This window comes from Eptesicus fuscus, chromosome 9, assembly GCF_027574615.1.
Source record: "Eptesicus fuscus isolate TK198812 chromosome 9, DD_ASM_mEF_20220401, whole genome shotgun sequence".
In the NCBI taxonomy this organism is placed as follows: Eukaryota; Metazoa; Chordata; class Mammalia; order Chiroptera; family Vespertilionidae; genus Eptesicus; species Eptesicus fuscus.
In genome coordinates this window covers 3787427-3856697 of record NC_072481.1, presented here as the reverse complement: position 1 = coordinate 3856697, position 69271 = coordinate 3787427, and the positions used below count along the sequence as shown (strand labels likewise).

General features: G+C 55.3%; 3 protein-coding genes and 1 long non-coding RNA gene across 7 annotated transcripts in view; 2 read left to right on the top strand and 2 right to left on the bottom strand.

Annotated features, from left to right (window-relative positions):
• ERRFI1 (ERBB receptor feedback inhibitor 1) overlaps positions 1–3799 on the top strand; it is a 12300-nt gene extending 8501 nt beyond the window's left edge. For all 3 annotated transcript variants that reach the window (XM_054720847.1, XM_054720848.1, XM_054720849.1), the window contains 3 exons: positions 1359–1517; positions 1621–1697; positions 2507–3799. In XM_054720847.1, the coding sequence (XP_054576822.1) occupies positions 1399–1517; positions 1621–1697; positions 2507–3678 (1368 nt within the window). In that variant the 5' untranslated portion in view covers positions 1359–1398 and the 3' untranslated portion in view covers positions 3679–3799. The remainder of the gene's footprint in view (positions 1–1358; positions 1518–1620; positions 1698–2506) is intronic.
• Positions 3800–17862: 14063 nt separating this feature from the next.
• Positions 17863–33766, bottom strand: PARK7 (Parkinsonism associated deglycase). Of its 2 annotated transcripts, none has more exons than XM_008151737.3 (7): positions 33682–33766; positions 32423–32534; positions 30876–30977; positions 29012–29071; positions 27880–27949; positions 23801–23887; positions 17863–18204 (listed from the first exon to the last, which is right to left on the bottom strand). In XM_008151737.3, the coding sequence occupies exons 2-7, from the start codon at positions 32510–32512 to the stop codon at positions 18044–18046; spliced, it is 570 nt and encodes a 189-aa protein (XP_008149959.1). In that variant the 5' UTR covers positions 32513–32534; positions 33682–33766; the 3' UTR covers positions 17863–18043. The 2 variants fall into 2 exon arrangements, with proteins under 2 accessions (XP_008149959.1, XP_054576825.1); XM_054720850.1 differs by lacking the exon at positions 33682–33766 and adding an exon at positions 33497–33667.
• A 729-nt stretch (positions 33767–34495) lies between these two features.
• On the bottom strand, positions 34496–36569 carry LOC129150221 (uncharacterized). The gene is made up of 3 exons (XR_008556947.1): positions 36426–36569; positions 35019–35363; positions 34496–34611 (listed from the first exon to the last, which is right to left on the bottom strand). It is a non-coding gene; the product is annotated as an uncharacterized LOC129150221 (long non-coding RNA).
• A 15919-nt stretch (positions 36570–52488) lies between these two features.
• TNFRSF9 (TNF receptor superfamily member 9) lies at positions 52489–64486 on the top strand. The gene is made up of 8 exons (XM_054720680.1): positions 52489–52521; positions 53413–53597; positions 54862–54969; positions 55573–55710; positions 57129–57195; positions 58141–58262; positions 58761–58895; positions 64395–64486. The coding sequence occupies exons 2-8, from the start codon at positions 53498–53500 to the stop codon at positions 64484–64486; spliced, it is 762 nt and encodes a 253-aa protein (XP_054576655.1). The 5' UTR covers positions 52489–52521; positions 53413–53497.
• Positions 64487–69271: the final 4785 nt, after the last annotated feature.

The window sequence follows — 69271 nt, the reverse complement described above, 5'->3', positions numbered from 1 at the left end:
CTCTTCTCTAAAGAGACCGACTAAAGAGAAATAAGGCTTCCCTCTCTGAAATACCATTTTAACCCATTTAACTCTCTGCCTGAGATTTAAATGTTTCAGATGGACCGAAACATCCCTCTCGTACCTTTTATGTGGAAAAAGCAAACCCTGTGCCATGTACGTTCTCCTGACACCGATGGCAATAGCAGATGTCACCGTACAGTCACTGACTGAGCTCTGCCGTCCCAGGCAGCGATGGTTAATGATGGGAGCGGCCGGTTATCTGAGCTCACAGTCAGCTAGGAGGTGACAGATTTGTCCCTAAATCAAAACAAAAAATAGCCTGTGTACCCGCTCCCCGCCCCCGGCCTGGCTCACCCGCTCTCGGTGTGCACGCTTTCGGCGAGAACGTGAGAGCAGTCTAGAGCGTATGCACACATCTCCGAGGGGCCCGAGCCAGGTCTTCACCGTGGATTATCTGAGGACGGCGCCCAGAGAGGCCAGTAGCGTTGGCATTGGTGCGATCGTGAACAATGAAGGAGCGTCTAGAAGAGGCTGGGGGCCTGGCCGGGCCCAGTGACAGCGCGTCCTGTGCCTGAAAGGCCGCTGGTCTGATTCCCGGGCGGGGCGTGGAGGCTGCAGTTTGGTACCCAGTCGGGGTACGTCCCAGAGGCAACCGATGGATGTTTCTCTCCCCACTCCCTTCCTCTCTCTCTCAAAAAAAAAAAAAAAAAAAAAGGCCCTGCGGAGGGACCGGACCCTGGGAGCTGAGGAATCGCTAGGTTAGGGAGGACTGCTTCCTGGCCTTGGTGCCCAGGCCTCGCAGCAAGGCCCTCGGAGGAGAGAGTATGAATGCTCAGGGACGGACGGGGAGGCTGTACAGGGTCGGGAAGTGGGTGTCTTCCTGTGTTCCTTTACTCCCGAGCCAGTCGTCCCTGGAGGATTTGTCCTCCCGGGCCAACCCTGAGATACAGACCCCAAGTCAGTGCTGGCCGTGGGCCAGCGAGGCGCCACAGGAACCATCGTCTGACCGAGGCGTGGGGCTTCGTGCGCCTGAGTCTGCAGCGGCCACGGGCCTTTCTGGGGGGGGGCGGTGTGTGAGCGTCCAGGGGGCTGCACCTGCACCCCACCAGGGGGGCCACTCTCCCTGGCCCTGGGTATTTCTCTCTCTGCTCAAAGCACTGCCCATCTCAGACCAGGACGTAGGAGAAATTACTTTCAGTGTGTACGTTTGTTCCCTCGGGAAGGAAGGAGGAATGGCTGTAACGCGGAGAACTGGGGAAAGTCTGCGTCTTTGTGTGCGGCACTCGGATGCCGTCGGGGGGCTGCTGATGGTGTTTCTGAGCTGTTTCCTGCATCTCATCCTTCCCACCCTCCAGGGACCAGAAGCTGCTTGCTGCCTGACGCCCAGGGTGCAGGATGTCCACCGCGGGAGTCGCTGCCCAGGAGATCCGCGTCCCGCTGAAGGCGTTTCTGCACGATGGCCCGGCCCTGGGGAGCCTGAACGCGTGCTGGGGCCGCCGCCGGGAGCTGGGGAAGTAAGTGCGGGCCGCGGTGCGGGGCCTCCGCGTGCGGGTGGCACAGACGGGGTGGGGGTTGGTCACTGCCGTCTCTGACCGAGATGTCTTTGCTGCATTTCAGTAACTTCCTAAACATCCACCCGATCACCATGGCCTACAACCTGAAGTCGACCACTCAGGCGCACCTGACGTCTCTTGGTACGCGGCTACAAATCCCAGAGGGTGCCCGGGGGGAGGGAGGTGGCCCCGGGGGGAGGGGAGGTGGCCGAGGTCTGTTTGCTTTGCTCTTTAAAAAAGACTGTTCCAGCGATAGTGTGCCCCCTGGTGGCGGCAGGTCTGCAGATACCCTGTCCCTCCCACACTCCCGTCCCTGGTCCGGTCAGGAGGCCCAGCTAGACCTGCGTGTGGGAGGGCAGGCGGTCTGTCCGGCCTCGCACAGGGCCTGCTCGTTCGTGCCGTGCGGAGCCGTGTGCGAGGCACGGGAGTGGGGATGTTGCAGGAACTCGGAAAGGCGCGCAGTACACCACACGGCCCTTGTCATGTGGACGTCCTGTCCCTTAGGTTTCCGCCAGGAGCCGCTGTCACACTGCAGGCTGCCACCCTCGTGGCGTTCCCGGGTGCCAGCAGGGGGCTCCCTCTTATCTCAGCCCCGCCCTGTGTGCCCAGCGCGGTCTCGTCTCTTGTGACCTGGCGCTGCGGGTGGTATTCATGGAAATTATATGCTGCTCGTCTTCTGCGAATTCTGCACATGTCACAGAACCTGCCTGCGTGTGTGGGCGTGTGCCCTGCGCATGTGGGGGAGATAGAAGAGATAGTCTGTTCTTTGAACCAGATCATGTGCGTTAACAATCTCCAGGCCCTAATTACACCTGTGGGGCGGCACGGTGTCCGCGGCCTGTGACGGGTTCAGGCGGCAGCCCCGGGGGAGAGGGGTTAGGCAGTGGGCTGTCCCCACACGCGGGCACTGCTGGTCCTTCACTAACCCCCCTCCCCCCCGTCCTCTGCAGGGCGCACCTCGGCACCTGCCCCCGCAAACGGCCACCGCCTTGCCGAGCACGGCCCCTCTCAGAAGCCCAGCCTGCCCCCTCTCGTCCTCCCCCCGAGTGAGAGCTCGGGGCCCCTCGACGAGGACCCAGTGGTATGTGGTTTTAAGAAACTGTCAGTAAACGGGGTGTGTGCCCCCACGCCCCCACTCACGCCCATGAAGAACGGCCCGTCCCCCGTGCCCTGCGTGGCCGGCTCCCGGCCGCTCCCCCCGCTGCCCATCTCCGAGGGCCTCTCCCTGGACGACACGGACTGCGAGGTGGAGTTCTTCACCTGCTCCGACACGGACTTGCTCTTGGGAGACTGCGCGCCCGCCGAGTTCAAGTACAGCGTGCCTGGCAGGCGGAGCTTCCGCGGGTGCGGGCAGATCAACTACGCCTACTTCGAAACCCCCACGGTCTCCGTGGTGGACCTCAGCCAGGCCCCCGAGCAGAACGCGGGGGGGCAGCCCTCAGACCCGCCGCCGCCGCAGAGCCACCGGAGGCTCAGGCGGTCGCACTCGGGCCCCGCCGGGTCCTTCCACAAGCCGGCCATCAAGGTGCACAGCCACATCCACAGAGCCTCCCCCAACCCCGACACAGACAAGCCCGAGGTCCCCCCGAGGGTCCCCATCCCTCCGCGGCCCGTGAAGCCCGATTACAGAAGGTGGTCGGCGGAGGTCACTTCCAGCACCTACAGCGACGAAGACAGGCCCCCCAAAGTGCCACCCAGGGAGCCCTTGTCGCGGAGCAACTCCCGCACCCCGAGTCCCAAAAGCCTTCCGTCTTACCTCAACGGGGTCATGCCCCCCACGCAGAGCTTCGCCCCGGACCCCAAGTACGTCAGCAGCAAAGCTCTGCAGAGACAGCTCAGCGAAGGCTCTGCCAGCCGGGCCCCCTGCATCCTGCCCATCATCGAGAACGGGAAGAAGGTCAGCTCGACACACTACTACCTGCTGCCTGAGAGGCCGCCGTACCTGGACAGATACGAGAAGTTCTTCACGGAGGCAGAGGAGGCGAGCGCCAGCGCCCCGGCGCAGCCCTTCCCCGCCGACGGCGGTGTCGTCGCCGCCCCCGGGAGGCCGGACCCCGGGACCAGGGGGGACGTGGGCGGCCCCGGGAAGCGTAAGCACTTGTCCTACGTGGTTTCTCCGTAGCCTCGGGTCACGGCGCGGCAGAGGGTCCCAGGAGCAGATGGTTCCCGAGCAGTTTCCCGGTTTGACTGCGGTTCAGGGAAGATGTTCCAGGTGCAGAATAAACTTGAACTCTGTGCAGAGAGCTGGAGAGGTGCTGTCATGCTGAGGACCCCGGTGTCCAAGCCCACAGAGGTGTGGCGGGAGGGCAGGCGGGGACACTCACAGACGCCACAGCATACGCTGTAGTAAACTCGCAGCCTAGCCGTAGCCGGTTAACCAGTTAGTTACGTCTCAGCGATGTGTCTTCAGAAGAAAACGCAGCTGGACCAGGGCTCTGATAGACTGCACACAGAAGCAAGCACAGTATTTAGAACCGCAGAGAATTATTTTTGCTGATAAGTTGGAAGATTTCTGGCTCTTTGGTCTTCATGTTTTGTTGGATGTGTTGTTGCAGCCTTTTCCACGGGGAGTGGGTGTGTCCTTACTGCGGCTGTACCTTCCCAGTTTAAAACCGCCCCAGACCCAAGACGTGCAGGTTTCACTTCCTGTCGCTGCGGGGACTGGCAGTTCACCTGGCAACCATGCTTCCACCTGTACGTGTCTCGCTTCCTGACAGATGAGAGGGCAGCGGAACCTCTTCCTCACAGCCCTGCTTTGTCCCACCCCCAACGGCCACTGTCACGCTGCCTCACGGAAACTCTGCACGTGGTGGGCTCCACGTGGGTGCCCTTCTAAGCAATAATGAAGCAGCCACGTGACAGAGTGACTGGGAATGTGTGTTTTGGGGGTTTTAGACTATTAATAAACAAATACAACACAAGCTGGCCTTGTGTTGCTGGTTCCCACTCAGTGTTTCCTGGGGATTGTTGGCTTTTGAAGTAAAGCCTCTGACCAAGAGCGACTGTGTCTTAATACGAGTCCCATCAGCTCCGTCTGCTTCCAGGCCCGCGCCCGCGCTCACACTGCCTGCCCCCGCCTCCGCGCGTCCCCGCACAGTGAGGCCCACGCCCGAGCGGGAGGTGCTCCCTGCAGAGCTGCGTGGCCGCGACGTTCTCGCCAGTTAAACCAGCTGTTTACAGTTCCACTGCTGCGTGACTGTCTGAGCTCTTGAAGCGGATGTGTTAGTCTGAACTAAATGAAGGTTAAACCATGCTTTAGGAAAATGCACTGATTTCTGCATTATGTGTACAGTATTGGACAAAGGATTTTATTCATTTTTGTTGCATTATTTTGAATATTGTCTTTCATTTTAATAAAGTTACAATACTTATTTATGATACTGTTAATAATGTCTCTTGCCTACATGCTCATGACCGCAGGTGGGACACAGGCCAGAGCCAGGCTGTGTGAACCCCGCCCTCCAGCGGGGCACACTGGCCCCCGGGATGTCCAAGTGCCGTCTTTCCACTACTTGATCTGCGTCTCATTTTTTTGCCTTTTGCCCTTCTCCGCTGCCTTTTCTTTGCATTGTGGTGGAAACTATAAAGATAGTTATAGTCTAACTAGAGGCCCAGTGCACAAAATTCGGGCACTTGGGGGGGGGGTCCCTCAGCCCAGCCTGCACCCTCTTGCAGTCCAGGAGCCCTCAGGGGATGTCCGACTGCCAGCTTAGGCCCACTCCCTGAGCCATCAGTCGGACATCCTTAGCGCTGCCGCAGAGGCAGGAGAAGCTCCCACCGCCAGCCATGAGGCTGGCTTCTGGCGGAGTGGCACGCCCCCTTGTGGGAACACACTGACCACCAGGGGGCAGCTCCTGCATTGAGCGTCTGCCCCCTGGTGGTCGGTGCACGTCATAGTGACTGGTCGTTCTGCCATTTGGTTGATTTGCATATTAGCCTTTTATATAGGACTAGAGGCCCGGTGCACGAAATTCGTGCACGAGCAGGCCCTTGTGGCTGCCTCGATCCCACGGCTGCAGTCCTGGTTTCGTCTGGAAGGTTGTCCAGACGGCCATTCAGTTGATTTGCATATTACGCTTTTATTATTATAGATTTTTAAAAATAGATTTTTATTGATTTCAGAGAGGAAGGAAAGAGAGAGACAGAAACATCAATGATGAGAGAGAATCATTAATTGGCTTCCTCCTGCCCACCTCACACTGGGGATCGAGCCTGCAACCCTGGGCATGTGCCCTTGACCAGGAATCGAACCATGACCTCCTGGTTCATAGGTCGATGCTCAACCACTGAGCCACGCTGGTCAGGCAGTTCCTGCAAAAATAATCTAATTTTTAATTTATCTAATAAGATCAGTTCCATACCTGCTTCCCTCTTACCTTTGGGATTGCCTTTGATTTTAAGATAACCTGCACTTTCCTATCATTTCCTGCCCATGCTAATGTGTGCTGCCATGCTAACACCATGTGACCAGAACCCTGGCCACGGCACCGTGTGCCAGCTCGGTCCTCAACCCGCACAGAGCAAAGTGCACTCCAAAGCATCCTCACGACACAACTCGGCCTCGTCCGACACACAGCAGCTGCGCAGACAGTCCCAGCGGGGAGACCGCTGTCCGCTGCCACCTGGCGTGCTGAGTCCCCCTGGAGGCAGGTATCACCTAGTCACAAAGTCAGTCCGGAAACAGGCTCCAGTCCTGCCCGCACCTCCTCCCAGAGGCTTCCCCTCGCTTCTCGGAGCCTCTTTCCCGTCAGCACGGGACCAGGCGGAGCCGGACACGAAGCCCTGCAAACCCGAGGGCTGGATCGGGAGGGACGGGGTGGCCGAAAGCAGAGCTGGGGTCAAGGGGACTCTTGTAAGTCAACTCCAAATCGGGTAAATATTAAAGTCTGCCCAGGCCGCAATAATCGGAATGCACTGCCTCTCTCATTTTTACCAAGGTCCACGCGCTAGTGGAAGTTTCATCTTGTTTACGTCTTCACTACGTTCAAGAGGCTGTTTCTTCACTCTGAGGGGTCCTAGTCCAGAAGAGAGGCCCATAGACCCTTCCAGAAGGTTTCATAGCTGGAGAAAGGAGAGCTACTCCATCTGTCTCCTGATTCAAGAATCAAAACGTACTGAGCTAGTCTTATTTTAGTTCTTAATTTCACCACATAACTTACAGTTTTAGGGTACATGGAGCCTTTTTCTTAAACATAAGCTCCTAACATGGTTATTGCATATACAGGTATTTGTTTGTTTTTACTTTTTATTTTCAAATAATTACAGATTCCCAAGAAGTTTCAAAAATAATACACAGAGGTCCCCCTGTACCCATTCCCCAGATTCTCCCACTGTTAACATCGTATCTAATTACAGTCCATTATCAAAACCAGGAAGTGGACATTGTCACTATAAGATAGAAATAGTGACTATCAAAATGGACTTCGGCTCTACTCTTTAATTTACAAATTAATATTGGCATTCTGCTAGGCATCTTGTGCAAAGCTAATAAAGCTTTAAAAATACGTTGCCGTGTTTTATACTGTACGTTACGGTGATGGTGCCGGGAAGGTAAACTGAGGCTCGTGTTGATGGCCAAGGCTTTCCGCAGGGTTATTCGTGCAGCCAGCACTTCGCACCGAGGGGTCGTGAGGAGCGTTTCCTTTAAGGGCTTCGGGCGCGCACACCTTGAGGCCTCCCTCCCGTCCCTGTAAACCAACCAGGAAGCGCCCTGGCTTTCTAACTCGGGACCGGAGCTGGAGGCCTTCTTGTCCTCAGGAGCGTATGTCTGGTTCCAAGTCGCTCAGAGGCTGGGTCGCGGACCAGCGTTCCGGCCCTTTCCCTCTCCACGCGAGAATCACCACCTTTGAGAGAAGTTCTGGGATTTACTGGGGAAAGTCAGGAGAACAGGAGAGAAGATTCAAGTGGGTCCCAACCGGGCAGCCTCGCCTGCGCTCCCCGTGGGCACGGGGCCGTGTCCGATGCGGCGGGAGGGGGTGCATTTCCGTGCTTTCCTTGCACTTGGAAGTTCGCGCTGGAAGACGCTTCGGCCCGCGCCGCCGAGCAGCCTCCCAGAGCGAGTGTCAACAGGCTCAGCTCCATGGTGTCCGCGCCGTGCCAGCATGCTTGGCGGGGACGCACTTGTCAGGAAACCCGGCCACCCTGCCAGGACCCTCTGTTCCCAAGGTCCACACCGCCTGGCAGGGAGATGGGGTCTGGGGTGGGGGAGGGCCGGGGCCGGGGTTGACCTGCCGAGGAAGAGCTGATCTCTGGCCACCGGGCCGGCGAGGGGCGCCTCCAGTGCCCTCATCCCTCAGCCTACGACTCAGAAAACTACCAGGAACCCAAGCAAGTCGGCCCGAGGCAAGTTCACTAACACGATCCTGAGGCCACACATCTGCAGCTCCTCCCCCCCCCCCCCCCCCCGAAGTAAAAAGGCCAGTGGGCGGGCCCAGTCCACGGGAGAGTGCGTGTCGGTCTCCTGGGCTGAGTCCTATGGACAAAGGCACCACCTTCATTCCTTGGAAATAACTTGGACCCACGTCAAGCATCTTAACCACACGCCTGCCGCTCTGTCACTCCGCAGTGGGCGGGGCGCGCCCGGAGCCGCCCCCGGACGGACGGGGACACGCCCTTCTGGTGTGAGGCGGAGGGGCGGACGGCGGTGTCTCCGCCCGGCTGTGCGCGCCAGGTCCCGGCTGGCCCAGGGCTCTTGCGAGAGCCAGGGTCCTCTGCGCGCTTTTCTACTGAGATCGACGCAAGGCCTTGGCTGAGCAGAAGCTTTGGACGGTTCCCGGGACCGGCCGGGCGCGGAGGGAACGTGCACCCACGGCCGCCCAGACGCGTGATAAGACTTGTCTGCGCATCACCGGGCCGGAGCCTCTAATTACACGTCTGGGGCCGCCGGGCCGGGAGGCCGGCTCACACGCCCCACAGCCGTGCGGACGCCGGCCCGGCTCCCACTGCCCGCAGCCCGCTGGGGGCGGCGCCGGGCCGTGCGTCACGGCCATCCGCAGGATAATCACCACATTCCAGAGACAACAGGAGTCCATGTAACAGGCTGTCCTTCCTTCCACGGCATTGCCACAGCTTTATCTCCCCATCAACGTTCCAGGCCCTACCTTCCTTTTTGGAAACTTCATCTCAGCTTTCCACCTGCTCCAGACTCGGTGCGCAGAGCCTGGCACCGCGTCCGAGTCAGCGCGTCGATGCGCCCTGGTTCCCGCGCACAGTGCCCGGTGTGATGGGACTGGGGCGGATTAACTGGCTCGCGGTGTGTAATGATTAACAGCCACCAAGTTACCCAGGACGTGCCATTTGCCGCGGAGAGAAAGACAGCTGGGCGATGTCCTCGGAAGCACCTGAGAGCCAGGAGGCCGCGTTTAAAGGAAAGGACACCTGCCCGCAGCCCGAGGAGAGAGCCACTGTGGCTGGGCCGGAGCCCGCCAGGCCGGGCGGGGAGGCTGCGGAGGCGCCGGCTGCCGGCTGCCGGCTGGGTGGGCGGGTGCGAGGACTGCAGCCGGGAACCTGCTTTTGTTTTTGTTTTTGAAGCTACACCCCCCACCCCCTCCAAGCTGAGCGGACGCTGAATCAGTGCAGAGTTCCCCTGCAAGAATCCGCCCACTGGAACATGAAGAAGCGGGCGGCCGGTCGCCTGCTCATGGATAAGGATCTCATCGGAAATCGGCTTAGGCTGGAATGCTCGCTCCCAGGTCCTCCTCTGGCACCCGCAGGGCCGGCCCGCAGACACTGCCACGCTCGGACAGATTTCTCCAGTCGCACCCGGAAGGATCCGGGGCTTCGGCAGTTCCCAAGGACCGCTCTGCCCGGGGCTCCCCGGCCGCTTTCTGGGCCAGAAGTGGGGTGACCCTCCCCCCGGCGTGCGTGCCCACCCAAATGCCCGTCCCCCTCCGGAACCAGAGTGCCGTGCCCTGAGCCGCACCGTCACACATCCGTGTCGCTGCCCCCGGCGGCCACGGAGCAGAAGCCGCGGCGGTTCTCCTGGAACCGGTTGCCCCCTCGCTGCCCCGCAGCGGGTTTCAGGGGGACATTCACGGAAGGTTTCCTCTCAAACTGCTAATCCGGGGCCGCGTTTTCCACGCCTCGGCCGGTGACCAACGCTGAGGTTGGCAGGTCCGTGAACTCCGAACCTCAAGCCCGAGGAGCCGCCCGATCCCGAGGGGCCGGCCTGGGCTGTATGGTCACAGCCAGCGCCGTGCCTGGCAGAGCGACGGGGAGCCCATCGGCCGTAGCCTCGGGCACGCGGCCCCGGCGCCCTGCCAAGTATGTCCCGAAACTCAGAATCCATCTGTCAGTGAAAAAAGCAAAACGGTGTCCGGGCGCCTCGGCCCGTGCAGGAGCTCCGGAGGGCACAGCGCGGGCGGGTGGTTCGGTGGAGAAATCGCATCCAAGGGAAAGGCTGGCATCTTCACGGAGCTCCTCCTGCGAGAGCCCATCCCGAGCTCGGAGAAAGCTCTGCGTTTGTGGAGATGGCCAGGGCGCAGCCTGGGGCGGCGGTCACGTGACTACCGACCGGGCGCACCACCCAGAGCATCCGCTCCCCCACCGCAGCCCCGCTGGCCAGGCCCCAGGTGGCAGGAAGCTGCCGGGGAGAGGGAGGGCCCCAGCGGGAGGACACCTGTCCAGAAGCAAGGTCCTTCCTCGGCCAGCCTCTTGGGGATTTGGAAGCACAAATATGGGCATAAAACTTTAAATCACAAGACATGTGAGGAAAACGAATACCAAGAAAAGCCAAAAACTCAGTAAAGAGAGACCAGCACCCAGGCTAGCAGTTCACACACAGATGCTCCAGCGGAACTCAGAGCCCTGGCCGGGGGTGCGTTGGTTAGAGCATCGTCGTGATAAGCCAAGGCTGCAGGTTCGATCCGCGCCCGGAGCACATACAAGACCCCCCAGTGAATGTTCAAGTGGAACAACAAATCAATGTCTCTCTCTTTCTCTCTCTCCCCTCTTTCTCTCTCTCTCTCTCTCTCAAAAAAAAAATCAATCAATAAGAAAAAGTAAGCCTTAGAGAGTAGACAGAGTATTTCATCCATGAGACAAATACAGGCTATTAATGGAAAAGAAAAAAAAAACAGAGGCCGGTAAATGTGAAGAAAAGGTGAAGGGGGTGGTAGCCAAGCAGCCCTGAGCCGCTTGCAGCGAGGGCTCCGTAATCGATGCAAAATGAACGAGTTAATAATCACAGAGACCTGAGAGCCCAGAGCCAGCCCGGAGCTGAGGAGGGAAGGGAAAGCCGACCCGGTTTCTGTCTTTTTGGGGAGAGGCTGGGCGGGTGAGTTCTGGGTGTGCTGGATTGCTATGGAGTGCCCACTGGAGATCCGGGGTGAGTCCCTGTCAGGTAACAGCACAGGAACGTGGGTCACACTGCCCCTCCTGCCCGCGGCCGCGATCAGCTGAGGACAAGGGGAGCTCTGTGAAGGTCCCGGCGGAGGGCAAGCAGCGCCCTGTGGCGGCCGAAGCGAGGGGTGGCCTCCAGGTGTGGCCAGTCCCCCCGGCACCTCCTCCGCCTCCCAGCACACGGGGGACAATTCAGGCAGGAGGCGGCGTCCGTCCGATGGGCTGAGAAGCAGACGCTGCCCTGCAGGGCTGCGAGAGGAGCTGGGCACTGAGGGAGGGCAGGCCCTGGAGGGGGGCCGCCCTACAGTCTGTGTACAATCCCCTGACATCCTTGGGGGACCCTCCTGGCGCAGGGACAGGGTGCATCTCCCAGGGGCTGCGTGGAAAGTGAGAACCGGAGGCCAAAGCACTGAGCAGAGATGGCAGCAGCTGCTCAGCTGCAGACAGAGACTGGAACTCAAGTCCGGCCAAAGTAGAGATGCTGGGTAAGCCGCGTGGGCTTTCTGCGGACACCCCTGAAGGGCCACGTCTTGTTTTGTTTTCTGTTCATCCTCACCTGAGGGTATTGTTTCCATTGCTTTTCAGAGAAAGTGGGAGGGGGGATGGAGCGAGAGAGGAATATGGATGTGAGAGAGACACATCAACTGGTTGCCTCCTGCACGTGCCTCGACCTGGTCCAGGGATCTAACCTGCAAGCAACCCAAGGACGTGACCTTGACTGGGGGCCGATGCTCTAACCACTGAGCAACCAGCCAGGGAAAGAAGGGCCCCGGGTTAGAAGCGAGGACCACATCCCAGATTGAGGGCAACATGAACTAAACCTGCCTTAATCAGTCCTAGAACCCAGCCACCACCGGCCACGGCCACTGCTGGGAACGGAGCTGCCTTCCGGAACAAGAGCCATCGCTTTCCGGAGGAAGAGGACAAAGACCAGCGTGCTGCGGGCGCCAGCCCTCCCGTCAGGGGTCTGATCGCAATCTACGAGGCACGCCGAGAAGCGGGAGGACGCGGCCGCCATCCGAGGAAAGAGCCGCCAACCGGAGCAGACGCTCTCTCCTCACTGACGGCTCCACCTCCCTCTCCCTTTCTGTCTCTGAAATCAATAAAAACATTAAAAAAAATAGTAGTGATGACTATCCAGAATATATAAAGAATTCCTTCAAGTCAAAGACAAAAAAACACAACAACCGATCAGGGAGTGGAAGGCCGTTATTACACAGAACAGGAAACGGTAGGAGAGACGCCCCGTGAGGCACAGGACACGCAGGTGCAGCTCACGCCCACCGCCCGGCCACCGTTAACGCCGGGACGGCGGCCAGTGCGTCAGGACGGGGCACAGTCACTCTCACCGAGGCTCCTGGGGGACGGGCCCGCACCCACTCGGGAAGCGGGCTGGCATTCCCCGGTGCAGGCGCCTCCCGGGGGGCCCGGCGTGGCTCAGGGGCCGGTGAACGTGCAGGGAACCCCGTCTCCTCTTCCCGGACTCCGACGGGGACTTGGTGTGTCTCCCATGAGGAGCGAACTGAACCGGAGCAGCAGCGGCACCTGCGCCTGCCGTCGGGGGACACGGGTTCCCGCCGTCCCGTTCAACTTGCTGCCGATGCCGCGGAACATCACTTACGCTCATCGCCATTCGGTGGTGGTTATTGGACCAATGGCTAAATATGGCCCCTTCACTGAAGGGGGACGACATACGGCTTTATCGTAAACTTGGGTTTTTCTAATCTTTTGAAAACCACATTCCAATGCCATTGGTTTCCCTTGTGATCCTCTGCATTTGTTTTCTCTCTCTTAAAATGCTACTCTAAGGTGTCCAGGGGATGCCCTACTGTGGCAGAGGGTCCGTGAAACTGACATGGTTAAGAACCCCTGAAATGCCCTGGCCGGCTTGGCCCCCGGGTAGAGCGTCGGCCCGCAGACCGAAGGGTCCCGGGTTCGATCCTGGTCAAGGGCACGTGCCTCGGTTGCAGGTTCAAGCCCCAGTGGGGGCCGTGCAGGAGGCAGCTGATCGATGATGTCTCTCTCTCTCTCCCTCTCCCTCTCCCTTCCTCTCTCTCTAAAAATCAATAAAGAAATATTTAAAAACACAACAAAACCCTGTCACTACTCCAGTGAAACCGGAGGGTGCCTCACCCAGGACCCACCCTGGGGAAGTGTGCCCAACCCTGGGAGTGACCCCCACGTTCGCCAGTGCAGTGAGGCCCTGTGGACGGCCCTGCAGGGAACCACGGGAGGGTGGCGCCGGGTGTTAGGTGGGTCCCGGGAGAGCCCAGGCCCTGGGTGCCGGGGAGAGGGCCGGTCCCAGAAGGAGCCGGGCCAGGAGCAAGCGGGTGTGTCCAGCCCAGGTGCAGACGGGTTCCCGTGGCCCTTCCCGTCCCCTCACGGCCGCCGATCCGCGCGTGTGATTAAGACGAGGCAGGTGAGGGCCCTGACCCCCTATTGCTCCCGGGGCAGGCCCCTTTCTTAGGGCAAAGCAGGGGATTTTCTATAAAAAAAAAACACACAAAACAACAACAAACCAAAACACGGAGAGATGATTCTGCAGGAAAACCGAACGTCCTCCCCCCTTAGGGAGCCAGCGATTTCCAACCTGGTCCATCCGGGGCCCCGTGACCCAATCACTAACACTCGGCGGCACGCCCAGGAACGTTCCATTTTCACCAACTTTACCCCCAATAGGGATCGTGTTGATTCATTCACACCAGACAGCTCCTGCGGTGCTGGCTGTCGCCAGGTTTTTGACAGTCGAAGGGAAAGGAGGTCAGGGCCCTGACTACACTGAGGGGCCGCGTGTTCTACAAGGGCCTGCGGCGCAGCGGGTGGAAAGCCGCTGCCGGGACGCCCTCCCGCCCCCCTGCCCCAGCACGCGGTGCCATCCCGTTCCCCCCCGCCCCCCTCCACAGGCACGTACCCCCAGCCGCTGAGGGACCCCAGGAGACTTGCAACCAGGAGAGCAGTGGTCCTGGTGTCACTGCCCCGACTGTGTCTTCGCTGTGGTCAGTACACTCCTGCTGTTCTAAAAAAAAGGAAATCGCTGCCCTAGAACAGGGGTCGGCAAACTGCGGCTCGCGAGCCACATGCGGCTCTTTGGCCCCTTGAGAGTGGCTCTTCCACAAAATACCACGGCCTGGGCGAGTCTATTTCGAAGAAGTGGCGTTAGAAGAAGTTTAAGTTTAAAAAATTTGGCTCTCAAAAGAAATTTCCATCGTTGTCCTGTGGATATTTGGCTCTGCTGACTGATGAGTTTGCCGACCACTGGCCTAGACTACAGAAGCCATAACCAGACTCGAAGATGGAACAGCTGCTACATGAAAACGATGCTTCTCACTGCGGTGTCAGTTCATGGACGCACATCCCCCCGCTGTGGCCTTCGCCCCTTGGGACAGCCTGACAGCACAGCTTCTTGACGGCAAAGGACGAGGGCTTTTCTTTCTATGTGGGTGACCCTGGCCCTGTGTAAGGGTGTTGGGAGGACTGAACGAATGAGGTGGCTAGCAAGTGAGTCTGCGTACGACACGCTGGCAGAGAAACGCTGTCTACGATAGAATGAGCGAGAAAGCAAGGACCGGGCCGTGCGGCCAGCGTGTGATCCCTTCGGTGGACAGTGTGAGGCGCACTGGCTGCCTCGCTGGGCATCTGTACACAGCAGGCGCTCAATAAGCCCGCCCTTCCCGCCTCCTGTGTCCACCTGGGGAACAGCCGCTCTGCACCCGCACTCACTCCGCTTTCACAGAACACGCGGTCACAGCCGCTCCCGCTCCCGCAGGAGGGCGGCTCCACCTTCCACTTCCCAAGAACAGCACCGGCCAGGGCCTCGGGGATGGGCGCCCATCCCGGCCGCTCTGCCCGCACCCACGGGAGAGCCCTGGCCCACCCAGAGCTGGTCGGGGCAAGAGGAATTTCTCCTCCCCATCAAGGGGGCTGCGCACTGGGTTTCTACACGGATCTCTCCCTAACGCTGCAGTCGGCCCTGGGCAAACCGCTGGAGCACAGAGCTGTGCTCAAGTGACACCCATGATGCCCCAAGTCCCTGGACCTCGGCCACCCAGGCCTAGGAGGGGCCACAGACCGGCTCCGAGGCCGTCCCTTTCCAATGTCAACAGCCCCTCCCACTTCATTCCCGCTTCCCTTGTTTGCACAACCCCCACCCGCAGCCCGTACTTCCTAGAAGGAGGGGCAGGGGTGTTTGGCACTGAGACCGGCAGGTGGGGAGGAAGAGGCTCTGGAGTGGTAGCCACACGCCTGAAGCCGTGATTCTGGCCCAGGTCAGCAAGGCCCAGGAGGGGCCGGGAGCCCTCCCCAAACACTGCTGGGAGGAATGCTCTTCTGTCTCCCCCCCTCTCTCCTGGCTGCCCGAAGGCACGGCAGTGCAGAGGCCATCTCCCAGTCCCCTTCCTGCCCTTCTCTCTGAATCCCAGGGAGCTCAGCCAGGGCGCAGCCCCCAGCCTGCGATAGGGAGCTGACAACGCTCCCCCTGAGCCGCACGCCCGGAGGTCAGCAATGTCTGAGCTTCACAGTACCCGCTCCAGCTTTTCCTTTCACCTGAGGATGTTTTGCCGTTGATTTTTAGAGTGTGGAAGGGAGGAGAGACAGAGAGAGACTCGTCTATGTGAGAGAGACACATCGATGGGTTGCTTCCCACACAGGCCCCAGTCAGGGCCGGGGATCGAGCCTGCCACCGAGGTACATGCCCGGAATCGAACACGGGACCCTTCAGTCCATGGGCCTACGCTCTATCCACTGAGCCACACCAGCCAGGGCGATTTCCTTCCCTCATTACAGGTGTACTTCACAGATGTCTCAGATTCACCACCTGAACTCGAAGTCCACCTCTCCTGCTGCCCCACCCCCCACAGCCCAGGACACGGAATCTCCATCTGACCTGTGTTCAAGCTGGAAATTCGGGGATTGTCCATCTCCCACCACGTGGCCCCCGCCATCCTCAGGCGCCTGCAGCCACCCACCTGGGCCTCCTTCTCCACGGAGGGAGCCGGGCACCAAGCAGGATCAGGGCCCCCCGGGCTCCGCTGTCCTCCAGCGTCACCTCCACCGGCCCGGCTGTCCCTGCACGCCCAGCACTCCTGCTCGGGGCCCCTGCGCTGCGTCTCGCTGCCTGGTCCTCGACGCTGCCTGCCTCCCACCAGCTCCCTCCAGGCGCCCGTGGGCCCTGCGCAGACGCTCCCTCACCCCCCGCCTCCTCACCGCACGTGTCTTCACGGGGCAGACGCTCTCGGGTTCGCCTTCTCTCCCTCCCCCACGACACAAGCTCTAGGACAGACGGTGTCTCTCGGTGGCCTACAGCCCCCGGGCGGAGGCGGGCACACAGCGGGCACAGCGACCTGCGGACGGGATGAACCCGAGACCTGCCACCGCCCGCCGCCTGCAGTCCTGGGCCTTCAGCGCCCATCAGGACGTGCGGCTGCGCGTGTCCTCATTTAAGGACTCACCTGCCTGCCGCTGGTCCAGGGGTCGCGACGACCGCCACGCGCCACGCCGCCAGCGCTGCCTGCTCCGTGAAGACGCAGCCGGCTCATCGCCCGCGCCTGCGGCTGCTCCGGGGCGATCAGGAGGGAGGCCCGGGCCCGCGTGTCTGATACCGGCCACCTGGTCTCTGCAGAGGCGGGAGGGGAGCAGGAACAGGCCCCCGGGCCGGCGGGGACTGGGCTGCACGGCGGTGCCATTCTGTCCCGTGGCCTCAGAGCCGCTGCTTTCGGAGGCCTGGCCCGCTCCGCTCCTGCGCCGCGGTGCCCGTCACGCACAGGTCACGGAACACAGGAAAGCAGGCAATGCTGGCTCCTGTCAGCAAGCCCAGTCACGTGTCAGCTCTCCACGCCTGTGTTGGAGTCGTTCTCACGTGACAAGGTGGCCATCCACGGCCCGTGGCTCTGCCTGCGCCCTTGGCCCAGCACCGAGAGCACCGGCAGCGAAGGCCGAGCCCAGGATGGCGGCGCTGCTGAGCGGCCTCACCTGGGCCGGGTCGGGGTGAAGGCTGATGGACCGGCGGGCCTGGGCATGCCCACCCCAGGTGTGTTTCACCCTCGTCCGTGGGAGCGGGGTGGTTACCTGAACAGCTGGGAGTCGTTACCTGAGAAGGAGAAACAGGCTGCACCGACTCGTAAAGCTCTCCACCAGCCGAGGGCTCCTCGGAATGGGAAGAGGCGGCGTCCCAAGCTCCACCACCACAGCCGCCCTCACGGCCCGGCCGCCTCGGAGATGCGGTTCACCGCGAGTCAGCGCAGCCTCTTTGATCTGTCTGCGCCTTTGTCCTGGCTGCACACGTGCTGAGAGGGGTACATGCGCATGCGTGAGGATGTGTGTGTGTGTGTGTGCGTGTGTGTGTGTGCGTGTGTGTGTAGGCTGTCCCACAACAAGAAGCAATCCTCAGGTTCCACAGGTGAGGCCGCAGGCCCAGGCCCAGGCCCAGCCTCCCCGGACGCCCAGGCTGCTCCCTGCGCGCTGACACCAGCCACAGGTCGGGGTCCACACGCCCTGGTGGGTGAGAAACCCACTGCCCACTGGTGACCGAGATCACGGAGGGTGTGAAGGACGGCAGTCACCGCAGAACTGGCCCAGCGCGCTGGCGTGGGAGCCTCGGGTCCCCACGTGGAAGCCCCAAGGAAGGACCGAGGCCTGTCCCGCGGGTGCTGGGCTGCACTACATCACAGCTGGCTCCGTCACTGGCCTTCCTCCCGAGATCAGGGAGCCGCGACAGGGCCAACCTCCGGCATGGGCTCCATGGGCATCCAGCCCCACCCTCGGGCGGGACCCCAAAGCAACCTCGTTCACACGAGACACCACGATCACTCAGCAGCAGGAGAGTCCCAGGGCTCGGAGCCAGCCGCGGGCGAAGACCAAGGACATCCTATTAAAACCACGCACGTTCGCCTGCAGCACAGCCAAGCGCTGCTCAAAGCTGAGGATGAATTTAGTTTCACAAAGGAAATGGGAGACGGAAGAAGGAGCCGGTAGTTTGCTACACGTCTGTTTATTCTGCAGCTGAGGTTCGGAAATGTGGGGACACAGGTGTGGGGGGAATTGAGGAAGCCTGGCGCCCCACTTCCTAGGGCAGCGCCTCGGCTTCCCCACACAGCAGCACAAACACAGGGAGGAAGGGGGACCAGCGGCCTGAACCCCTCCCAGGGCTGCGGCTAGTCTCTCAGCACCAGCGGGGCCTTCACCTGCTCGGCCACCTCCTTGCCGCTCAGCGCCTCCACAATCGCCAGGGCGAACTCGAAGCTGGTCCCCGGCCCGCGGCTTGTGAGGATCAGGCCGTCCTTCTCCACGCGGTTCTCTGAGTAGCTGTAATGATCTGGGCGGAAAAATAAAACCAACAAGGGTTCCGTCCTGCAGGGCCACCCGCACAACAGTGAGCATCGCTCAGCAATCCCACCCCGTCCCGCACATCACCGCTCACGTCGTACAGTAACAACACCCAACACTCGGGCCAGCCCTTCAGGACGAGGCCCCAGCTGCCCGCGCCCGGCGGGAGATGTGCGAGAAGGGGTCCAGCGCTGGGCAGGGCCAGACCAGCTGGGACCCCGACCACTGGCCACACCACGTTACCGAGGTCCCTGCAGCTGCGTAAGGCCTCCTGTGTCCAGGAACGCTAATCACTCCGTTGGTTAAACTACAAATACGCGTCAGTTCTGCAACCTGAAGGGCAGCAGCACAGCCCCCCAAGTGTGCTGTAGGCGTTCAGGACATGCCACCCCCCAATACGCCGCCCTGACGTGTTGCTCTGAGCTGTGGGCGCTTGAAACAGCCAGTGCAGGAGGCGGTGTTCTCTGACCCCCACCCCCCCACACACACACCAGCCTCAACACAGTCCTCCTGAGGAGCTCGGTGCCATCACCCTCCGGGGTTTCCTTAGCCGGGAGGGCGGGCTCCTGTCCCAGGGGAGGAGGCCAGAGGCACCCCAGACGGCCGTCACACTGTCCATCACACTCCCAGCTGCTCCCTAGGGCCATCCATGTCCCTAAGCCGCTTCCTCCCCCGAGGCCTCCCCACCACCCCCTCCCCGTCATCTCCCCTGGGGGTCTCCCATGGGAACCACCCCCTTTTCGCTCTGGATAAGCTGTCCTTATCGCAGGGCTCTGGGCCAGGGACCCCGAAGGAGAGCGGGACAACTGCTTATCCTCCGCGAGTGCCGGAGGGAAGGCGGCTGAGGGCGGTCAGGGCGGACGGTACAAACCACCTGCTGTGCACACACTGCTGCCTCCAGCACACCGCCACGGCGGGACATGCTGGGGGGCAGGGGCTGTGGAGGGAGACCCCACATTCGTTTCTCAGGGGCCCTGTTCCTTCTGCACCCCTCAATTGGCGGCATTTCTGCAAATACAGTAACAGGAAGTGTGCTTCACCTCCATCTGAGCAAGACGCGGACACACGGTGGGATTCCTCCGCATGGACTCCCCCGGCCAGGTGGTCATCAGAACCAGCCCCTCACTGTCCCCCACTCCCCACGTGGAAGCCCGTTCCTGAGCTCACCCGGTCGTCCCTGCTCCCTCGCCCAGACGCTCCGCTCACGGCTGCTCCTTCCGCCGCAGCGTCAACACGGAGAGAGGCCTGTGCCCCCTCCCTGACTCAGCGCTGGGACACGGCACCCTCCCGCAGGGACACGGCACCCTCCCCGCAGGGACACGGCACCCTCCCCGCAGGGACACGGCACCCTCCCCGCAGGGACACGGCACCCTCCCCGCAGGGACACAGCGTGAACAGGGCCAGCTCCTGGGCTACTGCCCTCTTCCAAAGGCTGGGCCTACAACACCGATGGCCACGGACACGGCCCAGGCCCCGGAGACTGAAGGACGCTCCTGTCCACCACGCCTCCTCGCAGGCTCCGAGTGACAGCCCTCTGCCCCTCCCCCAGTGCCTGCTCAGCACCAACACCAGGTGACCCTCCCACAGGGCAAGTCAGAGCCTCGCCAGCTCTCTCCCCTCGAGAGCCTCTGCCTTCGCCAACGTCCTCCAGCGCCCAAGGAAGACGGAACCCGCGTCACGGTGCGCAAGGCCGCTGGGCCTGGCCTCGCGGACGGCACTGGAAGGACCCAGAGGGGACAGGAGAGCACCTGCCGCCCAGGCGGGGAGGGTGGCAACAAGAGGAAATGAAGGTCTGAGATGTGCTGAGATGACATGTCAGACCTCAGTGAAGAACTGGACACAGAGAGGCATCAAGGATGACGCCAGCCGTCTGTCCCGGGCAACTGAGTGGGAGGCGGTGCCCCGCAGCGACGTGGGACGCGGGTGACAGTTAGGGAGGGCCACGCTGCGGAGGGTCCTCTGAGCTCTGGCCGCATCCTGCCACTGCGGCTGGAGCCAGGCCCGCAGCACACACCCTTCTGACCACCCCGCGCCCCCCCCCCCCCCCCCGGCCCCTCCAAGCCCTCGCCCAGAGCCTGAGGCGGCTCAGGAAAAGCTGCTCAATGACTCGCACAGAAGTCACCCCGTGACCCCTACGCAGAAGCACGCAGCTGTGGTCACGACGGCTTCGGAAGCCACCCCGAGGCCCCTGTCCGTCCAACGTGGTTCACACCACCGCTGACAGCTTCTCTTCATCTCCTCAGGACGGGGCTCAGTTGGTTGGCGCGTCGTCCCGTTCACCAAAAGGTTAAGGTTCGATTCCCAGTCAGGGCACACGCCAGGTTGCAAGTTTGATCCCCAGTCAGGGCATATACAAGAAGCAACCATCGGTGTTGCTCTCTCTAAAAATTAATAAAAACATGTCCTCAGGTGATTAAAAAAAAATAGCCCAACCGGCGTGGCTCAGTGGTTGAGGGTGGACCTATGAACCAGGAGGTCACAGTTCGATTCCCGGTCAGGGCACATGCTCGGGTTGTGGGTTCGATCCCCATTGGGAGGCGTGCAGGAGGCAGCCAAACAATGATTCTCTCATCATTGACGTTTCTATCTTCCTCTCCCTTTCCTTTCTTCTCTGAAATCAATAAAAAATATATATTTTAAAATCCAGAGACCTACTGAGATAACGGGACACAGTACATCCAAAACCTCCTGGTGACACTATCGCAGCCTCAGAGACCGCTGGTGTGAGGGGTTCTCATCGCCTGACCTCATGTCCGTAAGCAGGCCACCCGCATTTCCAGTGCGAACCTAGAAAACCGGCTGAGCTGCCGGGACTGGGCAGTGGGAGGCACGGTCCTAAATGGCTCACTTAATCTCTTTACGAGTAAATATAACGAACACCCTAACTGTTAAAGATGTTTCAAGATGTTCCATGGAGATTAGAATTTCCACCAGGAAGAGCCGATGGTCCGCCCTTATTCACTACCGCCCCCTCGTGGCGTTGAGGGGGAAAACAGCACACGCCCACTCACTAGCAAGGGATGCCCAGGGAGCGGACTTGGAACTGGTCAGATCCACACCTCACAACCCATCTGGCACGGGCTTCGTTTCCTTTGCTTTCAGCAAACGCCCTAAACCAGAAGTCTCCTCAGAGAAAAAGCACCTGGGGAGGCACTAACACGGCGCCTCCGGCACCCCCGTCGCTGAAAGCCTGAAACATTTCCAGAATGATCTTCAAGGAAAAGTCGCCGACCCCTGCACTCCAGGGGTCGGGGGTCACATCTATTGTGGGAACCCAATGAAGCTGATCACTAGTACAGAGGGGGGCACTATCACTAGAGAGTGGCGGGGAGGGGCCTGCCCCAGCTCGCCCTCCTCCACACGGGTCAGGCCGGGCAGTGTTCCAAGCATGTTAAGCATGTTAACTCGCTGAACCCTCAACAACCCCGAGGCAGGTGCCACTGTTACCCTCAGACGCCGAGAGGAGGAAACTGAGGCTCAGAGAGGTCAGAGAGCCTGCGTAGTCGCAGTGAGTGGTCGCCTGGCTGAGACCCTGCTCCTCACCGCTGTGACCGGCAGGCGGATGCTTCTCAAGTAGCGGACAAGTGAGAACTGAAGAAACCCAAGAAATCCACAACATTTTAAACAGTGAGAAATGGAACCGCTTTGCCCCTTGGATGGGACTGCTCATTTGAGTAAGAAATCTTGCACTGATCTAGTAAGTTCCCGGTGATGCCCAGCAGGAGGGCCTTGCCCCGGGGGACCGCAGGGAGTAACCCAGCTCCCCGCCTCAGAACGCTCCGAGGGCGACCTCACACGCTGTTCTGGCACTGGGCTCACCGACCAAGTCCCAGGCCTGCCGAGCTCCGGCCTGGCCTCTCTGAGCCCACCTCCTGGGGAAGGAGATGGGCCCTGGGGCCGGTGAGGCTCCGTCCAGATAATACATGTGATCGGACCGTGTGAACGCCGAGTCCCCATCTCATTTTCCTGCCTCCGCTTCACGCTCTGGTGGCATCACAGCAGCAGACACAACAGACACACACCTGCTTCCTAGTAAACCGTAACCACTACAGGAAGCCCGATTCGGCTCGTCTCAGCCCTCCAAACCTCCTCATCACCGCAGTCAGCTAAATTCCTGCGGTGACGACAGCGTGTCGGGGCCAGTTCACCGACTGTGACGGTGTCCCACCTGGTGCAGGACAGGAAGCTGGTGGTGGGGAGACTGCGTGGGGGGCAGCAGGCCCACGGAAACTCTACTTTCTGCTGGATTTTCCTGTGAACCTAAAACTGCTCTCAAAAACAGCCTATTTATTTTAAAAAACAGCAACTTAATGAGAAATGCTTCCTTTGCTGTGATATGTTAGCTGTTGTCCTTTGTTTTAGTCAGAAGATAAGCCCAGAGCAGGACTGAGGGGAGACCGTGGCTCAGCTGCACAGTCCCTTCAGATCAGCTTTGATACTATTTTGTCTGTCTGTTTATTCACTGATTTTTGGCCGGTTGGAGTTTTAAACTCACTTTCCACGCTAGCTGAATGCCAGGTGAACCGCGCTTGGTTTGTCCTGGAAATGTCTGATTCTCTTGCCATTACCCACAGTGTGACTTTTCTTTCTCTGTGCAAGTTCAGGGTCTCGGCCTCTGTCACATGCGCGCCAGGCAGACAGCAGGGGAGACAGCACGTGTCTGCGAAGACACTCCGGCTGCTGCTCTGAACGCACAGGAGGCAGCCGTCGCCGAGGCCGCGCTGCCCAGGATGCGGCTGGACACTCGGGGCCGGTCACACTGGGCTGCTCGAATGCTGCACCTTGTGCTCTGAATGGATGGCGGTGTCTCTGGAGCAGGTACCTCCTGGAGGACAGGCAATGGCATGCTCCTTCTACCGCCTCCAAGTAATAAGCCTCACAGGAGAATTAAAGAAATTTTTGATAAATAACAAAAAAATATGTAAGACGACGTTAGTTTTAAAAAGCGAGCTGCAGGACAAGACTTAGCAGCTCTCATTTGAGTAAATATTAAACTACAAAGGATAATGAGCATAGGCAGAGAACATTCTAGAGGCACACACAAAACTCTGAGCAGTTAGAGGAGAACAGGCCTTTACTTCACCCTCCGTCCTGTGTGCCTTCTCACCATGAAAGAAACTCCTCTCGTCAACATCAACTAACACAGGTGACACGTCTAGCTGATGCGATAAAAGAAACGGGTCACCCCAGGCAACAGCCGCCACCCAGGCCTCTGACGGGAGAGAGCAACGTGCGTTGTCCTCTGGACCTGGGCAAAAGGGCGCTTTCTGAGACTGCTGTCGGGTTAAGGTTTACCCTCAGCCACTGGCAACGTGTTTGGTAGAAACACTAGTTGACCTGGCCTGTCCCCAGCACTTCCACCTGGGTCAGCAGGAGCCGCCCCGCCTGGCCCCGCCTGGCCCCGCACGGGCCTCTGCCCGGTCAGCCATCTCTTTGGTGGAAACACTTGCAGAGAAAGCGAGGAGCACAGCACCCCTAGACCCACAGGCAGCCTCTACGGACAGATCACACCGGTGGGAAACGATGCTAAATTGCAGCTTTTTGAGAAGGTCTGTTTGTACCTTAAAATATAAGCATGTACTTACTCCCATTCATCATTTTGTCTTTAGCCAGTGGGTGTGTTGTAACTTTGCTTCCAAAACCTATTTCATGAGCCAACAGAGCTGTAGGACCTAAAAAGAAGATTAACAAAAAAGATTTAAGTATTGTTATTGAAAAAAATCATGTCTTAAAAATTGCAGCAGCAAAAATATTCTTCAAAACCAGGAGGCTCTTACCTAAAATATACTTATGATTCTGAAGTCATACACTTGTTAGTACGATAAATAAAGCATCTTCCTATATAATAAAAGCCTAATGTCAAATCTACTGAACAGCAGAACGACCAGACACTATGACACACACTGACCACCAGGGGGCAGATGCTCAACGCAGGAGCTGCCCCCAGCCTGCAGGCCCCAGGCCAGCCAAGGCAGGTGCCAGCGGGGACCCTCCTGATTGCCTTGCTGGTCGCCCCGCAGAGGGAGGCGACTGGTGGCGGGGCCAGGTGGAGAGCGGGCAGCAGCGGGGGGCGCCCCCCCATTACCTCCTGTAGAGGGAGGTGGACCTGCAGCATTAGTGGGGCGATGGGGGGTAGAGGAGGCCAGGCCCGGCTGATGCGCGGGCCAGCACCGCCCCCCATCACCCTGCTGGTTGGCGGGCCAGGCTGGCGCCAGCAGGGGCCCCCAATCACCCTGCCGGTCACCCTACAGATTGGCCCTGATCACCGCCAGGCCTAGGGACCCTACCTGTGCACGAAGTTTGTGCACTGGGCCTCTAGTGTTTATAATAAACCATCTACTGAGCACTTCTGGCAGGTGCACAAAATCAAAAAACATCAAAAACCACTTCACCTAAAAGACTCACCTTGACACCCAAGGAGCACACAGGTGAACAGACTGTGGCCCTGCCTCAAGGAACAGGCAGTGTGCATGTCAGGAGTATAAGAGTGGGGAGACCCCTGTCGTCTGAAAAAGTCCATCCTTCCTCTTGACAAATGAAAATTTTAGTTCCACAGCAGTCTCTCCGAACTCCTGGGCCTCACTGCTATTTTGGAGAGCACTTTTATTTTCCCACTTGAATCTAAAAACCCGCACTCATCCATCCAGCCGGCCAAACAGACCAGGTGCACTAGGAGGCTATTAAAATGAATGGAACACCGTCCGCCCTGGAGGAGCTTCCTGTGAAATGTCTGCACGTCTGAGATATGAAGGCACTAATGCTATTAAAGCTACTTAAGAGAAGAACCACAAACAAATGTCGATTTGCGATCCTCTCTTTCCTCTTAAAATGAAACTTATCAACATGTATTCTCTGATATGGACAGCTTCACTGATATGGACAATCCCAAGCAGATTTTGTAACAGGTTCCTCAAAAAGGACTAAAACCAATAAGGTTTTACACCATTGTTATATGATCTTAAAAACTTTTTAAAGTTTGTTATTCTACTTTTCTTCTCTAAGACACACACACACACAAACGTTCTAAGCCCTCACGTCACACCAACAACATGCTTCAGAATCGCACTCAAACTCCCGAGTGGTGGGGCGTGTGGCTCAGGCCCCAGGACAGTCCACACACTTGAGTCTCAGCAACCCGAGCACTAGCTCTTACCGCCCTTTCATTTTGCAACATGAATCCAAGTAGAAAGCAGTTATATAACCAACCAACAGGCTACCCAGACCATAGCGGCTATGAAGATCAAACAAATAACACGGAATTACGTAAGCTTTCTGCCAACGCCAGGTGTCAGTTTCAGACCCAGTCCTGACTTACATCTCGTCAATCAAAAGCCTCAAATATAATGATGTCTCTCTCCACCTTACTTTTATCCTCAGTATGAGACAGCTATGTATGGCAGCAAGTTTTAAAAGTCTATAAAAATTGCATAATGATCACTCACTTTTTTATTTTGATGAACTCACGAATGACCCTTCATTCTCATTTTCTAAGGTTTTCAGAAAACAAGGAGTCATTACCTACATGACCGCATGTTTCCCGCAATCCCCCAGGTGCCTGAGCAGAGAGCGAGCGTACGGAGTTTTCAGGCTGCTCCTTTCACAATACACTTGCTGCCTACAGTGACGTGTCAATACCTTTACGTCACGGTTGAAGGTAGAAACCTGCTGATGCCTTACTCACTATGGTAAGCTCATTATTACTGCTGTCTGGGGCTTCCAGATCCTATTTGGAAAATGCGAGAAGAGATATTTACCTACTACTGTTACTTCAAATTCTGCAGAGACCAGCTCTGCAGGAGGCAGGGTGAACAGTACACTGAATCCCCTTAGGCAGCCGAGAGGAAGCCTGCAGCGCCACCGTGTGGTGACTTACAGAAAGAACACCTCGGCCACCCCCAGCCCCTCCAGGGCTCCCTGAGATTGTACCTAGACTCAGGCATGGACCACTGCTGGCTCCTTCCCCCACCCTGAGTGAATCTCTTTTACTTTATTTCCACCACAGTCCCCCTTCCACTCTCTGTCTCACTCACTCCGTATCTGGGACTAAGCTCCTGTTCTTTCTTTCCCCATTTGTAACTGCAGCACTAAGAACCACCTCCTCTCTCGTCACACTGCTCCCTGTTTGCAGCACCCAGGAGAGGGGGGCAGGATCCAGAACGACACAAGCACACGGTCAGAGCGCTGTCACTTTTTCATGTCGGTGTACAGGACTCTCAGGTCTAAGCACTCAGGCCTGAGTGAAAACAGCGAACCAGATGTGGCTGATAACCTGCTACCCCGCGGCACAGGAGAGCCAACGTGTGGTTTACTTTCCGCAGAGTCTGCAGGGAACAGCCCCAGCCCCAAGGTTTCCTGTCCTCCTTCGGTGAGAGCACTGAGACCGAGGCTGGGGCACCTGGACCAAGTCCTTACACAGCCAAGCGGACCTACGCCTTGCTCCCCCTCCCCAGAGGGCGCAGCTGCAGGGGCCGCCTGACGAGTCCGCCAGCAGGGAAGTCCCTGTGCCCGGGGGCAGGTCAAGAAGCGGGTGCTGAGCAGGACCCAAGGACAGCGCCTGCAGGGCGGTCCCTGCCGGCCCGTCTCTCACACAGCGGTTCTCAAACATTTAGGTCTTAGGAACCCGCTAGCTTTCATGTGGGTTCTCTCTCTTAACAACTGCCCTGCTAGAAATTAAAGCTGGGAAACCTTACAACACAATCCTCGAGCACACACACCATGCCCGAATAAAACATCGCCACTCTGCTATCACTCCTGTGAGAGCCAGGAGGAAAAAGGCAAATTATGTCTCCATCGTATCTGGGGACCTCTCAAACCCTTTGAAAGAACGCTGGCCACCACGGCTCTCATACAAAGTCCCGAGGATCCCTGGCCTACAACTACTGTAAAAAGTCCACCGTATTGAAGAAAACATCCCTGCACCATTTAATCCATTCCACCCAGTCATTCACTCACTTCCCTCTTGACAAGCGTTTAATAAAGACCTATGACAAGGGAGGCACCTGTGACAAAATTACACTATGGAGGTCACGGTTCGATTCCTGGTCAGGACGGGCTCGATCCCCACGGGGGTGTGCAGGAGGCAGCCAAGCAATGATGTTTCTCTCTCATCCAGGTTTTTATCTATCTCTCTCCCTCTTAAAAAAATGGTATTGAAATAAAAATATTTCTAAGTTTCTAAGCTGGGGGGGGGGGGGCATCTATGAAGCACAATGACCGTCCTCTAAACTCGGTGGCAGGTAGCACCGTGCTGGGTCAGCAGCAGCACCGAGGGCCAGGCAGGAGTGCCGAGGCCTGAGCCACGGGGCAGGCGCAGGGCCGGGCTGCTGTGTCTCTGGCTGGCGATTCTTGCTGACGGTGCTGGCAGAGCGCCTTCCTGGCGTGGAGATCTGCTGTAACGAGCTGTTTACTGAGTTCCAGAGGGCCTCGTTCTCCTCCGAGGTCAACCAAACACAGAAAACACGACGTTCCTCAGAGCGCAGACCAAAGCAGGAGGAGGCAGAGAACACTGCACTCATTTCTGAAATGATCCCCTTCATGCCACCCAAACCAAGAGCGCCGATCCAGAAGCTTCCACGCTCTAGGAAGGGGAAGAAGTACGCGACCAAGGTCTCGTGAGGCGAGAACCCCTCGGGTGGCTCTGGGAGAGAAGCCCGGCGCACGTTACCTGCACAGATGGCGGCGATGAGGCCCTGGCGGCTCTGCTGCTCCTTCAGGATCTCCTTCACAGCAGCAGACTGTCCAGGACCAAACACACCGAGTTCTCAGTAAGCCACAAGCCAGCACCTGGCTAGCAACTTCAGCAGAATCTGATTTTAGCTTAATCCACAAGATCTGAAACCTAACTACCTTTAAACAGTACTTCTAGATGATTAATATAAAAATGATCAAATTCATGTTTCTACATTCCTCCCTAAACCCAATCGAGGCAGTTATTATCAGAGAAAGGCACCCTTTTCTTAAAGATGTCTGAAGTGGCCCGGCTGGCGTGGCTCAGGGGTTGAGCGTCGACCTTTGAACCAGTCATGGCTCAATTCCCGATCAGGGTGCTGGCCTGAGCTGCAGGCTCACCCCCAGTAGGGGGCGTGCAGAAGGCAGCCGATCAATGATTCTCTCTAACCATTGATGTTTCAGTCTCTCTCCCCATCTCCCTTCTTCTCTGAAATCAATAAAAAATACATTTATATATGTTTCAAAAAGCTGTTTGAAGTGGAGATGAGGAAAACAGCTTTCCCCCTCTCTGTCCCCCACACCCTAGTACTCCAAGGAGAAGAGAACTGGACGCAGGGACTGTGGCGCTGGGTGTCTTCAGCTGCGAAGTCAGGAACAGGCCCACAGCCCCAGGGGTCTGGCTCCGCCTCTTCCTGAGCCTGGCCGCGCCCCTCCCCTCTCTCCCGCAGGCGGACTCCTCGCCTGCGCCTGGATGCCGCTTTTCATTCCAGCTGCAGCCCAGCCCCTGCAGCCCCTCCCCCGCTCCCCGGTCGGTGAGGAGACAGCTAAGCTCTTATCCTTCTATGCGTAACCTGAATAGAACATACATTTCTCCTTCTGCTGCTCAGAGGGGAAAACGTGCTCTAACGTCTGGACTGTGTTCACCGAATGTGTCCATAAGCTACCGCCCACCAGCTCGGCTGACTTCCGGAGCATGTGTCATCAGAAATGGTTTTTCTAAATGAAGACGAAATGCTCACTTCACCTGTTCCTATTCTATCCACAGCCCCTTTCCTGAAATACTTTAATAACAGCAAAATCAACAGAACACAGGCACAGCTGAAACACTTTCTCTATGCAGTGCTTACCTCACATAGATTCTGTGCGCCCAGATTACCTCCCGGCAGAACCACTACATCGTAAGGTCCCTGTAACAGTTAAAAAAATTACATTTCATTAAATGTGCATGAACGTGACAGTCAATAAAACTTTCCTATTTTAAATATGGGTCACAGCAAAAAACTGTTCACCGAAAAGTTAAATAAATTAAGGTGTATCTCTATGATGAAATGTTGTAACCAGCAAAACATGCAGAAAGTCTGTGCATGAGAGGACGTCCATGTTGCAGAACTAGGTGTAGCATGACCTCCTTCTTGTAAAAACTGCATGTATGTGTGTATGCAGATGTACATGTATATGATATACACACCCCCACATACATGTGTATAGTATACAGACACTCACTGACAAATGAGATACTCCAACTGCTAATGGGGAACAGTGTGGGATGGAGGGGAGAGAGCAAATGAGACATTTAACTTTTTAACTTTCTGTATGTCTATACTGTAAGAGTTCTTTTTTGACAAGAATGTACACAGTAATGAAGTGTAGTCAAAAGAAAAACAAATTTTAAATAACAGGCAAAGAAAAATATTTTTAACTTTATGAGAAATGAAACTTGGGGGAGAACTATGATGTAATATTTTAGTGTCCCAAACACCAAAACACCCTAGAAATCTAATGACTTCAAGTTTGCTGAAATTACAAACTGGAAATTTTTTTTACAATGCTTTCAGATGTTAAAAAAAGTTTTAAAAATTTAGTCATTAAGCAAATTACAAAATGAAAATGTAGTCCATATTTAGAGCAACATCTGTTATTTAGAATTACTTTCAGATACTATAAACATCCCACTGTTGTTTTAAAACCAAGCAAAATTAAACACTAAAAAGGAAATATAGATTCTCTTTTACTCCTTTTCAGTTCTGAACGGCCCATACATGGACACAAAGGTAACAACTGTTCTAAAACACAACGGGCTGAGAAAGAAGAGAAGGGACATTTACTTCGACTCTCACTTGTAAGGTGCTGCTTGGAAAGTTTCAACCATTGATATGTAAATACCAATATTCCAATACCCACAATCTACCACCGCAATACCTGAGCTTCCTGGAAGACCATGAACTTTGGTCCACGCAGCGGAGGACCGCTCAAGACCTGGGACGCAGCCTCCCAGGTTCCTCAGGGGACACCTGGCCATCACGAGCTGGCTCTGCCTCCTTGCCTGCCCGATCTCCGCTCAAGAGGGCAGAGCCCACCGGCCGGCACACGGGCCAAGCCTGCGGCCATGAAAGGGCGGGCACAAGTATCTGTGCACGTGTGCGGGCCGCTCCCGAGGAAAGAGACCTCAGCTCTGACAGGCCCACAGCGCTGGTCACCCCTAAGAGTTCGAACCACAATTCTAAAGACACCGAAAAAGTGACACGATTGAAGGGGAACTCCTCCTCCTCCCTTAGTCCAACCACTGACCAGGGATGAGGTGTTCTCGCAAAGTGAACCACACAACTACTCCTGTCGCACTGCACAAGGAAAGAGCGGCTCCGAATAAAGGCTCGGCAATGAATGGGAGCACGGCAGCTGATCTCTTCTACCAAGTGACAGAGCTGTAACAGGAGGCAGGGCTGCCGCGGAAGCCAGGACACTGCTGCCTGCAAGTGTCCCCTCCCCCCACCGGCCCACCCAGCCTCTGACTGAGTACAGGAGGGACCGGGAACTGCCCGCTGCACGATGGAGAAAGGCAGAGTCCTCCCGCTGCGGGCCGATGGGGGGAGATATTCCAGCAAAGAAACTTTCCTAAAACAGTCTGTGCGAACAGCAGCCTTACACGGACTCAGACCTTCCGAGAACCCGGTACAGCAGCAGAGGGAGGAGGGGTTCAAGCAGAGAACGGACCTCTTTCTTGGCATCTTCCAGGCTGGCATCGGGACAGATGACAACGTCTCGGCTGCACTGCACGGGGTCCTTTCCCGCCAAACCCGCAACGGTGACCTTGATCTACGAGAAAGAGGTCATCGTGGTATTTAACACTGAAACAGAGTCACGCCTGCACAGCTGCCCTGGGTTTTAAAATAAGTGACAGGAAATAGGGCAACAAAACCACGCTGGCTTTACGCTAATAAATCGGCGAAATGCATTTCTAACGAGGTCCGTCCCGTTTGCCTGGGACGGTGCTGATTAGACGCTCCCGGCACCCTGTCTGGTGAGTGGCCTTTCTCCCACAGGTGTTCTGGTTTGGGAGGTAAATCCTACGGTCCTTCTATCGCTAACCCACCGTGCAGAGTCACTGCTGCCATTAGAGCGAGGAAATGCTGCTTCCTCTGGCAGAGACTTACAAAGCTGACAATACCAAGAGCTGGGTCGGGGGCAATGGGGAAGTTCCTACACGGCTGTGGGTCCAACATGCTGGTACTTGGAGTCATTTAACAAAGTCTAGTAACACCAACTAGGGGCGGGTCCTTCCGCCCACCAAGTTCCCTTTCAGGCACTGAGCCTGGGAACCCTTCCCCACGCCAAGGAAGGCTGTACGAGAACGTGCCAGTATTGTGATGCCGTGAGACAACACTCCAGAGGGAATTTACAAAGACAGATGGCGGCATACCCACCGGGTAACACCAGGCAGCACTTTTCAATGAACTCCCTGGACCCACACGTGTGGTCACTACGGAGAACCGGAGGAATGCGGGGTTCCCAGCTTCTGGGGCCAGACCGCCAGGTGTGAGAACCAGCTCTTCCACTTACTAACTCTACAGTGGGGGCACTTTATTTAGTGTCTCTTGCCTCAGTTTCTTCAACTGCACAATAAGGATGGCAATAACACATAGGGTGGTTGTAAGATTCAAACAAGTTTCTAGAAGCGCTTAGAATGATACCTAGCACTGAGTAAATGCTATTTACGGATTCACAATGGGCCTAGACCAGTGGTTGGCAAACTCATTAGTCAACAGTACAACGATTGAAATTTCTTTTGAGAGCCACATTTTTTAAACTTAACTTCTTCTAACGCCACTTCTTCAAAAGAGACTCGCCCAGGCCGTGGTATTTTGTGGAAGAGACACACTCAAGGGGCCAAAGAGCCGCATGTGGCTCGCGAGCCGCAGTTTGCCGACCACGGGCCTAGACGCCTTATACAGGTATATGACACAGAGAAGCAAGATGAAAACTAGTCTCATGCTACTTGATCTCTGTGTCGGAAGGGGAACAGCATGGGGGAAATTCACAGAGCGCTTTGCAATGTTCTGTCTCTTTAAAGCATTTGTTCTTTAAGAAATGCTCTGACGGAAACAGGGCAAACTGTTGACAAGCATTAAGCGTAGATCTGGATAAACAGGTAATTATTATGCAGCCTGTTATGTTTGAAATACTTCACCAAGTTGAATACTGTTTTACTCAAAATGACTTTTAAAAGTCAAACCAGGTTTTTAAAAGGGGGAGGGACTTACTCCAGCTCGTCTCATGATATCTACGGGGACGACCGTCTCAATCTCCTCCGCTCCTTTAGCCAGGATGACCAGCGCTCTCTTTGAAGCCATTTTCACGCTGTGTTTTTAAAGACTGGATTTAAAAAATAAAAGGCACTTTAAAAACTTTTACTGCGACCCTGGAATAGCCACAATTTTAAAGTTTTGGATCATTTTTAAGCAGAGTAACTAAGTGCCTCCCAGGGAAACAGTTCTGATAGACCAGTGGTCGGCAAACTCCTTAGTCCACAGAGCCAAATATCAACAGTACAACGACTGAAATTTCTTTTGAGAGCCACAGTTTTTAAACTTAAACTATACAGGTAGGTACATTGTTATTAACTTCATTAGGGTACTCCTAAGCTGGCCTTTGCTAAAAGCTCAAGAGGCCAAAGAGCCGCAGTTTGCCGACCACTGTGATAGACAAACACCACTGACTATGAAAGAAGCATTTTTGGTTAATATTGGTTTACACAGAATTTCAATTGCTGTATTTTCTGAGATGAAAACACAGTCCGGTTGCTCACCCATGTTCGAATTGAACTTCTCTGACCACGTTTTTAAAAACCCAATTTCTAATAACATGTTGCAGATGAAGTTTTCTAAAACACAAGGGCATGGGTCTTGCATTTCACATAGTGCAGAGTTTTCTCTTTTTGCAGGACGTTTCTTTTACATAGAAATGACTAAAGGGTTGCATGGGCAAAAAACCTAAATTCACAGTCTTTAGCAACTGGCCTATAAAACTTTTGGAGGGAATTTTTTTTTTTTTTTTAGTTCCAATAACTGTACTAAAAATTCGGAGCGGGGGTGGGGTGGGGTAACAGTGTAAAATGTGAACACAGGTTTTTTTTACGATGGCGAAAGATGGGAATCCCCTCACAAAAAGCAACCCGACTCGATAGTTCTTTCATTGACAGCGGCCACCCCAGGGTCTGAATAGATTTTAGCCCCTTTTTCTGGAAAGTTTGTCGTCCATGCAAAACAGACTGTATTTTACTACGATTTCAACCAACACAGGATTAACGACTCCCAAACCGGTGGGGTGCTATGCACTGTCTACTTATACTAGAAGGCCGCGCGGTGCTCAGACGGCGAAATCGGGGACCCGTCTGGGGGTGCTTCCTCCGAGGCCCCGCCCCGGCGGCGCGGGACGGTCCAGCCGGGGGCCAGGCGCCCTCTCGCCACCCGCAGCGCCACGGCCTCCGCAAGCGCCGAGCTCCCCAGGCCCCGACCCGAACCTCGCCTCTCCGCCCACAGTCACCACTCCGCTTCCCGTGCCGCAGCGCTTCTGCACCGGGATAACTGAACCGGAAGCGAACTAAATGGGACGCGAGCGGGGACGCACGCACGCACGCACGCCGCCCTATCAGGGCCCTCAGCTCCGCACTGCGCAGACGCACGCCGCCGGGCCTCCTATCTCCCCTCACTGCGCAGACGCACGCCTCTCGCATCGCGTTACGTCACATCCGGCCGGCCGATGTCACCTTAAAGAGCCGCAGGGAATGGGCTGCCTGTCTGCGTTCCCATTGGAACCTCCGTCACCGCGAGAATCCCGTGGACTCACGTGTCCTCACGAAACCCCGCCCCCGAGTGGCCGGTCCGATCCACCCACAACACCCGCTGGACGTAACCCGCGTTATTGTCGCAGCCCCGAGGTGCATTTCCCACCTGCAGAGCGTGGCGTCTCGCTGTAAACAGGTTTAATCAGATCAAGTTGTTCCGTGCACACAGCAGGAGCTCGCTGATACAGCATTAGAAGGCTCCTAATGGAAAACAGCAGCCTTCTCAGCCCTTCGTCCCCCTCAGCCCTGCTCTTCAGGGGCAAATAGTTCCATCTCTTTTTTTTTTTTTTTTTTTAAATATATTTTATTGATTTTTTTAGAGAGTTAGAAACATTGAGAGAGAAACATTGATCAGCTGCCTCTTGCACACCCCCAACTGGGGATGCCCGCAACCAAGGTACATGCCCTTGACCGGAATCTGGGACCTTTCAGTCCTCAGGCCGATGCTCTATCCACTGAGCCAAATATGCTAATACTGTTACTTCTCAGTTATTGGTTTTAAACACTATATGTTGGCGTCTTGGCAGGTATTAACATAATTTCCATTTCACAGATGTAGAGGTTGAGGTCCAGAGGCGTGAAATGACTGTGTAAGGTCCTGCTGTTCTGCAGAGTTTTGTTTATTTATTTAATATATTTTTATTGATTTCAAAGAGGAAGGGAGAGGGAGAGAGAAAAACATCAATGATGAGAGAGGATCCTTGATTGGCTGCCTCCTGCACGCCCCCTACTGGGGATCAAGCCCGCAACCCAGGCATGTGCCCTTGACCGGGAATCGAACCTGGGATCTTTCAGTCTGCAGGCCGACGCTCTATCCACTGAGCCAAGCCAGCTAGGGCTGTTCTGCAGAGTTTTAGTCAAATTCAGATATTCTGATGCCAAATCTCACACTACCCACAACAGACTCCCAGTATTACTTAGTAAGTCAGCAACACTCATAACACTCTCTTAACGTTATAGTTCATACCCATTTCTCATCACATGTTTAAAAGTCAAAAAATTAAGCCACTTACCGAAAACCATTGCTCTGAGACTGGCAATGGAGACACTTCCTAGTCCAGTCTCTTATTTCCAGGTAGAACAACTCCGTCCCATCCAACCACATTTTTTATTCAACAAGCAAACACTTTCATTCAACACGTGTTTATGCATTGGGGGAAGCACAGCCTAGGAGACTCGTCAGTTTCTTGCAGCACTTCATTCAAGAAATGGGAAGCAATACTGTTCTGCCCTGCGGGGCTCACATTCCCGGGGTAGAGAAACAGCGCTGATAATGTCAGTGAAGGCCTTTGGGCGCATCACCTGCAGACTTGCAGCCTTCCATATTGATCATGTTGAGTTAAAGACATCGGGAAAGTCTGGAAAACAGCAGGTGCAAAGAAGAAGGTGAACGCAGAAGATGAAACTCTCATGTGAGAACAGCCCTCTCTCTGCCGGAGGAAAAGAAACATTTTTACCCCCAGAGAGGGAGCTGAGTCTAGCAGAATTTGTACAAAGGGACCTTGTTAAAATAACTACCCTCCTTTAGTCTCCCCGTTTTATTGTAGTTACTGCTCCACACTCCTCTCTGTTTAACCCAGTATATAAGCATTTACGTTTTTGCCACTTCATTTCCTTATGAAGGCTCTCAGGTCACTGTAAAACGTGTATTGAATAAATGTGTGTGCTTTTCTCTCGTTATCTTTTCGGGTAAATTCAATTCGCAGGCCCAGCCAGAGACCCTAAGAAGGTAGAGGTCAAGTTTTTGCCGCCCCAGCATTAGCAAGTCACCCATGGCCTTTCAGATCCTGGCTCCCTATGATTGGCCTGATCACAATATATAACAAAGAAACTGCTGCCAGGTTATTTTTTTCATGGGTCCCTTACATCTTGCATCTCGTCTTACTAAGTAATACACTTACTCCCTACGAATGCATCATTTTGTCTCATCGACAGCACTTATCCCAGCATTTTCTTGTCTTTTTGCTTTATGTCTGTGTCTCTGTCACCCTGTGGACTCCATGGAGGGACCGAATCCCCAGCATCTGTTGCAGACCCTGGCGCCTAGCAGGTGCTCAATAAATGCTTGCTGAGTACCCTTCTAACTTCACCCTGTAAGATGTTCCCTCCTTTCTTTGACTATGGCTATGGATTAATTTCAACCCATTTCTTATTCCTATTTTCACCTTATTTCCCAAATTCCTTTAACCAGACGGCGAGTGGGAAGTTTTATGTGCCGTGGGACGTTAGCCTTTTCACCTGTTTTCTATTCATTAAAGGGGTGCGGGGTTAAACTGAAGTTACTGGGCAGGAGGAGGCCATGTGGGCCATTAAATGAACGTGTTTTTTATAAAGAGGTCCGGCAAAAACGGCGAATTTCCCCATCGGAGCCCCCGAAAGGTTAGGTCGCCGACACCGGAGAAGAGTGGGCGAGCCCTGACCTTTGAGGCAGCGCCGGCGCCAGGGGGAAATTCTGACGCCGAGGCCCGCGAGGGGCGAGGGGTACGGCGTCGCCCCTGCTCCCACCGCGTGTGAAATGCCCCCCGAGCGTGGGCCCGCGAGCGCAGCTCCCACGGCCCGCCGGGCGCCGGAAGTGGGCGGGCCGAGCCGCAGTGACGCAGGTCCATTCCGTCGGCCTCGGCGCGCGGCGCCCGGGATTGGCCGAGCCGGGCCGCAGGGGGCGGGGCGTGAGGGGGCGGGGCGGGTTGCGTTTCCAGACGCGGAACGGTCGGCCGCGGTCTGGGGTCAGGTCCACCGCCGGGCCCCGCGCCCCGAGGTCCTTTGTGGGCCGCGAGAAGTGTGTGAGCGACCCGGCCCCTCGCGTTGGGGTTTCCGCCGCACCTCGGCCGCCCCGCGGACCGCCGGGGAAGGCGGCGGCCTGGGAGTGAGAGGCCGGAAATCGACCTTTCCCACCGCCTCCTCCCGGGGTGGTACTGCGATACTGCGCATGCGCGAGGGGCCGGCGGCCACGGACCCTGCTCCCGCCCGGGAGCCCTGGGTGCTCCGAAGCGTCGCCGTCCGGGCTCAGCTGCGTTCGGTGCATCCATCACCTCCTAGAGGGAGGAGGCACCGCCGCCTTGTGTTTCTCCGCTCTCGGAAAACACTTGACTGCCATGCTCTGCCCTGACTGGCATCTTATTTCTGGAAGGAAAGATGAAGATCTGGTTAGGCTTTCAGTAATGGGTTATCACAGCTTTAAAAACACCTTTCCTGCCCGGCCAGCCTGGCTCAGAGGTTGAGCATGCACCTGTGAACCAGCAGGTCACGGTTCGATTCCCAGTCTGGGCTCCATCCCCAGGGTGAGGCCTGCAGGAGGCAGCCAATCAATGATTCTCTTTCATTGATGTTTCTATCTCTCTCTCCCCTCTGCAATCGATAAAAATATATTTCAAAACCCCTTTCCTTGGTAAAATGTGAATAGTAGCGCCTGCCCAGAAACTTGGCGAGGACCTGCTGAGATCTTGCATAAAACAAACCCAAAGGAATTGAAATGTTGAGCCCCTTCTCCTCCCTTCCGGTTGAGTTTTTTATTCTCATGCTGCTCCCGGGACGTTTTCGGATTCCCGTAATCTCAGAAGCACACAGCGGTCCTGGAGCCAGGCCAGCGTTTCTCTCAGCGGGCAGGGCACCCAGCGTTCCATCCAGCAGGACACATTTGGGTCAGGCCGAGGGCCCCGACTCCCCGCCCTTGCCCTTGGTGCCGTGTTGCCCTCTCCTTGAGGCTCGCTTACTCTGCAGATGGTTAAGCCATGCCTGCTCCCAGGGTGAGAACAGAAGATTTGGGCGACGTCTTGCATGTCTGCACAGTCCTGTGCATCTGCTGCGTTGGGCAGTGCGCTCCTATGTAGGGGATTCGGGTCAGATCCTTCTGCACTGTGTCCAAACATCTTTTCTGCCTTACCTTCCATTCCTACCTCTCCCCCACTCATTTCCTCTGTTCCTGGCACACACCCGGGACTCCGCCTCCTTCATGCTTCCGCACAGCAGTTTCCTCTCCCTGGAATGCCCCCTGCTTCCGTGCCGCTTGTCCATGTGTTATCCATGCTGAAAAACCCCGTCACAGGGCCAGTCCCTCCAGGAACCTTTTTCTGTGGGTTCTATTTAGGACAGCTCTTTGCCCTTACCCTAGTTATTTGTGTAAACTTCCTCATTCCTCTCTAGGCTGTGAAGGCCGCTGGGATGGTGCCTTATCTATATATGCCTCACAAGACACACACACACAAACACACACAAAAACTCAGCATTTACTGCGTGCCTCTCATGCCGGGCACTGCTTAGAATGCCCGGCTCACGGAGCTTATGTCCTTTTGGAAGGAGGCAAACTGTCGGCAGTGAAAACGGTACCAGGGGTCAGGCCGGTGGAGTCAGACCGGGCCCGGGTTCAGCAACCTCAGGATTGAGTTCAGGCTAAGAGAGGATTCAGAGCCGAGATCAAGCTCTGGGAGAGAGTTTACTGAGAAGGGCACAGGGGGAGTGAGCTGTGGGAGAAATGGGCTCAGGAAACGAGTGACAGAGACAAAGGGCCCCGGGAGCTCAGGAGAGACAGACAGGACACGCCCTGGGAGGGGGCGGGCGGGTGTGCTCCATGGAGAAGGTCAGGGTGTTTATCTGAGGTCTCAGGGAGGATCCCAGCAGGCGACTCCCCGGCTTTCCCGTGTGTCCCTTCAGGGTCCTGGTCTCTGCTGATTGGTTGGTGCCAGGGGTCATCAGTCCATGCAGCTGGTCCCCAGGCCACCATGGCGTTGCTGGTCGGGTGTTGCTGCTTGTCTGGGCCTGGAGCTGGCACACCATCTGATGCCTCGCTGTCCGGGGCGAATGCTGCAGGGCTGTCCTGTGCCCCTGTTCCCCTCCAAGGGGCCTCACCCTCAGGACTAGCAGCAGGCCGGCAGGAAAGGCCAGGGAGGGTCTGAACCCCATGACCCCCACATGCTAGGGGAGGGAAGCTCACCTGGGGGGCTGGTCCTTGTTTTCCCAGTTTTGCCCGTTGCTAGGCACCCGGGGCTTTCCGCCTGTGACCTTCTGCCCTGGCCCCTCCTCCTCGCTCTGCCCTTGTCTGTCTAACTTCTCACCGCAAACAATAAACCAACGTCCTGAGAACCCACATGTGCCGGGGGTACCATGTTCGATGACGGAGCGTAAAGGGGGGAGAGGAGATGGAGAATGAGGGAGGGCTGTTCTCTCAGAGAGTGGTCCAGGAAGGCTTTTTCTGGGGAGGAAACCTGAGGAGGAGGAGGGAACAGGTCACGGAGAAAGTGGGAGGAAGAGCATTTCAGACGAGGGAGCAGCACAGGGAAGGCCCTGCAGCAGGGGTGCCTGTGGTGCCTCAAAGAACAGCCAGCACGGGCCCGGCCGGCGGGGCTCAGGGGCTGAGCATCGACCTCTGAGCCAGGAGGTCACGGTTCAATTCCTGGGCAGGGCACATGCCCGGGTTGCAGGCTCCATCCCCAGCTGGGGGTGTGCAGGAGGCAGCCGATCAATAATTCTCTCTCATCATTGATGTTTCTATCTCTCTCTCCCTCTCCTTTCCTCTCTCTATAAAGTCAATAAAATATATCTTTTAAAAAAAAGAACAGCAAGCAAGGAAGTCAGCCTGGAGGCGGTGGCGGGACTCAGAGCAGAAGTAGCCGGGTCAGATCACGTACACCTGCGTTCGATCTTCAGTAAATTTGTGTTAAATTGAGTTTGTTAACTTGATGAGGGCTAGAGAATGATGATAGTAACCATGAAACTTGGAGATTATATAGACCCAGGAGGCATGTCTAAAATATTCAGAACTATACACATGTACATGGGGACTCTTGTTTAGTGCGGCAACCTTTACCTGAAAGAAATCTTAATGAAAACCAGTGGTTCATGCAGTGATTTCCCATCGACATGTAAACCCTGAAGAGGAGGCAGATTTCGTGCAGGAGGAGATGGGCTGGCCCAGGAGTGGAATCATCTGGTAGGTAAACTGACGACTATTGAAAAGTTCACAAGGAAACAAAATGCATGTCCTGACGTTGTCTTGCCTCTTTGGGGCGGTGCGGGGGGGAGAAATATACTTGACTGTTAGTTGACAAGAGCAGAGTGTATGAAACAATTGGCGAGATTTGCATATTTATAATTTCCTTCCCAAGGGGGGCAGGGAGCTGGCACCGGCAGGCAGGGCCTGGCCTTCGGCGCAGTCAGCAGATGCAGCGACGGCATTCATTGGAGTGGTACTGCTTAGCGCACAGTGTCACGTGCGCCCGAAGAACGTGCTCCCTCGGTGGATGTGGCCACGCTCTCTCCGGCAGAATTAAGGATGCAGCCCCGGCTGGTGTGGCTCAGTGGACTGGAGCACCATCCCACGTACCAAAGGTGGCGGGCTTGACTCCCCGTCAGGGAACATACCCAGGTTGTGGGTTTGATCCTTGATTGGGGTGAGTGTGGGAGGCAACCAATCAATGTTTCTCTCTCCCTCTCTTTCCTCTCTCCCTCTCTCTTCCTCTAAAATCAATAAAATAAAATTTAAAAATACAGAACACTTGTTTACGTCCATGTTCTGATCTTTTATTTTTATTCTGCAGTTAGTCTGGCTCCCTCTAAGGGCTATTGATTCCGCTCTTGATAGCGTGTCTTGAAGCTGATCAGCTATCAGTTTCTGGGCACTCATTCACGTCGATGAGATCAAACGTGGTTTCCGAGGCAGCTCTCAAACCGCCGAGCTGACGGTCTCATGGCGCTGAGTCAACACATCTTTTGATTCATTCACAGGAATGAGCAAGCATGACGCGTAGCTCCTGAGTCAGTCAGAGCTCCTGGGCCAAGGTTACGGGAGCCGGGAGGGAGGGGGAGGACAAGACTGGGCCGCGTCCCTGACTACTCCTTCCCTCACACGTGGCAGAGTGAGTGTGTGCACCCTCCGAGGCTGGCCTGTCTGGGTTCAAGCCCAGCTGTGCCCCGTGCTGGCTGGTGATCCTGGACAACTACCCATGATGATAGGAACCATGAAACTTGGAGATTATATAGACCCAGGAGGCATGTCTAAAATATTCAGAACTATACACATGTACATGGGGACTCTTGTTTAGTGCGGCAACCTTTACCTGAAAGAAATCTTAATGAAAACCAGTGGTTCATGCAGTGATTCCCATCGACATGTAAACCCTGAAGAGGAGGCAGATCTCATGCAGGAAGAGATGGGCTGGCCCAGGAGTGGAATCATCTGGTAGGTAAACTGACGACTATTGAAAAGTTCACAAGGAAACAAAATGCATGTCCTGACGTTGTCTTGCCTCATCCAAGGCCTTGCAAACAGGGCTGACCAGCGGGGTACCGTGAGGGTTAGGGGGCTCCTGGAGATGAAGCCAGCACATGGCCCAGGGGGAGCCCTTCCCTGCTGCCCCTGAACTCGGCTCGGTTACTCCAGCTCGCTCAGCTTCTGTTTCTTTCACTTTAGAAGAGTCACAATAGTTCCTTCTAAAATTATTATTATTATTTTTTAATCCTCACCTGAGGATATGTTTCCATTGATTTTTACAGAGAGTGGGAGGGAGAGAGAGAGGAGCATTGATGTGAGAAAGACTATCAACTGGCAGCCTTCACACACACCCTGACCAGGGCCGGGATCGAACCTACAACCAAGGTGCATGCCCTTGACCGGAACCGAACCCGGGACCCTTCAGTCCACGGGCTGATGCTCTTTCCACTGAGCCAAACCAGCTAGGGCGTAACAATAGTTCTTTTTTTTTTTTTTTTAATCCTCACCCGAGGATATGTTTCCATTGACTTTTAGGGAGAGTGGAAGAGGGAGGGAAAGACAGAGAGAAACATCGATGTGAGAGAAACATAACGATTGGTTGCCTCCTGCACGAGCCCCAACCAGGGCCCTGGGCCGGGGAACAGCCTGCAACCAAGGTAGATGCCCTTGACCGGAATCAAACCCCGGATCCTTCGGTCCACAGGCCAATGCTCTAACCACTGAGCAACCGGCTAGGGCAACAATAGTTCTTAAACACGGAACTGACGAGGCTAAATAAAATAATTCCTGCACTGAAGTCCATCTGCAATGCAGGGAGCAACCCACACATCAGCTGTTCATGTTAGAAAACATTTACTTCTTAGGAGTCATAGATTATTACATAAATTTTAAAAAAGAAGGAAAATGTATTATTTTGGCCTTTATTTCACTTGTTATAATGGAGAATGAGACATCATTTGTGTTCTGTGGACAGTACTGACTTAAAAGATTGAAAAATATACCTGTGTACGTAACGTGTACAGAATGTGCATGCAGGTAATGCGAAATGTAAGTGTAACCATGTACAACTTTTAAATTAAATGATTTTTCATGTTTGTTTTAAAAGGGTTATTTTTCTTTGAAAAGTTTCCAACGTAGCTATTCAAATTAAAAGATTATAAACGATACGTATAAAATATCGAAACCTGTTTAAATATATCTGAGGCTTTGTATTTTTAAAGACGTACTGAAATTTGATTAAATCGTTTTATAATAATTCTGGGTTTAGTCTAGGAGAGAACCCCTGTGACAGTCCTCAGGCTGCCTACCGCACGGACGGGGTGGGCCGGGGAGGGCTACGGCTGTGACACAAATAAATGCCGACCATGAACGATGCGACAGAAGAAGCTGCTCGCGCGCTCGGTCTGTGAGCCTGCTTCCCGCCGCGGTCCCATCGCGGAGGCTGCCCCGCATCACACGCACCTGCTGCGGATCCCGTGCCATTCCCAGGGCTGCGGAGCACAGGCGGGGACATCAGCAGGACACCGGGACTTCTGGGAAATGCTGCTTCCCCTAAGCTTCCTGCACGGACATGGGTGGTGCACGGAGCCCCTGCCTCCTGGTGCGCGAGGCTGCACCCCTGCAGCCTCTCCCGCCCCTGCACTCGGAGGCGCTCCTGCTGGGGGGACGGGTGTGTGTGTGTGTGTGTGTGGGGGGGAGCTCAGCACAGTGAGGCCGCCACCTGGTTCCCAAGGCCCAGAACAAGAGCTGCGGCTGGTTCCCGCGCCCCGCAGTGCTGGGCCCCGGGGCCACGGAGCCCCCGCCGTGGTGTGTCCTGTGCGCCACCAGGAGCGCCACCTCCCAGCCTCAGAGGCGCCACCTGTCAGCTGTGCGCGTGGACGAGGGGCCCGCCCACAGAGAACATGGCTTCTGCCACAGGGGGCTTGGCTGGGCATGTGCACACCTGGGCACACGGGACGCGGGCCTCCCGGGCGCCTCTGCCCTGGCCCAGTGCCCGGTGGGTCTGAAGTTCCATTTGTGAGTCATGCACGTTCGGGGGCGGCACCTGGGGGAAGTGTGAACACGCAGGGAAAGTGAGCAACTGTGACGGCTGCTCACATCCCCCTCGCCTTACAACCTGCTTCCTGCTCCCCCCGCTCCCCGCCCCCCTCCTTTCTCATTCCCACGCATTTTCTTTTTTCTGATTCCTGTGGAATCTCCTCCTTCTATGCCTGCGACTGGCACACAAACCACATGCCTCTACAGCTGCCGCTGCCTGGCCGGGCGGATGCTGGGGTCAGGATGGGGACACTGAGTCTTGAAAGAATCGATCTTTTGGGAAATGCCAAGCATAAGCAGTGACTCTTCCATCTCAGATGCAGCTTCTGTCGAGGGGCTGTTTGTCTTTCAATTTCCAAATATTGTCTTTATCTTGGTTAGGGTTGAACCTTCACACTCTTTAGTCTCAAAGCGTACCTGCTTGAGATATTCAATATTAGACCTAGCCTATCTAATAAAGAGAGGATATGCTAATTGACCATCACTCCTTCACAAAGATGGCAGCACCCACAGCCAATAAGGAGGGAATATGCTAGTTGACTGCCATGCCCTCAAAGATGACGGCGCCCACAGCCACAAGATAGAGGTGCCAAGTCCCCTCAGCCCCGCTGGGGCGGCAGGTGCACAGCACGGATGGACCCGCCCCCAGGCGGGCCCAGCCGCTCCATGCCAGAGTTCCCCAGTGCCCTCAGCCCCCAGCCGCCCAGGGCCGCCCGAGGCTCAGGTAACCAGGGCCGGCCAAGGCTTGAGCTGCCAGCAGTAGCAGCAGCAGAGGTGTGATGGGGTGTCGCCTTCCCCTGATCGTTGGGTCGCCTCCCATCCCTGAGGGCTCCCGGACTGTGAGAGGGGGCAGGCCGGGCTGAGGGACCCCCCCCTCCAGTGCATGAATTTTCATGCTCCGGGCCTCTAGTGGTCAATAAAAAGAGAACAAAATCTACTCCGTGGCTGAGGATTTAGAAGGCGATGAAACATATTATCGCTGTTGTTGATAATATGTTGATGTTTGCTTGGGGTCATCGCTGATGTAGTCTGGGGAGCCTGTGTGGACAAGATGAAATTTTTTTGCGTTTGACAGATTAGAACTCTCCAAGGAATAAACAAGGCGATGCGTGTGCCAGAGCAAAGGAAACGCGTGCGAAGAGGACCCTGTGGCTGGTCAGAGAGCAAGGGCATCTGCCTTCGCCCCGCCCCCCGACGATGTCATCCAACAAGAGCACCGCATCGCGCTCTGCGAACAGCGGGAAGCTGGGCCTTCGGCAGCGCATCTGAGAGGAGCGGTGCCTGTGGCTGGGCGAGTCATCTGGAGGGTCTCAGCTCAGGGGAGGCTGTGGGTGCCTGTGGCTGGTGCGCCGTCTGGAGGGTCTCTGAGCTCAGGGGAGGCTGTGGGTGCCTGTGGCTGGGCGAGTCATCTGGAGGGTCTCAGCTCAGGGGAGGCTGTGGGTGCCTGTGGCTGGCGCGTCGTCTGGAGGGTCTCTGAGCTCAGGGGAGGCTGTGGGTGCCTGTGGCTGGTGCACGTCGTCGGGAGGGTCTCAGCTCAGGGGAGGCTGTGGGTGCCTGTGGCTGGTGCGCACCGTCTGGAGGGTCTCTGAGCTCAGGGGAGGCTGTGGGTGCCTGTGGCTGGTGCGCCGTCTGGAGGGTCTCTGAGCTCAGGGGAGGCTGTGGGTGCCTGTGGCTGGGGTCTCTGAGCTCAGGGGAGGCTGTGGGTGCCTGTGGCTGGGCGAGTCATCTGGAGGGTCTCTGAGCTCAGGGGAGGCTGTGGGTGCCTGTGGCTGGTGCGCGTCGTCTGGAGGGTCTCTGAGCTCAGGGGAGGCTGTGGGTGCCTGTGGCTGGTGCGCCGTCTGGAGAGTCTCAGCTCAGGGGAGGCTGTGGGTGCCTGTGGCTGGCGCGCCGTCTGGAGGGTCTCAGCTCAGGGGCGGCTGCAGGCCGCTGGCTCACCTCCTAAAAGTGAGCTGCTGACTGTGCTGGGAAACTGCGTGTCATTCTCGGGGGCGGCGACAGCTCGCCCACAGAGGAGCCACAATCAGGCCGGCGAGTGAGCAGCACTGAGCTCAGTGAGGACGTAGCCCAGTAGAGGTCACACGGTGTTCCCCGCAGAGTCCCGCCTGCGCACGAGGAGGCCACCTGCTCGGAGCGTGCCTGGCCGCAGGGAGGTCAGGGGGAGGCCCGAGGGGTGCGGGATGGGGAACGCTCCGGAGGAGGCCCGGGCACTGCTTCCTCCTCGTGCCACCTGCTCTGGGCGGTGTGACTGACGGCCAGGCTGAGCGGGCGGGAAAGGGGCGTTTCAGAGCCATCAGGCTCCGCGCAATGACTGTTCCCTGAGAACGACGGGCGGGCCGGGCGCCGAGCTCGGGGCCTCGCGTTGGCTGTGTCATTCAGTCCTCGCTCCGTGGGGAGGAGGGAGTGCTGCTGCAGCTGTGAGGTGTGGTTCGAAAGACGGAGACGGAGGGAGCTTAAGAGACCTGCGCGAGGTCACATGACCATCCGTGGTCCTGAGCCTAGAGGCCATCCATCGGCTGACAGGGAGAGTGGGCTCTTCCCCACGGGCACCCCCTGCTGCTCCCACAGCGTGGGGGGGGGGGACGGTAAAATCGGGGTAAAGGCAGCAAATCAAACCCGCAGTGAGATAGCACTTTACACCTGCTAGGATGGCTTAATCAATTTCTTTTTTTAAATATATTTTTATTGATTCAAGAGAGGAAGAGAGAGAGAGAGAGATAGAAACATCAGTGATGAGAATCATGGATCGGCTGCCACCTGCACGCCCCACACTGAGGATCAAGCCCAAAACCCAGGCATGTGCCCTGACCTGGGAACCGTGACCTCCTGCTTCATAGGTCGATGCTCAACCACTGAGCCACACCAGCCGGGCAATAAATTTCTTTTCATTAAAATCAATAACAAGTGGTAGTAAGGATGTGGAGACTTTGAAACCCTTATGTGTCGTCGGTGGAATGTAAAAGGTGCAGCTACTGTGGAGAAGAGTCTGGCAAATTCTCTTAAAGTGAAATAGCAATCCCGGGCACTGCCACACCTCCACGCCCCGCACACACTGGAGAGAGCGGAGCCGAGCCGGTTCGCTCTGTGAACAGGGCCCTGGCCGGTGGGCTGAAGGCTCCCAGTGTGATTCCGGTCAAGGGCATGGATCTCGGTTGCAGGAGATGTTTCTCTCTGTCTGTCTCTCCCCCTCCCTCCCACCCTCCCTAAAAATCAATGGAAAAATATCCTGGGGTGAGGATTAACAACAACAATACTTTTTTTCTTTTTTTTTTTTTTTAAAGAGAGAACTGGAAACACGTGTCCATACAAACACCTGCATGCGGATGTTCACAGCAACATCCTACCTAATAAAAGAGTAATATGCAAATTGACCCTAACTCCACTACACCCACAAGCCACGCCCACCAGCCAATCAGGAGCAAATATGCAAATAAACCCAACCAAGATGGCTACAGCCACAGAGAACAGGAGGGAGGCTTGGGTTTCCCCGGTAACAAAGGAAGCCAAGCTTTCCACCTGCCTGCCTAAGCCTCCACTCAAGGCTACAAAGTTTCAATTATAGAAGATAAACAAATCCAAACAGAAATGGCAGCATCCATGGAGCTGGAAAGAGCAGGAGGCAAGGGTTGCCCCTGGCAATGGAGGAAGCTAAGCTTTCCACACACCCTGGCTGGCCCAGGCCTCCACTTAAGGCTACAAAGTTTCAATTATACAAACCCCAACAGAAATGGCTGCCAGCCATGGAGTGAGCAGGAGGCTTGGCTCTGCTCCAGGCTACAAAGTTTCAATTGTAGAAGATACATAAATCCCAGATACCAGGGCCTCTGCTTGGGTCACCAGGGGGCATGGCCAGCCTGCAAACCACCACAGGCCCTTCACCCAGGCCACCCCATGCCCCAAGGGAACCCCCACCCTGATCCGGGACACCCTTCAGGGTAAACCAGCTGGCCCCCATCTGTGCACCAGGCCTCTATCCTATCTAATAAAAGAGTAATATGCAGATTGACCATCACTCCAACACACAAGATGGCTGCCCCCATGTGGTCAAAGATCCTGCCCCCATGTGGACACAAGATGACCAGCAGGGGAGGGCAGTTGGGAGGGACCAGGCCTGCAAGGGAGGGCAGTTGGGGGCAATCAAGCCCGCAGGGGAGGGCAGTTAGGGGTGACCAGGCCAGCAGAGGAGGGAAGTTGGGGGTGACTGGGCCTGCAGGGGAGAGCAGTTGAGGGGGACCAGGCCTTCAGGGGAGGGCAGTTAGGGGTGACCAGGCCTAAAGGGGAGGGCAGTTAGGGGCAAACATCCTGGCAGGGGAGCAGTTAGACATCAATCAGGCTGGCAGGGGAGTGGTTAGGGGGTGATCAGGCTGGCAGGCAGAAGTAGTTAGGGGCAATCAGGAAGGCAGGCAGGCGAGCAGTTGGGAGCCAGCAGTCCTGGATTGTGAGAGGGATGTCCGACTGCCCATTTAGGCCCGATCCCGGGCCTAAATGGGCAGTCAGACATCCCTGGAGGGGTCCCAGATTGGAGAGGGTGCAGGCTGGGCTGAGGGACAGCCCCCACCCCCCACCTCCGTGCACGAATTTCGTGCACCGGGCCTCTAGTTGTTAATAGGAGTCAAGAAGAGGCAACAGCTCAGATGTCCCTCAGCGCTGAGTGGAGCAAAATGTGGTGCAGCCAGGCAATGGACCGTGACTCGGCATGAGGAGGAATGGTCCATGAGATGACATGGATGGACTCTGAGAACACAGGCTGCGTGAGATAAACCCGACACCAACACCACATACTGTGATGGCGTTTATATGAAACGTCTGAATAGGATCATCTCTAGAGACGGACAGGAGATTAGTGGCGACCAGGATGAGGGGGAGGGGCCCTGGGAAGTGACCGTTAATGGGCACAGGGTTTCTTTTTCTTTTTTTTTTTTGTTTTTAATTTCTTTATTGATTAAGGTGTCACATATTTGTCCTCATCCCCCCATTCCAATCCCACACTCCTCCCCACAGATGCCCCACCCCCCTGTTGAACTTAACCATTGGTTAGGCTCGTATGCATGCACACAAGTCCTTTGGTTGATCTCTCCCCCCTACCCCCACCCTCCCCTACCCTCCCTCTGAGGCCCGATAGTCCGATCGATGCCTCCTTGTTTCTGGGTCTGTTCTTGTTCATCAGTCTATGTTGTTCATCATTTCCCCTAGATGAGCGAGATCATGTGTCACTAGAGATATACTTATAAGAACTGAATGTGAGACGAGCAATAATAGTTATGCTGACAGGCAGATGAATCAGTCTGTAGTGAGTTTCTTTCTGGACCAACAGTTCTTTTGAGACCCAATTTCAATGTCCACCAGTTCCTTATGTGTACATGTCGGCACCAGGCTTTCTTTTTGGACCGAAGAATATGTTCTGGAATCATGTGCTGGGGATGGCTGCACAACCCTGCGAATATACTAAAACCCGTCGCAATGTACGCTGTAAAATTTGTTATGTGAACTGTATCTTAGTTTTCAAAAAAGGCAACTTTCAGGTCAGATTCAGGAGGTTCCCCGAATACTGGAGACAGCAGGAGCCACTGGCAGTTTCTAAGAAGGACAGTGGCATGATGGGAGGCGTGCTCAGCACACAGCAAATGCCCAATAAATGTTAGCTCTTAGCCTCTCCCTTCATCCCCCAATTCCACACCAAGCCCCGTGTCTCCCTGGGGGCGGGCGGGGCGGGGAGGGTGGGCGGGGAGAAGGGAGAAGCAGTTTTCTGTTTCGATCCCAATAGAAAACCCATCTGTTTTAGTCAAAACCGCTCTCGCTGTTAGTTCTGGTTGTCTTCCTGAGATATGAGATACGATGCTGGACAGTTCATCTTAGCGTCTCTAAAGCAGCCTCCTCCTCCGCCCCTCCTCCCACTCCCCTCCCCCCCCCCCCCCCCCCGCCCAGCCCCGCATCCTCCCTTTCTCTTCCTGCCCTTCTCTTTTCCTCCTCTCCCTCCTCCTCCCCCTTCCCCTCCTCTTCTTCCTTCATAGACCTCACTTTGCCCAATAACGTAGCCTGGCATGTCAGTCCTATGGCTCCTCCGGTCTCCCTTCCCCTCTGCCTCTCCCTCCTTCTTCCCAGCTCAGCCACCCAGCAAGGAGCACAGTGAACGGAAGTCGGGTCGTCCTGGGTTCTAATCCGGGCTCTCCCTCCTGCCGATGGCCTGGCTAGACCCAGAGCCTCCATGTCCTCATTTGCATAATGTTGTCCCAATAAATAAGGAGTCCTATTGACTCCTGGGTCCTTTTGAAGACAGCACTCACTGATGTGCTTACCGGCGCCGGCTACGTCAGCGGCCCTGGGTACACTGTGGCTACATCAGCGGCCCTGGGTACACTGTGGGTACATCAGCGGCCCTGGGTACACTGTGGGTACGTCAGCGGCCCTGGGTACATACACTGTGGGTACATCAGCGGCCCTGGGTACACTGTGGCTACGTCAGCAGCCCTGGGTACACTGTGGGTACGTCAGTGGCCCTGGGTACACTGTGGGTACGTCAGCGGCCCTGGGTACATACACTGTGGCTATGTCAGCGGCCCTGGGTACACTGTGGGTACATCAGCGGCCCTGGGTACACTGTGGCTACGTCAGCGGCCCTGGATACACTGTGGCTACGTCAGCGGCCCTGGGTACATACACTGTGGCTACGTCAGCGGCCCTGGGTACACTGTGGGTACGTCAGCGGCCCTGGGTACACTGTGGCTACATCAGCGGCCCTGGATACACTGTGGCTACGTCAGCGGCCCTGGGTACACTGTGGCTACGTCAGCGGCCCTGGATACACTGTGGGTACGTCAGCGGCCCTGGGTACACTGTGGCTACATCAGCGGCCCTGGATACACTGTGGCTACGTCAGCGGCCCTGGGTACACTGTGGGTACGTCAGCGGCCCTGGATACACTGTGGCTACGTCAGCGGCCCTGGATACACTGTGGGTACGTCAGCGGCCCTGGGTACATACACTGTGGCTACATCAGCGGCCCTGGGTACACTGTGGGTACATCAGCGGCCCTGGATACACTGTGGCTATGTCAGCGGCCCTGGGTACATACACTGTGGCTACATCAGCGGCCCTGGGTACATACACTGTGGCTATGTCAGCGGCCCTGGGTACACTGTGGGTACGTCAGCGGCCCTGGATACACTGTGGCTACGTCAGCGGCCCTGGGTACATACACTGTGGCTACGTCAGCGGCCCTGGGTACACTGTGGCTACATCAGCGGCCCTGGATACACTGTGGCTACTCAGCGGCCCTGGATACACTGTGGCTATGTCAGCGGCCCTGGGTACACTGTGGCTATGTCAGCGGCCCTGGGTACACTGTGGGTACGTCAGCGGCCCTGGGTACATACACTGTGGGTACATCAGCGGCCCTGGGTACACTGTGGCTACGTCAGCGGCCCTGGGTACATACACTGTGGGTACGTCAGCGGCCCTGGATACACTGTGGCTACGTCAGCGGCCCTGGGTACACTGTGGGTACGTCAGCGGCCCTGGGTACACTGTGGGTACGTCAGCGGCCCTGGATACACTGTGGCTACGTCAGCGGCCCTGGGTACACTGTGGGTACGTCAGCGGCCCTGGGTACATACACTGTGGGTACGTCAGCGGCCCTGGGTACACTGTGGCTACGTCAGCGGCCCTGGGTACATACACTGTGGGTACGTCAGCGGCCCTGGTACACTGTGGCTACGTCAGCGGCCCTGGGTACATACACTGTGGGTACGTCAGCGGCCCTGGGTACACTGTGGCCACGTCAGCGGCCCTGGGTACACTGTGGCTACTCAGCGGCCCTGGGTACACTGTGGCCACGTCAGCGGCCCTGGGTACACTGTGGGTACGTCAGCGGCCCTGGGTACACTGTGGGTACGTCAGCGGCCCTGGGTACACTGTGGCTACGTCAGCGGCCCTGGGTACACTGTGGCTACGTCAGCGGCCCTGGGTACACTGTGGCTACGTCAGCGGCCCTGGGTACACTGTGGCTACGTCAGCGGCCCTGGGTACACTGTGGCTACATCAGCGGCCCTGGGTACACTGTGGCTACGTCAGCGGCCCTGGGTACATACAGTGTGGCTACGTCAGCGGCCCTGGGTACATACAGTGTGGCTACGTCAGCGGCCCTGGGTACATACACTGTGGGTACATCAGCGGCCCTGGGTACATACACTGTGGGTACATCAGCGGCCCTGGGTACATACACTGTGGGTACATCAGCGGCCCTGGGTACATACACTGTGGCTACGTCAGCAGCCCTGGGTACATACACTGTGGCTACGTCAGCGGCCCTGGGTACACTGTGGCTACGTCAGTGGCCCTGGATACACTGTGGCTACGTCAGCAGCCCTGGGTACATACACTGTGGCTACATCAGCGGCCCTGGGTACATACACTGTGGGTACATCAGCGGCCCTGGGTACACTGTGGGTACATCAGCGGCCCTGGGTACACTGTGGCTACATCAGCGGCCCTGGGTACATACACTGTGGCTACATCAGCGGCCCTGGGTACACTGTGGGTACATCAGAGGCCCTGGGTACACTGTGGGTACATCAGCGGCCCTGGATACACTGTGGCTACTCAGCGGCCCTGGGTACATACACTGTGGGTACATCAGCGGCCCTGGGTACACTGTGGGTACATCAGCGGCCCTGGGTACACTGTGGGTACATCAGCGGCCCTGGGTACACTGTGGCTACATCAGCGGCCCTGGGTACACTGTGGCTACGTCAGCGGCCCTGGGTACACTGTGGGTACATCAGCGGCCCTGGATACACTGTGGCTACATCAGCGGCCCTGGGTACACTGTGGCTACGTCAGCGGCCCTGGGTACACTGTGGCTACGTCAGCGGCCCTGGGTACACTGTGGCTACCGCAGGGTCTAGAGCGAGGGGGCAGGGCAGTGCACAAGGGGGCAGGGCAGTGCACCTTACTCCGAGGCCGATTTCATGCCTCTCATCTCAAAGAGTTACAGAAAGTGACAACATCTCTTTACCAAAGTCACCTTGAAAATACCAACTGAAGAGAGTACTTCCAAGAAGTGTTTGAAATGCCATCGCTCGAGGGTTTGGGGTCAGCAGATACCCAGCGAGCTCCCCCGCAGAGCTGGGTGGGGATTTCCCAGAGGCCCCGCCCCGGCTGAGTCACCCAGCGCCACGTGTGTCTAGTGTGTGTCTAACCTGTCAGGCTTCCTCCTCTTCAGAACTCGCTGCTCCAAAGACCACGTCCTGGAAAGTTCCTCAGCAGCCCGCCATCTCAAGGTTGGTCGTTCGGGGCAGACCGGGGGGCTCCGGCTGGCGTGAGGGTAGAGGGAGGCTCCGTTTACTTTGCAACATTTCTAGACTTTCCCCCCTTCTAATTGCTAACATCATCCCTCCCCCAGCTCATGGAATAAAGATCACGCAAACATCTCAAAAGAGATTTTTCTTCGTACTCCTTAGTTTTGTTACTATATGAGCTTCAGGTCTCAAAATGAGCAAATACATCTATTAAGAAAATGTGCACAGCGTAGCCACTAACGGCAATAGTTTTGTGATCACGATGTATGGTGCTGGGTGGGTGGGTATCAAACTTATGGGGGGATCGCTTTGTGAGTCGCATGCATGTCTAACCACTATGTTGTACACCTGAAACGGACAGAATATTGAGTGTCACGTGTAACTGAACCGTTTAAGAGTTTTAATGTGAGGATGAGCTGAGCGGAGAGGTGCTGTAACTTTCTAGCAACCCGGTGGTTGACATTTCCCCGTGCTGTGCATGCACACGGCGATAACGGGGGTTCTTCTCCTGGCGCTGATAGGTAGGGGTCCCCGACAGTCTCAGATTCGAGGGGCAGCAGGCAGCTGGCCCTGTGGAAATCTGGATGCTAAATGCTCAGTAGCCAAGAAAGTCCCCAAAAGTTCTGGCTGTGATGACTTCTGTATTTTGGCCAATCGTGCTGGGCAGCGCCCCTCCGACCGAGGCGAGCCTGCACACAAGCTGTGTGTGCAGCTACCCCGGTCCCAGCAGAGACGTTCCTGTGAATGGCTCCCTTTCCTGTACGGATCGTCCCTGAGACCTCCGGGTCCCGGGGGAGGCGGGTGGCGGGGGCCGGGACGTGTGCGTGGGAAAGGAGAAGCCGCCCCATTCCCGTACCCGTCTCCCTTCTGCAGGGCGCCTTTGGGGAACGGCGACTTTGATCCCACGGCGTGGGGCGTCTGCTTTGCTGCACCGTCTCCGGGCAAGACCAAGACCATCATGGGACGTGGGCGCTACCACCTCGTGGCTGCGCTGCTGCTGGCCCTGAGTGTGGAGAGGGTGCGATCGGGGCAGGGCTCCTGCCGGGACTGCCCGGCGGGTGAGGACCCAGTTACCCCGCGGGATTGTTGTGCTGAGACACGGCACGGGTGGGCACGTGGTCAGGGCCCAGGAGCTCTGCTTGGATGACCGTGTACACGTTCACCTACAAATGCTTCCTGGGTGTGGGCGTCTTAGCCCTGGGAACAAAGCCACGCCACTCGCCCCAGCCTTGGCACCCAGGGGTCACAAGAGAACCTGGTTCATGGCGCTGCTGGGAGCACCCAGGAGGGTTACAACAGTGCGGGCACACGGCCAGCCCCCGGGAATAGCTGCTGTGTGGGAGGCCCTGGCGCCAACTGCGGACACAGCAGGGAGCGAGGAGGAGGCGGGGCGGAGGGGGTGTGTGGGTGTGTGTGCGTGTGCGTGTGTGTGTGTGCGCGTGTGTGTGTGTGTGCGTGTGTGTGTGCGTGTGTGTGTGTGTGTGTGTGTGTGCGTGTGTGTGTGTGTGTGTGTGTGTGCGTGTGTGTGCGTGTGTGTGTGTGTGCGTGTGTGTGTGTGTGTGTGTGTGTGTGTGGCAGAGTGGGGGAAGGCAGGCACAGGTATTAATGAAGGATGTTGATCTCCCCCTGAATCCTATCATATTGATCTCCTGGAATTGATTAAGAGCAATCATTCTGTTTTATTCAATAGACGAAGGAAACTATTTTCTTTCTGTTGACTTATGTGTTGCAATACCTATTCTTTGTTATTCTTATTTCTGTGATTTTGCTGAGGGCGATCTTGCAAATTTATACTTTAAAAATGTTTTTTTTTTAATCCTCACTCGAGGATATGTTTTTATTGATTTTAGAGAGAAAGGAAGGGGGGGGCATCTGTGGAGCCTGCACCCTTTCCTGTATGGCTGACACTCCCACCAGCCGAGCCGGCGGGCCGGGCCCACATGTACACTTTTTTAAAAATATATTTGTATTGATTTCAGAGAGGAAGGGAGAGGGAGAGAGAGAGAGAGAAACATCCGTGATGAGAGAGAACCATTGATCGGCTGCCTCCTGCACGCCCCACACTGGGCATCGAGCCCGCAACCCGGGCATGTGCCCTTGAGCGGAATTGAACCCGGGACCCTTCCGTCCGCAGGCCGACGCTCTAACCGCTGAGCCACACCGGCCAGGGCGCCCACACGTGTGCTTTGAAGAAGTCCGTCAGCAAAGTGAAGCCTCTCCCCGTGGCTCCTGGGAAACGGGTCGCTGTTTCGGGTTCTCGTTTTCTGTGAACTCACCACGGTAACCCATTGCCAAACACCCGCCCTGTGCTCTGCCGCTCAGGTACTTTCTGTGCGAAAACCGAGACGCCGACCTGCGCCCGCTGCCCCCCCAACAGCTTCTCGCGCACCCCCGGGCAAGAGGCCTGCCGCCTGTGCCGGCGCTGCGAAGGTAGGGCCTCCGCGGCTTCATTCGGAGACGGGCGGGCGGCCCCCCAGATGTATTCCCGAGGGGACTGCCTCCCGTGGGGCGGGGTCCGAGGGGCGGGGTCCTGTCCATAGCAGCCCCGGAAAAGAACTCACTGCCATAGCCATTGGTGGGTTTGAGCTTTCTGAACGTCAGAGGAAACAGTCGTTGGACAAGAGAGAACATTTCCATCAGCAAAACGTAAAAATGCCTCCTATTGGGACTCAGACGTACACTGTATCCTCTGAGACCAGTGGAACATTTTTTAAAAGATTAAAAAATATATATATTGACTGATTTCAGAGAGGAAAGGAGAGAGAGGGAGAGAGAGCGATCAATGGTGAGAGAAAATCACTGATCAGCTGCCTCCTATATGCTTCCCATTGGGAACTGAGCCCAAAACCCGGGCGTGTGCTCTTGACCGGAATCGAACCCGGGACCCTTCAGTCTGCACGCTGACGCTCTGTCCACCGAGCCACGCCGGCGCGGGCGCTGGGGGACATTGTAGGTGGCGGGAGCCTGGGTCTCACTGCGGCCGCACTGTGCTTCCTGGACGGGGTCCGGGCCATGTGACACGGGGCCTTGCAGGTGTTTTCAGGACGAAGAAGAGGTGCTCTCCGACCAGCGACGCCGAGTGCGAGTGCGTCCCGGGCTTCCACTGCCGCGGCGCCGCGTGCGCCATGTGTGAGCCGGACTGCGGGCGAGGCCAGGGGCTGACGGCGGACGGTGGGTGAGCTGCTCGGCCATCTGAGCACGTGGTTGTCCAGACCAATGTGCTTAGCGTGGCTCTCGGGCGTTTCTCGTGTGTGCGTGTGTGTGTGTGTGTGTGTGTGTGTGTGTCTTTTAAACACGTCCTTAGCACAGACCACTGTGGCGATTTCACAAGCCAATGGCACACAGGGTACTATCCCACCTAATAAAGAGGGAATATGCAAATGGCCGTTACTCCGTGAAGCATAACGACCCACCGAGTAATGACCGGATCACGGATCAGCAGGAGGGTGGGGCAGCGAGCTACAAGTGGGCGGCGGAGAGCTACAGGAGGGGGCAGGGCAGCGAGCTATGAAGGGGGGCAGAGGGAGGAGGGCGGAGCTACAGGAGGGCGGGGCAGCGGGCAGAGAGCTACTGGAGGGCAGCAGCGAGCTACTGGCGCACGGATTCGTGCACAGGGCTACTAGTCTCTTAGTTAGGGAGGGGAGGAGGGGCTGGGTGAACAAGGTGAAGGGATTAAGCAAACCAAACCAAACCTCCGAGTCAGACAGTGTGTGGTGATGGCCAGCGGGAAAGGGGGTGGGGGAGGGAGAAGAGGCTAAAGGGGGATGAAGGGTGAGGGAAGGAGACTTGACTTGGGGTGGTGAGCACATAGCATACGGATGATTATTGTAGAACTGTGCACTTGAAACCTGTACAATTTCATTAACCAATCTCACTCCAATAAATTCAATTAAATGGAAAAAAAATCCATTCTCTTAATAAGCCAAAATAAAGATAATATACAGCAGGCGCACAGGCTGGGCCTTTGGAATCCTATATAATAAAGAGCTAATATGCAAATGGTTGCCCTGCCATCAAGCCAGGGCCTGGAGACCTGAGGCCGCACCCCCCACCCTGCAGGGCTTGATGGGGGTGGGGCCCGCCGGGTCTGGCGCGATTTGAGGTGCGGGTGGGCGGGGACTTGACTCTGGGTCCCGTGGTATGCCCCAGACTCTGACAGGAGGAAGGTTTTCATATACATTTTACTAATTTTCTTTCATCTCTGACACTTCTATCATAGAGAAAGGGCAAATAGCAATATTAAAGTATTTTCTCTAATTAATCCCCTTTTAATGTGCACAAATTTCGTGCACCGGGCCACTAGTGTAAAAGAAAGCGTAGATTGGTAGACCCTGAAAGCTACAAGCAACGAACCGCTGCGTCAAGGACAGGATACTTACAAACTGTCTGAAAACACCTTTGTTCGTCACCAGGACCGTGCGTTTTCAGACACGGCTCCATTAGGGTCCGGTTTCAAGACTCCTTGAACAATCTGTGTAGATTGGCTCACGTTCACGGCGTTATTATGGAAGGACGGCCATCGCAGGGCAGTTACGAAATGATGGAAATCCTCCCTTTCTGATGATTGCTTTTTGAACTTTCTCTGCCAGGCTGCAAAGACTGTGACTCGGGGACATTTAACGACCAGAAACTCGGCACCTGCCGACCGTGGACGGAGTATGTATAACTTCCCTTTGCTTACACAATAAAGAACCCGGGTCAATTTTCTTAAAGACAAAGAATGTTATCATGGAAGCTTTAAAAAAAAAAAGTTTTTATTGATTTTAGAGAGCGAGGAAGGGAGCCAGAGAGAGAAACATCGATGAGAAAGAAACATCAACATCGATCGGCTGCCTCCTGCACGCCCCCTGCTGGGGAGGCAGCCGTAACGGGGCCTGTGCCCTGACTGGGAATCGAACCGTCACCTCCTGGCTTGTAGGGTGACACGCAACCCCTGAGCCACGCCGGCCAGACTCCTTGAGGCTTTTTGAAATCTGTCGGGTATGGACACAGCACACCGCCCACCAGGCAGGGCGGGGACAGTACGGGGGGGGGGGGGAGCGCCTGGCTCAGGGAAGTGGGCATTTTCCCTGGAAACGATGCCGAGCCTCCAATCAGAGCTGCCCGCGGCCCCCATCTGCCCAGCGCTCTTCCCATCTCTCGGCTGCCGCATCCCCCCCCCGCCCCCCGCCCTCGCCAATCAGCGCGTCTTCCGGTGGGCAGTGCCCAGCACGGAGAGTGATGTACACCGATGCATACTCCCCTCTAACACCTGGCCTGGCCTGGCCAGTGTGGCTCAGTGGGTTGGGCATCATCGTGTGCGTGGAAAGGCCACAGGTTCGATTTCCGGTCCGGGCCCGGGCCTGGGCGGAGGGCTCAATGTCCCGTAGGGGGCACGCAGGAGGCAGCCAATTGATGTTTCACTCTCACATCTATGTCTCTCTCTCTCTCCCTCTCCCTCTATCTCTCTGACCAATAAAATAATATTTTTAAAAAATCTCCATGAACCCAGCCTCACACGTCTTAGTGACTAGGCTGCCTCATGGGGCGGGGAAGGCAGTGTGTTTCCTTGGCATGATCTGCACCTGAATTACTGACCTGAACCCTTTCCGTTGGCCGCAGCTGCGCTCGGGATGGGAAGGCCGTGCTGGCGAACGGGACGACGGAGAGAGACGTGGTGTGCGGGCCACCCTCGGCGGACCCCTCCCCAGACGCCCCCCCCCGCCCCCGCGCCCACCGCGCCCGCGCCGGAGCCAGGTAGCCGGTCTGCTGCCCTCGAGTCCGTGTGGCTGGACGGTGGCCGTTCCCACTGGGATCCGACCCATCGCGGGTCCTGGCTCTGCCCACAGCGGCACCGCACGCTCCCCTCCGCGGCCTCGGGGCCTGTTTGTCCTTTAGTCTGAGACCCGCACCGGGGAGCAGAGAGAGAGAAACATCACCGATGAGAGAGAATCATGGACCGGCCGCCTCCTGCACGCCCCCCACTGGGGATGGAGCCCGCTACCCGGGCCTGTGCCCTGACCGGGAACCGAACCCTGACCTCCTGGTTCACAGGCTGACGCTCAACCCCTGAGCCCCGCCGGCCGGCGAGGTGTTTTAAAAATGTCTGTTTTCCTAACACGCGGGCAAGTTGACCAGTTAGCTGGTTGGATGCCCACGGGTGGGGGGTTGGCCGACGTGGACGTCGACGTGAGTAGACTCAGGCAGTGACGTGGCCACGCTCTCTCCCTCGCCTGCCCCAGGTCCCCGGCCCCCCATCAGCATCCTCCTGCTGGCGCTGGCGGCGGCCGCGGCCCTGGCCCTGCTGCTCCTGCTGGCGCTGAGGTCCTCGGAGGCCCAGCAGGGCCGGCGGAAGCTCCTGTCCCTCCTCAAGCAACGTAAGTGAACGCGGGGCGTCAGACGGGAGCCCGAGGCGAGGCTTCTCCCAGGAGAAAGGAAAGAGGGGGTTGAGTTCTAGAAACGGGGTGAGAACAGCCCGTGGCTGTCAGCGCAGGCAGCGTTGCCCCCAAGGGTCAGGGGCAGCACGGGGGGTGGGGGTGGGGGCGGGGGCGATGTGCTGGCATCTAGTGGGTGGTCAGTGAGGGTGCTAAGCGCCCTACTACGCACAGGCGGGCCCAGATGTCAGCAGTGTGGAGCGGGGAGAGTGGGCAGTAGCAGCACAGAATCCCAGGGTTCTAGAAAGGTGACGGTGTAAGTATGCGCCGTCTTGGGTAACTCTGTGTGTGTGTGTGTGTGTGTGTGTGTGTGTGCGCGCGCGTGCGCACACGTGTGCGGCCAGACAGCTGTGCGCACAGGACACCGGCCAAGAGGAATCAGGAAGTAACCTTTGCCCCCTCAGCCCTGCTCCTCGGGCTGGCAATGACCTTCACCCGAGGCAGCCCCGCAGTCAGGAGGCGCAGAGCCCTTGCAGGGTCCGAGCGGGTTGAAGGACGGGGCCTCTGACGTCGGCAATAGGGATGACGTGAGAAGCTTCCCTGCATTGAGCCAAGATGCTATTTCTATATGGAACGTGGCCATGAAACCTCTTAGTCTTTGTTCAGAAAGGTTATGGCCCGGCCAGTGTGGCTCAGTGGGTGGAGCATCGTCCCCCGCACCACGAGGTCTCTGACTGGATTCCTGGTCAGGGCACACGCCCAGGTTTCAGGCTCGGTCCCCAGCAGGGGGCGTGCAGGAGGCAGCCAATCGACGTTTCTCTCTCATCCTTGTTCCTCTCTCCCTCTCCCTTCCTCTCCCTCTCAAACCAATTAAAGAACATGAATAAAAATGTTCTTTAGGTGTATAGATGGGGCCTGGGTTTTGTCTTCATAGAGGACAGAACCAGGGACGCAGGCTAGGGTTTGGCAGGAGGGACTCGGCCGAGGGGGGCGTGGTCCGAGAGGGCGGCGCTGTAACCAGAAGGTCCCCGGTCTGGGGGGGACAGGATCCGCAGTCTCACCTAGAGATGCGCCGCGCTGATTTGTCTGACGGGCACTTTGAAAACAGTACAAAATGGTTGTACATCGTGCGATAGCGCACACAGGGAAAACACGGCTTAACGGACTGCTGTGGAGGGAACGCCTGCATCACCCAGCACCCAGCACCCAGCCCGGTGGGGAAACGGGGTCACTTACCCCCTCCCCTCCTCCAAGCCCTGCCTGTCCTTCCAGACAAGGCCCTCCCTCCCTCCAGTGCCAACCACGCTAGAAGCCACGGCAGCCACTTCCTTGCTCATATTTGTAGCTTTGCTACGGACAACACCGTTTCACCTCTGAGCAGGTCGCCTGTGTCTGCTCCGTATTCTCTGGATCAGTCCAGGATCTGCCGTCTCTCAGGCAACGCGGTAGCATTAGGACCCATCCAGGTGCGCATCTGCCTTCGTTGATTTCTGCTGTTGGACACTCTTCTGTCGAGTGACTACCTCATCGTGCGTTTGGTCCCTTCAAACATGGACGGACACTGGGTTAGGTCCAGTTTGGGGCCATTTCAGACAATGCTGTTCCAGTATTTCTGTCTATTTATCTCAGCGCACATCGCCTGTGTTTCTGCGTTGTTTTAATCTAGAAAGATCATCGCCGGGCCCTTCGTAGACATCCAGCTGTCTTCCCGGCGGCAGGGGACCCCTTACACCGGCCCGGCAGGGCGGAGAGCTCCTTTGGCCCCCCAGTCCTTGCTAACCGTGGCGTTCATTTCTCTCTCTCTGGTGGGCGGGTGGATTTCACTGTGGTTTAATTTGCATTTCCCTGATTTCGAGTGCGATGGGACTTTTTTCCTGTGATGTTGGCCATTGGGATTTCCTCCTCTGCCAGAGCCCCACCAAGTCTTCTGAGCACCTTTCTGTTGGGGGGCCCCGTCCTTGCATCCTTGTCTCATTACCGTGCAGGCGCCCTCCCGTGGGCTGTGCGGGCGCCGCGGACCCCCCCCCCCCCCGACCCCGCGGTTAGCTCCGGCTTCTCTCTCTGAGGTCCACGCCTTTGATTGAAAGCTCTCAGCTCTCACTGACACCTCTCATAGCAAGAACGAATCTTTCCATCTTTGCCCAACCAGCAACACAGTTCTTTATACAACGGCTTTCAAACGTATGTATGAGTAATGAGTGAGTTGCAATGGAACCGTATTCCATTTTTTGAAAGCTTCAAGTTATTTTTAGAAACGTTCTGTTTTAAAATAACAGGAAGTTGTGAACCGTGCAGGAGAGTCAGGGTCGCATTCGATGTAACGATAGCGCGAGGTCAGGCCGCGCAAGGACCGCGGGGCATTGTGTGTGGATCCTTGTTTTTTGTGTGTGTGTTTTTAACCCTCACCTGAGGATATGTGTTTATTGACTTTTGAGGGAGAGAAACATTGTCGTGAGAGAGGAACATCAATCGGTTGCCTCCCATACGTGCCCCGACCACAGATGGAACCCACAACCTAGCCAGGTGCCCTGACGGGGAATCGAACCCACGACCTTTGGGTGTCCAGGATGATGCTCCAACCAACCGAGGCACGCAGCCAGGGCCGTGTGTATCTACCTGGGTGTCGTTTTATCGCATGTGTAGATGGTATAACCACCAGTGCAATCAAAACACAGAAATAGCCCAGCCGGCGTGGCTCCGTGGGTGAGGGTTGACCTCTGATCCATAGTGTGGGGCGTGCAGGAGGCGGCCAATCCAAGATTCTCTCTCATCATTGATGTTTCTCTCTCCCTCTCCCTCTCCCTTCCTCTCTGAAATCAATAAACATATATTTACACACACACACACACACTATTCCCTGAGCACAAAGATCTCCCTCTGCTCAGCCTTCACAGCCACCCCTGCCCCCTCTATCCTCCCCCCCTCCAACCCCAGCAACCTCGAACCTGTGTTCTATCTTTACAATTTTGTCTCTTTGAGAATGTTATGTACATGGAGTCACACAATGTAGAAATGGATCGGGAATACACAGCCTTTGGAGATGGGCTTTTTTCACTCAACGCCACGGAGACCCAGCCGCGCGCGTGTCCGTCACTCTCTCTGCTGGCTGGTGCCCACGGCGCGCGTGGGCCAGTGTCTGGCTATCGCAGGGAAAGCTGCCTTGAAGTCCTGTGCAGGTTGTGCGTGGAACACAGTATGTCTCTCCATTTGTTCAATTTCCTTCGATTCGTTTCATCACCATTTTGTAGTTTTCAGCACCCAACTCCTGCACATGCTTTGCTACATTTCGGTCTGAGAATTGTTTTAAACTGTAAATGGCATTTGTCCTGAAGGCGGGTCTCCACCTGTTCGCTGCTGGCACACAGGCACATAATTGATGTTTGTGGATTGATTTTGGATCCTGTGATTTTGTGGAACTCATTCATTAGTTGTGGGCGTATTTCCTAGATTTCTTGAGATTTTCTGTGTAGACCATAATGTCATCTGCAAACAAGGAAGCTTTACTTTTTCTTTCTCCATCTGTACGCTTTTTTACTTCCTTTTCATGGCTGGCTAGAACTCCCAGTACCAGGTGCGATAAAATTAGTGAGTGACCATCTTCGCCTCACTTCTAATTTTAGGGGAAACATTCAGTTTTAACCAGTAAGTATGATGTGAGTTGTAGACTTTTAGTAGATCTTTATCTCTCTTAAATCCTCATCTGAGGATATATTTTCATTGATTTTTAAAAATTTTTTTACTTTTTTAGAAAGAGAGGAAAGGAGAGGGGGGAGAGAGGGAGAGAGAAAAACATCGATGTGAGAGAGAAACATGGATTGGTTGCCTCCTGTATGTGTTCCGACTGGGGGTCTAGCTGGAAGATGGGCATCTGCCCTGACCAGGAATCGAACCCGAAACCTTTCCGTACAGAGGACGATGCTCCAACCAACTGAGCCGCTCGGCCAGGGCCCTTTGTTATGAAGTCGAGGACATTTCTCCTCTATTTCTAGTTTTCTGAGAATTTGTTTAAGAATCATGAATAAATGTTGAATCTTGTCATGTTTTCTTTGTATCAACTGATACAATCATTTGATTTTCTTCTTTATCCGGTTAAGATGATGGATTACATAGATTCATTTTTGAATATTGAACCAGCCTTGCATCCTTGGAATAAACTCCGCTTGCTTTTAGTATAGAATTCTTTTTCTAAGTTGCTGAATTATATTTGCTAATATTTTGCTAAGAATTTTTGTAGCTATATTCCCGAGGGATATAACGTATAGTTTTCTTTCCTAGTAGTGTCTTTTAAAAAATATACATTTTTTAAAAATTGATTTCAGAGAGAAAGGGCAAGGGAGAGAGAGATAGAAACATTGATGATGAGAGAGAATCATTGACTGGCTGCCTCCTGCATGCCTCCTACTGGGGATCAAGCCCACAACCTGGGCATATGTCCTGACCGGGACTCCAACCTTGACCTCCTGGTTCATAGGTTGATGCTCAACCACTGAGCCACACCGGCCGGGCTCTAGTATTATCTTTGTCTGGTTTGGGAATCAGAGTAACCCTGGTTTCATCATGACACCCCATTGCTCTTTGTGAATGTCTTGCCAGGTTTTCATAAATTCCTGGAGACATGCAGTTGGTGGGTTTCGGTTCTTTTCTGTGGCAACGAGCATGTCACATCGGGGCAGGGCCTTTCGCTTTGTCGGGCTATAAAGGTATCTGCTTAGGATTAAAGGCTGCTCACCGGTAACACAATCAGTTGACACAGGCACGTGGAAGGAAACCTGGAAGTTAGCGCATAGTCAGTTCCTTCCTTCCTAACCGATGGAAGTGGGGGGCGTGTCCTAACGTCTTGGTGCCATAAGCATCTCACTCAGAAGAACCTGTCCGTGTGCCATTTAAGGAACCCTCACTGAAGCCACAGTGACATTTGGGACACGGCGGATTTGATGTGTTAGTGATTCATGCTCAAGAGTACGCTTAGCCGTTGTGTAAAGAATATAGTCCTTCAGGACCAACACAAATATTTGGTAAAACGAAAAAAAGCAAAACACACCCTCAAAAATCCCGAGGAAAAGTTCCTACCTGCCATCATCACCTCTCTCTCTCTCTCTCTCTCTCTCTCTCTCTCTCTTTTTTAACATTGTGTCCATTTTTTTATTTTTATTGATTTTTTACAGAGAGGAAGGGAGAGGGATAGAGAGTTAGAAACATCGATGAGAGAGAAACACCGATCAGCTGCCTCCTGCACCCCCCCTACTGGGGATGTGCCCGCAACCAAGGTACATGCCCTTGACCGGAATCGAACCTGGGACCTCTCAGTCCGCAGGCCGACGCTCTATCCACTGAGCCACACGGTCAGGGCATCAGCACCTCTCTTGCTGACGGGCGGGTTCGCATTGAAGTGGGGAACGTCCGCTACTCGAAGTTTGTCCCACGGGAAGGAGCTCTAGGACGTGACTGTTGAGTGATGCAGACGGGCTACCAGCGACACGTGTCTGTGCGCTTCCTTCCCAGCGTTCCTGAAGCCGGTGCGGACCGCCCAGGAGGAGGACGGCTGCAGCTGCGGATTCCCCGAAGAAGAGGAAGGGGAGGAGGGTCAGCTGTGACTGGAAATCCCGGGAGCTGCGGGGACGCGCTTGAGAGGAAACAAAGGCGAAACAGGAGTGGTCCCACCGCCGGATCTTTCTCTACTGACAAACACGGACCTGGACAATACCCAGGGTTACCCCCACGAGTCCCTTTAAAATGCACCCCTTTCCTCAGAGGATGGCACAGGGCTGGCGGCCAAGGGCACCTTCCAGATAGTACTTGACAGGTTAGGGTTATGTTTCCGTTTTGTTTTTTTAATCCTCACCCGAGGACATTTTCCCATTGATCTTTAGAGAGAGAGAGAGAGGGAAGAGAGAGAAACATCGATGTGAGAGAAACACATCCATGGGCTGCCTCCTGCACGCGCTCCGACCAGGGCCCGGGCTGGGGAGGAGCCTGCAACCCAGGTACATGCCCTTGACCGGAATCGAAGCCGGGACCCTCCGGTCCGCAGGCCAACGCTCTATCCACTGAGCCAAACAGGCTAGGGCTTTTTTTTTTTAATTAAAAGAGAATTACATTTTAAATTCAATCATGTAAACAAATGGTCCAGCTGACATCACTCAGGGCTGTGTGCGATAGACGTACGACAATGAGCCATAAGATGCAGGGAATGTCCCCGGCCGAGTGTCCCGTCGGTTCTGTCCCCAGCACAGTGGCCTCCTCCAGGGCTGGCGGGGAAGAAGACAGAGCCCAGGCAGGGGGAGTCTTGGGAAGATTTCGTGTCCCTGCAGGTCTGTGGTCCCTCCACCCTCCCCTCTCCTGCCTTTGTCCTCCCCCTCTGAGCCAGGGCTTACTCTTCATTTTATCCTTAAAAACGTCAAAGGCAATGTTGTATGCACATAAACTAATAAATAAAACACAGTCACAGAAGCCCCAGGAGCCCACGCAGAGGGCTGGGGCGGGGTGGCCTCGCTCCCCGGGCCGAAGCTGAGACCCACGGGCCTTTCGATGGCTCAGGAGCCACGAAGAGTTTTCACGTGGTTTTTAACATCAAAAGAAGAATGAAGTCTCATGACGTGTAAAGTTACATGAGACTCAAATTTCCAAGTTTGTAACTGAAGTTTTTTTTTTTTTTAATATATATATTTATTGATTTCAGAGAGGAAGGGAGAGGGAGAGAGATAGAAACATCAGTGATGAGAGAGAATCATGGATCGGCTGCCTCCTGCACGCCCCACACTGGGGATCGAGCCCACAATCCGGGCATGTGCCCTGACCGGGAATTGAACTGTGACCTCCTGGTTCATAGGTCAATGCTCAACCACTGAGCCACGCCGGCCGGGCTGTAATTAAAGTTTTATTGGAACACACAACCACACTCATTGTTTACTGACGGTCCTAGCCACCTTTGCACGGCAATAGCAGAGGTGGACAGTTGTGACAAGGGACTCGATGGCCCACAAAGAAAAAAAAACCAAAAACATTTAGGGTCTGACCCTGCGTAAGGTCAAAGTCAAGGTCAGAGCATCCGTCTGTGTGCGGCTTCTCTCCCTGGTCTTCTGCCTACCTTCCCGACCCACCCCGAGCAGCCTCTCTCAGGAAGGTTGGGTCTATCAGCCTTCCTTTTAAAAAACAAAAATCACTTATTATATCATTCTGCACTCCAACCTGTTCCATTTCGCTTTGTTTTTGAGATTTCTGAAAATGGTTTTGTGCTGTGTGGAGACTTTGGGAACTTGCTTTCATGATTCAAAAGTATATTTGTGAGACTCGTTCATGCTGTGGTGTGTAGCTGGAAGACATTCCTTTTGACTGCGTGTATAATTTTGCGAATAAACTATAATTTATCAATAGATTTTCTGCCGAAGGACGTGTGGGCGGTATCTAGGCGTTGGCAGTCATGAACGGCGTTGCTCTGAGCGCTGTTTGGTGTGTGGGAGGGTCTCTAGGGAAACTCCCTTTGGGCGAAATTTCTGGATTTCGTGCATATGAGCTTCCAACTTTATGAACTAGCCCAGTGGTCGGCAAACTCATCAGTCAGCAGAGCCAAATATCAACAGGACAACGATTGAAATTTCTTTTGAGAGCCACATTTTTTAAACTTAAACTTCTCCTAACGCCACTTCTTCAACATAGACTCGCCCAGGCCGTGGTATTTTGTGGAAGAGCCACACTCAAGGGGCCAAAGAGCCGCATGTGGCTCGCGAGCCGCAGTTTGCCGACCACGGAGCTAGGGCTACGCTAACTTATGCGGAAATAAGAAATGACCCCCCCGCACACACACACCTTATGGATTCACAGGACGACGGGTGCCTTCCCCGCTGGCCTCCCACGCCCGGCGCAGGCTGCGGCCCACGGTCCGTGCCATTTCCCGCGGGGATTGGGTGAAGGGAGCTGCTTCGACTTGGAACGTGGGTGCGCTCCTGGCCAAGGGGTACGCTTCGCTCCTGCACAGTTGGCTGGATTCTAACTTTTAGAGAAAGTCCCTCAGCCCAGCGGGGCATCCACGGGGCAGAAGCTGTCACCTTTGCGCGGGGGGAGGGGCAGGAAGGATTTTTGAGCAACAAAAGGGCTACCGCAGTGACAGGTCGCTTTTCAGAGCCGCTGTTCTCCTGTCTGCTCTTGTCAGCAGCCCATGTGCCCACCTGATCCGCATCCTCGCTCCCTCTGGCATCAGCAGACTGAATGTTCCCATCCGGCGGGATCAGGAAGGCTCCGCCCTGAGGTCTGATGCTGCACCACCTCGAGGACTAATGAGCGTCTCGCCACCGAAGTCCTTTTATACCGTGTGCTTCCTCTTTGTGAAACGCTGCTTATGGTTTTTGCTCATTTTTAAACCTTGCTTGCTTGTCTCTTTCTTATGGATTCCCCCAAGTTCTTTATATGTTCTACATCATAACCACTGGCCACATGTATGTCTTACCGATGTCTGCTTTGTTTGTAATTTGTTTCTTCTCTTTTAAATTGCATCTTGCTGGCAATAAGAGGGGGAAGTTCTTAATTTGGTTAAATTTACAACTCACGCTTCACAGACAAAAACAGCCAAAGGGAGTTTATCACCACCCAGCCAGCAAAGCAGGAAGGCTAAAGGGACTGTAGTAAAAAGAAGAAATAAAAAGGGAAGAAGGAACACAGGCACAAAAAATAAAAATGGCTACAGGTACCTAGCAATAATAACCTTGAATGTAAATGGACTGAATGCTCCAATCAAAAGACATTGAGTGGCTGAATGGAAAACAGAACATGACCCATATGTATGCTGTCTGCAGGAGACCCACCTCAGAACAAGGGACTCACACAGACGGATGGTGAAGGGATGGAAAAAGGTTTTTCAGGCAAATGGAAATGAAAAAAAAAAAAAAAAAATCTGGGGTAGCAATACTTATATCGGACAAAATAGACCTCAAAGTGAAGGCCATAATAAGAAGTAAGGAAGGCCACTTCATAATCCTAAAGGGAGCAATACAACAAGAAGATATAACTCTGGTAAACATATATGCACCCAATACAGGGGCACCCAAATACATAAAGAAACTTCCAGAAGAAATCAAGGGAGAGATTGACAACAATACAATCATAGTAGGGGACTTTAATACCCCACCGACATCACTGGATAAATCCTCTAAACAAAAAAAATTAGCAAAGAAACAGCAATCCTAAATGAATCACTAGATCAGATGGAATTAATTGACATTTTCAGAACATTTCACCCCAAAGTTATGGAATATACATTTTTCTCAATTGCACATGGGACATTTTCAAAGATAGGCCACATATTGGGTCACAAGCAAAGTCTCTCCAAATTCAAGAGGATTGGAATCATATCAAACATCTTCTCAGACCACAATGGCATAATATTAGAAATCAACTACAATAAAAACAATAAAAAAAAATTCAAACACTTGGAGGCTGAATAGCATGTTATTAAACAATGATTGGGTTACCAAAGAGATCAAAGAAGAAATTAAAAGCATCCTGAAAACGAATGACAAAGAAAACACAACAATCCCATAGGACACAGTGAAAGCAGTTCTGAGAGGGAAGTTCATGGCATTACAGGCCTACCTCACAAAACAAGAAAAAATGGTAATAAATCATCTAACTCTGCAACTTAAAGAATTAGAAAGAGAGCAACAAGAAAAGCCCAGAGTAAGCAGAAGGAAGGAAATAATAAAGATCAGAGCAGAAATACACGACATAGAGACCAAGAAAACAATACAAAAGATCAATGAAACCAAGAGCTGGTTCTTTGAAAGGATAAACAAAATTGATGAACCTCTAGCCAGGCTCACCAAGAAGCAAAGAGAGAGGACCCAAATAAACATAATCAGAAATGAAAGAGGTGAAGTAACAACTGACCCCACAGACATATAAAGGATTGTAAAAAAAAAAAAAATACTATGAACACCTTTACTCCAACAAACTGGACAACCTTGATGAAATGGATATATTCCTAGAAAAATACAAGCTTCCAAAACTCAATCAGGAAGGATAAAAAAACCTGAATAGGCCGATAACTACTGATGAAATAGAAGCAGTAATCAAAAAACTCCCAGCAAACAAAAGCCCTGGACCGGATGGCTTCACAGGGGAGTTTTATCAAACATTCAAAGAAGAACTAAAACCTATCCCTCTCAGACTATTCCAAAAAATTCAAGAGGAAGGAACACTTCCAAGCTTTTTCTGTGAAGCCAGCATTACCCTAATCCCAAAACCAGATAAAGACACTAGAAAGAAAGAGAATTACAGGCAAATATCCCTGATGAACATAGATGCTAAAATCCTCAACAAAATTCTATCAAATCAGATCCAGAATTACATTAGAAAAATAATACACCATGACCAAGTAGGATTTTTTC

What these genes read in the sequence shown, in the direction of transcription:
- TNFRSF9 (XM_054720680.1), top strand. Translation starts at nt 53,498, where the DNA reads ATGGGACGTGGGCGCTACCACCTCGTGGCTGCGCTGCTGCTGGCCCTG. An exon ending in CTGCCGGGACTGCCCGGCGG is followed by an intron (nt 53,598 to 54,861) that starts GTGAGGACCCAG and finishes TCTGCCGCTCAG; the next exon opens with GTACTTTCTGTGCGAAAACC. An exon ending in ACCTGCCGACCGTGGACGGA is followed by an intron (nt 57,196 to 58,140) that starts GTATGTATAACT and finishes CGTTGGCCGCAG; the next exon opens with CTGCGCTCGGGATGGGAAGG.
- PARK7 (XM_008151737.3), bottom strand. Translation starts at nt 32,512, where the DNA reads ATGGCTTCAAAGAGAGCGCTGGTCATCCTGGCTAAAGGAGCGGAGGAG. An exon ending in TGGAAGATGCCAAGAAAGAG is followed by an intron (nt 29,072 to 30,875) that starts GTCCGTTCTCTG and finishes TAACTGTTACAG; the next exon opens with GGACCTTACGATGTAGTGGT. An exon ending in CATCGCCGCCATCTGTGCAG is followed by an intron (nt 23,888 to 27,879) that starts GTAACGTGCGCC and finishes TCTTCTTTTTAG; the next exon opens with GTCCTACAGCTCTGTTGGCT.